The sequence below is a fragment of the Diuraphis noxia genome, unplaced genomic scaffold (genome assembly GCF_037042655.1).
Source record: "Diuraphis noxia isolate RWA-SAM2 unplaced genomic scaffold, SU_Dnox_SAM2 contig0003, whole genome shotgun sequence".
Lineage (NCBI taxonomy): Eukaryota > Metazoa > Arthropoda > Insecta > Hemiptera > Aphididae > Diuraphis > Diuraphis noxia.
In genome coordinates, this window is record NW_028301713.1 from 16,767,661 (window position 1) to 16,839,749 (window position 72,089).

Genomic DNA, 72,089 nt, shown 5'->3' on the forward strand with positions numbered 1-72,089 from the left:
GTGTTATATTTTTAAAATATTATTCGTAGATACCTATTTGAAACTTCTAAATTATATTATTGTATACAAATGCGATAATAAACAAATAATACAAATTCAACAACTGGCTACCGTAATAATAACAACAATTTAAATATAATATTAAATACCCTAGACTGACAATCCGTCTACGTTCAAAATCGTATACATTACAGCTAAATGAGTATTATAAAATACATTTTGGGGCAAAACTTGAGCTTACAGTACAGTGTACTCGATAAATTGATTTGAAAAGTGTAATATCTTTTACCTCGGTATAAAAATCCTAGGGTATCTACTATCTACTGTCTAGGTGGTACTTACACACAAACACCACCAAAAACCATCCAACTTTGAGAGGCTACGGATCAACGAAAAATTTAAATTTAAACGTGAAAATTCATTAAAAAAATAACCTTATTAGTTTATGAAATTTTAAGTATAGGTTGTCATTTGAAAATCAAAAGTTGATAGTGGTTTACCTAATAAATATAGAGGTGAAAAATAAAAATAAATTATATAGTTCTAGAACAGCATGGATCTAAAATTTTGAAAAAAAAAAAATTTGAAAAAAGTAAATGGTTTTGAGAAATATTGATTGTTTTACGTTAAATGAATCACCCTGTATATTTTGTTAAAATGTCATACAAGTTTCCTCATAAGTTGTTTTTTTTGGTAATTTAAATATATTTAAAATACATATTATGGACAATTTTGTTCAATGACATATTATTTTTAAGTTCAAATTTTGACATAATTGGTAATTTAAACAAAAAATTAACTACCATGTTTAGTGATTTTGTTGAAGTACAAGAAATTATTAATCAAAGACTTTTGAAAGATATCACTACTACTTAAATAGTTGAATCATTATTTTTTATAGGTATATGTTTTATACCTAATCTAATAGTTTAATATATATATATTTAATATTAATGTTTTTTTTTTTTTTTATTACGTCCATGTTTGTTCGAAAACATTTTATTTGATTGATCAAAAAAATTGAAAATGTAATGAAATAGGTAGTTAAAAATGTATACGATGTTAAAATTGTATAGCTTAATACTTATTAGTTTGGATTAGGATTATGATTGATCACTAATTAAGTTATACAGAATACGGAATGAAAAGGTCTTATTAATGTTTTTCTGAGTCCGCCAGCTTCTCACTGTTTGACATGATAAATAGCTCTTAAAAAGGATTGATCTGCGTGTGGTATCATGATAATAAGAAACTAAATAACATTAGTTCCTTATTCTTCCGGCTAACAAAAAAGATATTATAAAAGTGATAACTGATAGTTGTAAACAGTAAGAAGGTATATGCGTTTCACTTAGCACACGTTTGTTTGGTATCCTGTATATCTTAATTCGTGGGATTGACTAAATATAAATGATTTATAAGAATTTTATTAAATCGTAATTTTAAAAAAACTGTCTTACCCCCTGAAAATACAATTCTACTTTATATATAAAAATAGAAGTGGACCGGCAAGGGATACCCGGAATAAGCGATCGTATCCTGCAAGATCCCAATTAAGCTGGGCTGCTTATAAAAATTATTTTGATCAAGATGACTTAATTCCATTTGACTTATTAGTTGTTATTTCGGTTACTTTTGGGTCTCGGACCGTGGTTAACGACCTTGCTCAAAGCAACGTAACACCACATCATGACTCTCGATACATAAGCAATATGTCTTTAATTGTCATAAGGTATATTAAAAATTAAATTTATTTTTAATTTTTTTAATGACAAAAAGGTATAAGTTACCTACATATAGTTTTTATAAGCAAAAAGAGAAATACACGCCTTGAAATAAAAAATAAAAATTACCTAAAACTATTACGATCCATCTTAAACACTAAACGGCAGTGATGGGTTACATAACCAATAGCGGTCATTTTATTTACCTGGTTATCTAAATTTGTTCATACATCATGGTTTATCATTTATACTATTAATCTCATAGGATGCCTTAATATTTGAAAAAGCATGAATAAAATAACATTTTAGAAAAAGTTGTTTTTAGTTTCTGGGAGGGATGGGGAAACGTCTGATGTGTAAAAACCGTTTTTTTGGTTGGAGGGAATTTCGGGAAAAATTCTCGAATGGTCGTACGAATGCATACAAATTCCGTACTAAATATTCGCGAAAGAAAAAGTTGGAAAAAGTTATTTTTAAATTTATAATACAGCCCCCACACTTGCTTTTTCCTTTAAAAATAAACCCGTACAAATTCTGATTTTTGTCGTACAAATTCATACAAATTTCATATTAAATATTAATGAAAACAAATTTCAAAAAATCTGAATGTAATGGGCTTGGGAAATGTTTGTGCCGCAGCCGACATTCCGCAGATGTATACGTGGTGAGCTATAATATCACATGCATCTATGCCAAAAGTGGTTTACACATTCATTTTGCAACATACCAAAACATTACGCACCCTCCAATATTTGTTCTGTTTTTTTTCTTAGTATATTGTTAATTATTTATCCAATATGGCAGACAGTGCTAGTGAGGATAATCCTGAATATGGCCCATCACCAATTAAAAATGGAAAAAGTGGAAATGTGAGTACTATATAATATAATATATAAATCTGTTATCATTCTCAATTTCAAATACGCAGACTTTGGTAAAATACTTTTAACAAGTATTTTGAATAAATACTCAAACACTTATGAAAAATAGTATTCAGAACATAATATATTCAAATATTTCATAAAAATAGTATTCCGGATAAAGTATTTTAAATACATCAGAAATATTACAAATACTTTTTAAATATTTTTAATTTTTTGTTTTAATTTTATAAAACTTTAAATTTGCCAATATATTATATAATTCAATAATTCTAAATATAATATATATATATATATATATATTATATTTAGAAATTTTTATTTTTAAAATATGTATTATAGTATAGAAATATCCAAGAAAACAGTAATATAATTATTATCGTAGTTATTCCGAATATTGTCGAAAAAAGTATTTCTGAATACTGTATTTGGAACACTTTATTAAAAATATTACCCAAGACTGCAAATGCGTCCTCCAAGACAGAAATTTTATTAAGACTTACGTTTTTAAATATTTTTATTTCAGATTATAAGTGAGGATTTAAGAATCCGTGTTATAAATATGTACAAATGTATTATACAAGACGAACCAACCATGTCCATGAGAAGAATTCGAGACCAAATATCTGAAGTATTGTGTATTAGCGACCGTTTAATACACAACATTATTAAGACGTACAAAGCGACAAACACTGTGCCTGTTCCAAAGCAAACAAGAAAATAAAATCATTTCGTGATCTTTTTGATGATTTTGCAAAAACGCGGTACGTAGGCACGTTCACAGCATGTGGTTTCGCCGTGAAATTCCTACGGTTGATAAAATCTACCAAGCCGTATTCGCCGACAACAGTTTGCCACCGTTATCGAGAACTGATTTATTTCACCTTATGAAAGACACTAACTTAGTGCATTCACACTATGAACAGTGCTATGACCGAAAAAAATGAAATTGTCGTGTGGAGAAGAATGTGTATTTGGACAACATCAAAAAATACCGGGAAGAGAGTTGACATATTTATTTCCTTGCGAGACATGGGTGAATGCTGGTGACTGTACTCCGAAAACGTGGGTCGACGAAACAATCAAATCTCACCGTGACGCATTTCTAAAAGGTCTATCGACAGGTGCTATTAATCCATCAGGCTAAGGAAATGGCTCATTGTACTACACATCGGCTCAGAAAACGGTTTTCTACCAGGGGGTTTGCTGTGTTTCGAATAAAAAAAAAAACACAAATGACTACCATGATGAAATAAATGGAGACACATTTCGTGAATGGATGGAGGGCATTCTACCTCACCTAAAACCGAATTCCGTTATTGTCGTGCACAAAGCTTCCAACAATTCAGTTAAAATCGACAAAGCCCAAACATCAAATACAGGAAAGGCGGATATTATAAAGTGGTTAGAGAATAAGGTAGAAGTCATAGAACGATCTATGGTTATCCCTCAACTATTGCACATGGTGAAATAATTGAAGCCACTACATACTAAGTATGTTATTGACACACTTGTTAAAGCAAATAATTATATAGTGTAACGACTCCCACCATACCACTGCGAGCTTAACACCATTGATCTCGCTTGTGGTCATCGGTGAAGAACCACGTCCGGATGAATAATACTACATACAAGCTTCCGGACGTCAAAAATGTATTAATAGAGGGCATCAATAGAGTTGACGCAGAAATGTGGAATAATTTTATAAGCCACACATAAAAGGAGGAGATCAAGTTTTACGAAGTTGATAAGTTGATATAGACGAGGTTTTGTCGGCGGAAAAAACGAATTTGTTGATGACTATTACGGGAGACACGTCATCGTCTGAAACGGATTCAGATTCTGATCAGTTATTTAAAATGTACCTTAATTTTTGAAATTAATTGTTTAAATATAATATATTAGTTACTTTTGTATATATGAATTTGTATTTATTTATTAGTTTTGATTTCCTATTTCAATTACATGTGTTGGTATATTTGGTTTGATATAATATTATGTGACTTAGGCATAGTGTCTGGTGTAAAACAATAAGGTAAATGTACAAAAAAAATGGTAAATAAAAAAGAATATACATTATACATTTATAACATAATACTATTATGTAATAATTATTACGATCTTGTTAGTTGTTTTTATGATCATCTGTAAACACGGCAGCCGTCGACAACTGGCGACCAATCACAGCGCGGCCGATACTCGCCAGGGCCCAGGGGGATTTGACGGTTGCCGGCGGCTCAGTTGCATGCGCGAATGTGGGAATTCTTATTCAGAATAGAGTATAGAAGTTGGAGGTTGGTTGTTTACAATGTCAGAATAGTTATGTAGTCATGTATCGAACGTGTGCTTAGCTTCAGCACAGCAAATGTACCGTCCTACGGCAGTATTTTTGTGTGTGTCCAAATCGTAGATAACGGTTACATTGAACGGGGGAACGAATACTGGGCTTAAGTTCAAATAACATGTTGTATTGTTGTATAGCGAGATGACAAGCGGAATTTTTGATAGGTTAGCTTAAAACACAAAAATTTATATATTTGTTTGCTTAAATTGCACAATACTATTTAAAAAAATAAAAAATAATAACTTTAACCAGTAAAAGTTTAGAAAACATCTGCAACAATCGAAATACTTTTCGCCAAATATCTAGAGTCATTATATTAATCATAGTATGCTTGTAATCTATTTATGAAAAATATTAAGTATCTACATATAGTTAAAAATTAATTGAACGTTATCATTTACAGTCAACACGAGTACGTATTTTTTTTATGTAAAGAAAGAACTTAGTTATGTTTTTTAAATGACATTTATCATTAACAATGTTATATTTGACAGGAGCGTGGACGTTTTAACGATATAATCTGTTTTGAAACAGTATAAAACTAATTGTATTTGTCACATTGTGATATAATAAAAAATAAATACGGTTACGAAAAAAAATTACAATCTGTATTAAAAACTACGCACCTTCATTACAATTAATAAAATTTAAAATATTTTTAGGTTCTGAGCGGAGCGATGAATTTATTGGTTTTATCATGTGTGTGTTTTTTTTTTTTTTTTTTGTGTCTGTTATCGCGTTTTGGGGCAGTGAAAGTGCTTCAATTTTTGACATCAGTACCTCGTTCGATCAGAAAGTGAATCTTGGGGGTCAAAGTAAAAATTCTTAATACTTTTTTAAATAATCGAGAAAAACAAACTAAAAATTAAGGGAAAAACGGGAAATTTTTCGCACAATCAGTTTTCGACAAAATCGATTTTGGTACTTGATGTAAGTTTAAAACAAATGACCATAAATACATGAAATTTTCGCCGAATGTCTATAATAAATGTCATGCTATTTTCAAAAATGTTCGACTTAAGTTGAATTATTCATAGGTATTTGCAATTTCCGATCATTATTCGTTTTTTTTGAAATTAATATCGATAAAAATTACTTTTTTGGTATAAGATCTTGAAAATTTATTACAAGGCTCTTAACATATTCTTACAATAGCGGTTGAAAAATAAAAGAAATACATTGTCACAATTTTTTTTTATAAGTATTTAAAGTTTAAATTTTGACTAAAGATGTAAAAATTATGGCAATGTTCAAATTATCTTAGATAGAAATTCATAAATGTTTTTCTTTTTAAATCTAAGATTAGAAAATTTAACACAAGGCTCCTTATATTATGTTTGTCTACCTTTATCAAAAAAAAAAAAAAAAAAATGTCCACTGAAAGTCAAATTAAATTAATCAGCTCTGAGCCAAGATTCACTAGCGCTCCAAATTTTTCAAATATATTACAATTATAATGAATTATAATAGAATATAATGTCATTTATACCAAAATATTTAACCAATTTAGCATATTTTAGAATATTTCTTAAATTATGAGAAAAAATATCTATTAATTTTTAATAGAGTATGGTAGTGTGACGTTACAGCTCATTATCATCAAATATAAATCAGCTTATATCTTAAACCCAAGGTGGATATAAATATATCCACCTTGCTTAAACCCATTGATATTAAACGTATGGATACGGCATTCCTTTATACATTCTCCTAATTGAAAAATAAAATATTTGTTTCAAAATAGAATTTATGATTATATTTAAATATAATATATCCTAGACTGACAAATCATCTCCGTTCAGAACCGTTTTTCGTATACAATAATACCTATCATTACATTCAAATTTAATCCCATCCATTACAGTAACCTAATGTACAGCAGAGCGACATCCACGACTTACACGCTTTTTTATCTTGTTAGCATTAAAAAAAATATTCAAAATTCATTTTATTATACTACTAATGTAATAAACACTAACACATTCTGCGTTCAACCAAGGAATGTGTTATCCTTTCCCTTTGTATTGTGTTTTACCTATTGCTGAATGAGCGGAGAGAATTATAGCATTGGTAAATGTTGCAATATCGTCATTAATATTAGAAAAAAAAATGATTGTTTTTATTACTTTATTTTAAATTAAAAGTCCAGTAATGAAATTGTTGAATACAGTTTTCTATAATAACTAATTTATTATTATTGTATATATTTTTCTAGGCAGTCCCGGTACGTATATTTTTGTTTTAAATTATTAATATTTTATTCTGTTTGAGATTTAAATATTGTAATTGTATTTATTATTTCATAAATTAGCTTTAATGTGAAACAGTAACTTTCTGGCCTGTTTCATTGAAAGTGAATGACAACGCTCTGGTTAATGATATCACTTTCTCTGTTTATTTTCACATAAATATTTATAATTATATACAGTGAACGGGACAGATTCGCTAACGCGGCAGCCAGGCTTGAGAGCGGGCAGCCGGATACAACGAATTGTCACGACGAGCTGGAAAGCTCTGTCCTATACATAGTTTAGGGTCATATATACATTCAACATACAATCAGGGTATGGGGCCGACCACGGGTAGTGTCCAGCTATGAAGCGACTGCTATCATGAATCTGACATGGGAAGGCAAGCTCTCAAAAGTGGCCGTGGGTGAATTTGGGAGAACAACCGTGTATTGCGTTGCCTGTGGTCCGTGTGAGGAACGTGGACCGTCTGATAACTTTATCCAGCCCGTTAATTGTGGCGTCGTTTCGTACGGAAAGGGTGAGGCGATGCCCGTATGGGTTGCTCACGGCCCGTACGAGAAATGTTCGTTCGGGGTTCTCGCAGACGTTGCTTCGGACTGGGGCTGGTCGTCGTGTCGCTTCGGTGTTCCTTCTTTTCTTCTTTTCTCCGTACTGACTGAAGATATGTTTCGGTGGAAGAGATTATGTTGATTGAAGAAAAAAGGTGAATATGGTCGGAAAACGATCGGTATATAACCCCTGCGCCGAACCAACTAGTAAACTATCGTGTGTGCCGCCGTGATGATTGTGTTTCCCGTTGGTACGGATCTGGGTGCTGCTAACTAGGTTTTTCGGTTATAGTCATGGGGAGGGTCTCATTATATTAGTTCTGATCTACCCTATCCGTGGCAGTATTTGTAAAGTTGTTAGCGTAGTTGAAGAAACTTATATTTTGTAAAACAGCTCTGACTACTGTGATTTATTGTATGGCGTGTTCTGATTGGCTGATATTGTGTTTTAGTGAATGATGTAATGTCACAAATGTCAATTTAATTTATAGATAAATATATACTAAATACCATAAGTTAGGTTAGGTTTTAACTGTGAATACCGTGTACCTAACCTAACCAAATGAACGTGTCATCGCAGATGTTATTTCTTCGATTAATCATCGTTTGCGAGCAAGTGTTTTTTGATCAATTGGCACGTAATAAAATCGAAGATCAGAAACATTACAGTTCCTACAAGATTATGTTGTTCGTAAAGTATTTTTTATAACGCCAGCATCGAAAGTTTAGTTTTCCATAACGCTTAAAGCGTTGAAAAGCGACATTTTTCTGTCTACCGGGTGGTAAAGTCCATAGAACCCCAATGTGATCGGTGGTAAAGTGGAAATTCCAAAAAGCACTCGGCCCTTATGACACGACGCACGAACAACTCAAATAATAATATCAGCACAGCTCTAATAGCTGAAGCTCGTACAAAAGTAATCAATATAAGTATAAAATTACGTACGGCCCTTGTGGCACGACAGAACAATAGTGAATATATATATAGCCCTTATGGCTTAACAGAATAGAAAAACAATTGGTACAAATTAATCTGCGGCCCTTATGACCAAACAGATATAATACGTTGCAAATTTACAATAACAATCATTATTAATATAAAAATATAATAATAAAATAACTCACAAGGTGTCGGTGCACTGCTGGCCAGCCGCTGCGTAAAAATACAATAAAAAAACACACACAACAAGATACAGTGATACAAGTTACAATTACTATAATAATAATAGCTCTTCTGGCACTTGCGGCAATAAAAAAAAGGAAATTACAGCAAGATTTACCACTATTGTGGAAAAAGAATATACAATATTGTATTTCGGCACTGATCGGTGTTGACGCGGCAACGTTTTATACGAGAGCGAGTGTCACGGCGGCCGTGTTAATTAATATTCACGTAGCCGGTGCGGCGGCATACGATAACGGCATATCTCAATATAACATAATTCACACCGGACAGAAATAAAAACATACAAAAATAAAACAATAATTACAACGGTGATTATGTGTGTGCGTGTGTGTGTGTGTGTGTGTGTGTGACCAGCTGTCCTCCGCGACCGGTTTGCTTATATTTTTATTGTAATTCAGCGTTAACAAGTTTATTAACCTGATTGTAACTTAAGGTTGTTATACCAAAATAAAATAATATTTCTTTCATTAAATTGTTTTCGTAGAATAGTATGGTTGTTGAATTGTCTTTCTATCTATTTGCGCGATCGATGAATTTAGAGGTGGCACGACAAAAAAAAAAAAAAATAGTAGGTACTTATTTATATGTGTGGTTCGTGGGTTGGAAGGCAACTTATTTCAATTGCGGGTTACGAGTGCTTCACCTATACCTTTCAAATGTGAAGCATATTAAAATAAATGCCAGCATTATTTTTAACAATACTCGATAATATGAACGTAGAAATTTAATAATTATTATTGTCATACTATATAATATTATGAATGTTCACATAATATCGTACGTAATTAATATTTTATACTGTTTTACTATTAGTACAGGTAGAGAAAACCAAAGACGAACACCACAAACATTTCAAATTTAATATAATTTATTTACTAATGATTAATTGTTAATTATGTATATTTTCTACAGAATCCATTAGTAAGTATACTGTATGTTTATTGTCTTTTTTCTAATTTCCCTTCCGCTGGAATGATTAGATGATAAATCCAAAATTAGCCAGGACATATACACTGTTGGTAGTTCTTTCAGACTTGTTTAATCTTTATCACTGCATTTTATATGATTAAAATTACTAATAATTTAACTCGATTTTGACTAAAATATATCATAGGTTAATTTTTTTCTAAAGTGATTAATAACTACAGAAATTCAATTGGTTATTATTTATTACCTACATAACCAATTTGTATATCTTATTTTGAGAAAAATTTATATACTAAAAAAATGTATCTAAGTCAAATGGATAATATAAAATAATTTTTTAAATATCAATTTTCTTGTGAAGTAAATTACGATCTAGTTTATGTTAGAAAAATAATAATTAAAAAAATATAATATGTAGGTATTTAAAAATGTTCTTTTTTTAAAAATATTGATTAGAAAAAAAGTTATTTCATTTGTCAGATATACGTGGGGCACCCTGTAGGTACAGTATTAGAATAGGTATCTTATTTCCATATCCTAATTCTCACTATTTACTTCAATAATTAAATGAAATTGTATACAAAATATATGTTGCTTGAAATGTTTATCTACGGACACTTTACAATCTTTACATAGTAATGACTTAACTCTCTGTTTTTCCATTAATGCGAACTAAAAATTTTAAAATCAAACATTTAGAAAATGAAAATTGTTTTATAATTACCTAGTATATCTTATAATCTTTTTTCATCCAAGAGTTGTATCAACAACTTACTGTTTCTCATATAAGATTTTCAAAGTTTGGAACACTATCATCATTGATTTTGAAGTCATAGCTAGTGTTCCTCTTGAAATCTGATGGGACCATTACAACGCTAATCTTAAATATTACAATAATCATATTTTTATATTGAAAATTCGTAAGATTAATACACATAATAATATTCACTATAATTTATAACAAATGGCATTTTTGTTAAAATATAAACCAAAAATTTCCAAACTTTTTACTTTAACACGGCTGTGGTATTCACAATATATTCATGGCAAATGTCTATGCCATGAATAGCGTTAAATTTATTTTTTCTTATTATTATTATTTTTTTTATCAAATATTATTATTTAAAACAAAAAATACATTTAAATGCTAGCGGCACACTTAGAAAATAATTGAGGCACACCAGTGTGCAGTGGTACATTGGTTGACAACTAATGTTATAAATGCATTATATAATAATATGTGTATGTCTTTCTGAAGAAAATATATTTTCATTTTTATGTCTAACAATTTTCTATAGTTTATAAGGTTCCACCTTGAAAATTATTAGCATCATATCTCGTATTAAGAAAAGTAATTCTGTTATACTATTCGAGATCATGTTTATAATTATTACTAGGTATTGTACGTATCCAGATAACGTTGTGACTTTTACGTCCGTCAAGTTGGCACCGCCACTTTCTCCAAACAACTCAAAATTGGTATCAAAATTTTGCTACGAATTTGCTACATTTTGCTATGCTATTTTTAGAATTTGCTACTATTTGGTTTTTCCGGAAATCCGGAAACAAACATGCCAGTGCTATCTTGACGTAGCACCGGCGCTTTCTCCAAACAACTCAAAACGGGTATCAAAATTTTGCTACGAATTTGCTACATTTTGCTACGCTATTTTTAGAATTTGCTACAATTTGGTTTTTCCAGAATCCCGGAAAATCGAAAATTTCCCAGCACCGGCACTTTCTCCAAACAACTCAAAATTGGTATCAAAATTTTGCTACAAATTTGCTACATTTTGCTACGCTATTTTTAGAATTTGCTACAATTTGGTTTTCCCAGAATCCCGGAAAATCGAAAATTTCCCAGCACCGGCACTTTCTCCAAACAACTCAAAATTTGTATCAAAATTTTGCTACGAATTTGCTACATTTTGCTACGCTATTTTTAGAATTTGCTACTATTTGGTTTTTCCGGAAATCCGGAAACAGACATGCCGATGCTATCTTGACGTAGTTCCGGCACTTTCTCCAAACAACTCAAAATTGGTATCCACATTTTGCTATGAATTTGCTACATTTTGCTACGCTGTTTTTGGAATTTGCTACCTCCTGGTTTTCCCGGAATCCCGGAAAACAGAAAATTTCCCAGCACCGGCACTTTGACCAAATACCATGATATAATAGGTATTAACATTTTTTATTTTCATAGATTATTGTTCCATTCATGTGCTATAATGCGTTTCACAACTAATGAAATATATAAAATTCAGAACTTTCTTCTGCGTTGGAAGTATAGAATCTTGAAATACTTTTAGCGCCAGCACTTATTATACATTTTTATAGCCTATAGCACGGGGTATGAACAACAAAAAATTAAATTGAATTTAAATAGATGTTATCAACATTTTAAATTTTCAAATTAAACATATTCCAGTCAATATATGTTTAAACCTATTTTCAACATGTTAATATTATAGTACTGGACAATCGTTGTCTAAGTATAGTATATATTATAAATAAATGAACTGTAGAAAATCATTTTAGTTTTACCATTTATTTGACTCAATAAAGAATATAGTAATAATAATAAGTAACCGGATTGTTTAGCAAATAATTAATATCAATCAAAAACTTTAATCATACAAAAGCTTAAATGGGCATCAAAAGGTATAATAGTTGTACGAATTCAATAATAATTTTAACGAAATATACAAAACATATCATAAAACAAAATATATACAAAAATTAATAAACTGAAATATAAGTACTTTAAATTTATTTCAATTATTATCATCTATTCTCCAAATTAATATAATTTTACTTTTATTTTACTCTTTTACATAAAATAAAATATGGGGTTGAACTTCAATTTTTTCGGTGTTTTTATATGTTGTTATTTTGTTTACCAAGTCGTCGTGAATATTCCACAGGCCATCTTTTAACATCAAAGTGCCGGTGCTGGGAAATTTTCTGTTTTCTGGGATTCTGGGAAAACCAAATTGTAGCAAATTCTAAAAATAGCGTAGCAAAATGTAGCAAATTCGTAGCAAAATTTTGATACCAATTTTGAGTTGTTTGGAGAAAGTGCCGGTGCTGGGAAATTTTCGATTTTCCGGGATTCTGGAAAAACCAAATTGTAGCTAATTCTAAAAATAGCGTAGCAAAATGTAGCAAATTCGTAGCAAAATTTTGATACCTGTTTTGAGTTGTTTGGAGAAAGTGCCGGTGCCAACTTGACGGACGTGTGACTTTTTTGAAATACTAGTATTTATTTATTTGTTTAATTAAATTTCACAATACTATTTAATAAAATAAAAAATTATAAATTTAATCAGTAAAAGTTTAGAAAACATCTGCAACAATTGAAATACTTTTCCCCAAATATCTAGAGTCGTTACAGCATAGTATGCTTGTAATCTATTTATGAAAAATATTATGTATCTTCATAGTTAGAAATTAATTTAACGTTATCATTTACAGCCACGAACCGTATGTATTTTTTTTTTTTTATTTGAAGAAGGAACTTTGTTATGTTTTTTAAATTAAATTAATCATTAACAATGTTAGATTTTGACAGGAGCGTGGATGTGTTAACGATATAATCTTTTTTGAGACAGTAAACTAATTGTATTTGTCACATTGTGATTTAATAAAAAATAAATAGACAGGCAGGTAATGAAAAGAATTAACAATCTGTATAAATAACTACGTACCTATTTTTGGCTGGAGAGTAGGTACTGCAGAGATGGAAGGTGAGCTGTAAGGCTCCTTACATTCCATTGCGATTTATTGAAATTAAAAATAGAATTTATTTTATATTTGTGGGCGGATTGCATAATTATTTAATTAATTATTTGTGTATAAATTGTTTAGATGATAGGTGTGTTAGTTAGACAATTGTAATTATTGAACAAGAGAATTATCAATAGGAGGGAAGATAAAGAAGATTCGATTTGGTTCTGATGGGAGGAGGGAGAAAACGAAGAAAATCACGAAAGGGAATTAATAAGAGTTTCGGATATTAGAATGATAGTGTACCTAAGCGAAATCGTTTTAAACACTATCTTTTAAGTGAGATTGGTTAATGGTTGGATTATTGAAATAACTCCCATCAGGAGGAGAATAATATTGTGTAACTGGTAAAGTAATATATCCTTTAGATTGCGGAGTACTATGTTTATGTTTATTTTTTTTAGAGTTGAAAAAGTGACGATATTCTTTTAGCTGGGAAAATTATATTTGTTAAGATGGGGTTAAACCCCAACATTTTAGAAGTTGGAGGTTGGTTGTTTACAATGTCACCACAACAGTGGCTGCACCGTGCACTGCTACGGCAGTATTTTTGTATGTGTCCAAACCGTAGACAACGGTTACATTGAACAGGGGAACGAATACTGGGCTTAACATCGAATAACATGTTGAATAGCGAGATGACAGGTGGGATTTTGGTTAGGTTAGGTTAAAACAGTAGTATTTATTCATTTGTTTAATTAAATTTCACAATACTATTACATAAAATAAAAAATTATAACTTGTAACGTCACAACATTTTAGGCCTTCATTAATATTAGCATTAGAAATTGAACACACTTTTCCCCAAAATAATATTATTATCATACCTATCGGTCTGCGACCATTACTTTAATGGTACTCCTATTATTACAATAGCGCGTTGCGATTAAGACGAACAATAGTCATGTTATATAATCACTGTCCCCCAACCCTTCTTCAATGTAGTGTCCGGTGACCTGCCTCAGCAGCTGTGGTTATGTGCGCCGTCAGCGATACGGTCGCGTCCACCGGTACAGGCTGACAAGTCGTCTGAAGCCCATTAATATTGTAAATCCCCGCAAAAAGAGACACTGCATATGTCCCACTCCATCAAAGATTCGACAACGGTCACTGACAAGCCGAGCCGTCCGCCGACGTCTCGATATTCTTTTCACGACCACTGACTCTTGTGCACGTCCCACTGGTCAAGTCTGCCGATCCGTCCGTCAACGTCAAAAACCACGCGGTCAACATTTGGTGTTCCTGACGTTCCTGTGTCTTTTCTATTTTTGTTGATGTTCACCGACGCTATGATGGGCTAAGTCTACGATCTGGGGCCGTGGAAGGCCCGGCGGCTAATATCCACAACCGTTTTCCACGTAACCAGTGCAGATGGGCATGTCGATCTCGACTATAAGGTGTATCGACGGCCCACGAGGCCAGCTCATCAAAGCCACCGGTTGCCAACATCTCAAGCCACCAGCAGTCGTCAAGTATTACTTTACCTCCAACCTTCCCCTGTTTTTCATTTTGATTATGTATCACCATTGTTTCTTTTTTTTACACTCCGGTTCTTCTAAAAGGTGCCCCGGTATAATCAAGTAATATTTTTCCCCTCAACATTCCCCCTTTTTTCATTTTGATTATGTATCACTATCACTTCTTTTTTACTCATATGCACCGTTTTTCCTAAGAGGTGCCCGGTAACCGTCATGCGGAGCCGTGGGTCTTTTCCTTTAATACATATAAATGTATAATATGTCATACCGACGTATGACTTACCATTCCGTGCTCGGTGACCGCTTGTCCGTAGCATTATTATTCGTATTTTTCTCTATTACTTTTCTTATGATTTTGCCATGTGCCAAAATTATATTATTAATTACTTCCCCTGTTTGGTGAACATTTCCACGTGCAAAATTTATATTATATTTAAAATGTAATTGCCATGTGCATTATGATATTATTAATTTTTTTGTATTATTTGTTATGGATATTTAGTGCCCGGTGTAAAATAAATCTTACAATTACCTTTAATATTCTAATATTGTTATTTAAAATATTTCTTTTCCCCTTTTTTAAATCTTTGGTTTTCATTAACCACTGCGTGTAACAAAAACCTATAAATTCCACCGACCTGACTCTCGAGCCAACACGCGGTGCGGTTTATAGGTCATGTGGTCAGTGTTCCACTGACCACATGGGTGGAAAGTAAGTTCCTAAAAAGACCGAAATCTCACAAACTTTAATCAGTAAAAGTTTAGAAATCATCTGCAACAATCGAAATACTTTTTCCTCAAATATCTAGAGTCATTATATTTATCATAGTATGCTTGTAATCTATTTATAAAAATTTTATGTATCTATACATAATAGAAATTGATTTAACGTTATAATTTACAGTCATGAGTCGTACGTATTGTTTTTATTTATGTAAAGAAGGAACTTATATTTTTTAAATGAAATTCATCATTAACAATGTTAGATTTTGACAGGAGCGTATATGTGATAATGATATAATCTGTTCTGAAGGGAGGAGGGGGAAAACGAAGAAAATATTGAAAGGTAGTTAATAAGAGATTCGGATATTAGAGAGATAGGGTATGTACCTAAGCGAAATCGTTTTAAACACTATCTTTTAAGTGAGATTGGTTAATGGTTGGATTATTTAAATAAGTCTGATTAGGAGGAGAATATTATTGTGTAACTGGTAAAGTAGTAAATCCTTTAGATTGTGGAGGATTATGTTTATGTTTATTTTTTTTTGGAGTTAAAAAAGTGATGATTGTCATTTAGGCTGGGAAAATGATCCTTGTTAAGAGGGGGTTAAACTCCAAAATTTTAGAAGTTGGAGGTTGGTTGTTTAAAATGGTGAGGTAGCTTGCAAAAAGACATACCGGATCAGTGGATTGGGTGGAAGGACATATATCGAACGTGTGCTTAGCTTCGCAACAGTGGCTGCACTGTGCACTGCTACGGCAGTATTTTTGTGTGTGTCCAAACCGTAGACAACGGTTACATTGAACAGGGGAACGAATACTGGGCTTAACATCGAATAACATGTTGAATAGCGAGATGACAGGTGTGATTTTGGTTAGGTTAGGTAAAACAGTACCTAGTATTTATTCATTTGTTTAATTAAATTTCACAATACTATTACATAAAATAAAAAATTATAACTTGTAACGTCACAACATTTTAGGCCTTCATTAATATTAGCATTAGTCATTGAACACACTTTTCCCCAAAATAATATTATTATCATACCTATCGGTCTGCGACCATTACTTTAATGGTACTCCTATTATTACAATAGCGCGTTGCGATTAAGACGAACAATAGTCATGTTAGATAATCACTGTCCCCCAACCCTTCTTCAATGTAGTGTCCGGTGAATAACATGTTGAATAGCGAGATGACAGACGGCATTTTGGTTAGGATAATATTATAGACGAGGTTTTGTCGGCGGAAAAAACGAATTTGTTGATGACTATTACGGGAGACACGTCATCGTCTGAAACGGATTCAGATTCTGATCAGTTATTTAAAATGTACCTTAATTTTTGAAATTAATTGTTTAAATATAATATATTAGTTACTTTTGTATATATGAATTTGTATTTATTTATTAGTTTTGATTTCCTATTTCAATTACATGTGTTGGAATATTTGGTTTGATAATAATATTATGTGACTTAGGCATAGTGTCTAGTGTAAAACAATAAGGTAAATGTACAAAAAAAATGGTAAATAAAAAAGAATATACATTATACATTTATAACATAATACTATTATGTAATAATTATTACGATCTTGTTAGTTGTTTTTATGATCATCTGTAAACACGGCGGCAGCAGTCGATGGCGACTGGTGACGGCAGCCGTCGACAACTGGCGACCAATCACATCGCGGCCGATACTCGCCAGGGGGTTTGACGGTTGCCGACGGCTCAGTTGCATGCGCGAATGTGGGAATTCTTATTCAGAATAGAGTATAGAAGTTGGAGGTTGGTTGTTTACAATGTCAGAATAGTTATGTAGTCATGTATCGAACGTGTGCTTAGCTTCAGCACAGCGAATGCACCGTCCTACGGCAGTATTTTTGTGTGTGTCCAAATCGTAGATAACGGTTACATTGAACGGGGGAACGAATACTGGGCTTAAGTTCAAATAACATGTTGTATTGTTGTATAGCGAGATGACAAGCGGAATTTTTGATAGGTTAGCTTAAAACACTAGTATTTATATATTTGTTTGCTTAAATTGCACAATACTATTTAAAAAAATAAAAAATAATAACTTTAACCAGTAAAAGTTTAGAAAAAATCTGCAACAATCGAAATACTTTTTGCCCAAATATCTTGAGTCATTATATTAATCATAGTATTCTCGTAATCTATTTATGAAAAATATTATGTATCTTCATAGTTAGAAATTAATTGAGCGTTATCATTTACAGTCACTAAGGGTACGTTTTTTTAAATTTTTTTTATGTAAAGAAGGAACTTTGTTATGTTTTTTTAATTAAATTTATCATTAACAATTATTTAGGTGTTAACGATATAATCTGTTTTGAAACCCTATAAAACTAATTTTATTGTATTTGTCACATTGTGATTTAATAAAAAATAAATAGATAGGCAGGTAACGAAAAAATGCTTCGGCAGTATTTTTCCGTATGTCCAAACCGTAGACAACGGTTACATTGAACGGAGGAACGAATACTGGGCTTAACTTCGAATGACATGTTGTATAGCAAGACGACAGGCGGAGTTTTGGTTAGGTTAGGGTAAAACAGTAGTATTTATTTATTTGTTTGTTTAAATTGCACCATAAATGTTAGATTCTGAGTGGAGTGATGAATGTGTTGATTTGACAATTTTTTTTTTTCGTGTGTCTGTATACACGACAAGTTGTCGAAATTATACTTCCATTTCCCAATCGAAAAGTTTATCTATTGTTGGTGCATTGAGGAGGTCAAATTTAATTCCTAGTAGTTTTAAAAAGTATAGGGAAAAACAGAAAAATATTAAGTCATAATTTCGAGTTTTTCTTTTATAAATAAAAAAATTTAAATGCAAACTTAAACTGAAAAAGCTTCAAAATGTAGTACTAAGCTCCTAATATATTGTTACAATGGCAGTTAAAAGATATAAAAAATACTTAGGTACAATTTGAGAATACCAGGTTCCCCATAAGTTTACATACATAATTGTAGTTTGAAAACATTAAAAATACATATGAACGTTTATTTTTTATAACCATTTAAAGTTCAAATTTTGACAAAATGCATTTAATTGAAGACTTATACATTTGTTATTCATAAATGATGTATGAAACGTTTAAATGTATAGCTAAGGATTGAAATTTTAAAACAAGGTTCGACGTAAGTAATTAATCCTGCTGCAAAAGAAATCTGGTGTGGGGAGAGTCGTCTGTGTCGCGCAGTCGTATCCCGTGGTGGCGGTTGATAAAAGTGTAGAATGGATCGCAACGGTGCGCGGTGTCTGTACGATGTACTGGCTGCCGTTGCGTACCGTGTCAACTTATAAAGGATAGGTACTATAAAATGTATATTGATTAAAATTTATAATTTACAAATAGTAATAGTATATCATAATATTATTGTTATTAACTTGTATTCAATACAAACTAACTGTAAGTCTATAGACTGAAGTGAATGGGCCTGTAGTATAAATAAGAAATAGGGATCATATTAATCTAAATAAACTGAAAATGTCATTGTGTATAGTAAACAATTACCATATTTTAAGTTGGTATCTGTGAAAAAAATATTTAAGAATAATATTAATTGTTAAAAAAAAAAGCAACATATATAGTGTTACAAGTCAGTTGACCGTAGCCTTGTACTAGTCGTACTTGTAGAGTTTGAATTTAAGTTAGATACTTTTAAATAAACAAACAAGCACTAATAACACTAATATTGTATCAGTAGTTTTTATTAATTGAACATATACATATAATAGACACGTTCCATTCCCAACTACCTTCAATTATCATTATTCGTATCACATTAACAAAAGTGCTTTATTGAAGTTTCGGGATTGTACTTTGTTTATACTAATTTCTTACGTAATACTAAATGTGTTACAATTACTATATTTCACAATTGTTTAATAACTACTACATCCGTTCCTATTACGAATATTATTAATACTTAATCATAACAATAGTTAAATGAAATAATTTAGTAACCATAGGAAGTGTCATAATTGGATGGCAAGAATAATGTTCCTGTCAATTTTATTGTACTCTTAGCATATCTTCTAAAAGTATATAATGATACAGATTGTACCTATATATTACTAGAAAACATTTTTTTTTTTTTTAAAGTGGGAAAGTGGGCTTCACTCTGCCGTATACCTAGTATAGAGATATAGAGTAGGTACTAGGTAGGTCACTATAATGGATGTGTTAAATTTGAATGAGATGGCACTATGACAGGTATCATTGTATACGAAAAACGATTCTGAACGGAGATGATTTGTCAGTCTAAGATATATTACGAGTGTATTACCTGTATTTAAATTATAATATATTTTTATACACTCACAAAATGTTTTTTATATTGACCAAAGAGTTTTTTTTTTTTTTAATTATTTAAAGAAAAACTTATGGAGAAACTTGTGTTGGGTTTTTTAACCTCATGTATAAATCACAACAATTTTATGAATTTCACTTCATAATTCCATGCAAATTTTCGCGATTTTGACACATTTCATAAACATTTAAGCTTTGAATGCTTATAAACAAAAAATGTGGCTAATGATCTTTGTTTTTTTTTTTTACTACGATAAGTAAAACCTATAATAAACATTGTATTAAATAGTAAAGAGTTTTTGGGTAGCCAATTTTATTTTTAAAAAAAAAGCGGGTAAGTGGGTACCGCTCTGCTAAACATTAGGGGGTGGGGTGGACCTCTGACTAAGGTAGGTTAAATTTGAATGCAATGATAGGTATCATTGTATACGAAAAACAATTCTGAACGGAGATGATTTATCAGTCTAGGATATATTATATTTAAATATTGTCATAATATATTCTATTTTGGAACAAATATTTTATTTTTCAATTAGGACGCAATTTGCATAAGGCATGGTTAATCAACTTTTCTAAAAACATTGCATGTACTTATCATAATTCATAATACCTTATATTATCATAAATATACATATAACATATACCTGGTTTGAGGATAAATCGTTATAGTTACGTGATTTCATAAAAATTTAAAACTCAAACGCTCAAAACATTTTTCCTATAATGACACTTCAAATTTTCTGTATAGTTATTTTAAGCAAAACTTATGGAAAACTTAGTGTTGAATTTTTTAACCTTATAAATATAAATACAAACAATTTTATGAATTTTGAACTACAAAATAATTTGCAAATATTCGTGGTTTTGACGAATTGTTGTCAATATTTGAATTTTGAACTTCAAGTGCTAATAAAAACAAATTGTGCCTTTGTATTCTTATAATTTTTTAATCACTATAAGAATAACTTATGAGGAACCTTGTATTAAATTTTCAAGTATTTTGATTGGGCCAGAAAAATTGAAAATTTCAGTTGTCTAAAAATATCTCAAAAAAAAGTCAAAATATTTTGAAAATTAAATCATGTAAAGAAAATGCTGATCTAAATAACTGGTAAAATTTTAAAGTATCTACGACTTATACTTTTTGAATAATAACAAATATTTAAAATCATTTGAGGATAAATCGTTATCGTTACGCTATTTCGTAAAAATTTAAGATTCAAACGCACAAATTTGTCCTATAGTGATGCTTCGAGTTTTTTCTATAGCTGCTTGAAGGAAAACTTATGGAAAACTTAGTGTTGTATTTTAAACATGCGTTTTCGACAGATTTCGTAAAAATTTGAACTATAAACGCTCATAAAAAAAAATTGTGACAAAGGATTTTTAATTTTTTTTAGCTACAATAAGAACAACTCATAAGAAACCTCGTATTAAATGTTCAAGTTTTTTTCAGTTGTCTATAAATAACTCAAAAGAGTCAAAAAAATTTGAAAATTAAACAGTATATAGATAACACTAACATAAACATTTGGTGAAAATTTCAAGTATTTACAGTGATTAGTTTTTGAATTACAACCATATAAAAAAATCGATTTGGTTGAAAACTGGTTTTGCGTAAAAATTTTGTCAATTTTTATTTGTTTTTCTTGATTTTTTTTTAAACTGTTGGAAAATTTTTATTTTGACCTCTATAATGCACCAAGGATATTCACTTTTATATCGGAAACCACCCCCAAAGTTTGAAATTGAAGCATTATTTCGACTAGTTATGCTGTACACAGACACAAAAAAAAACACACATCATTGTAAAATCAATACATTCATCATTCCATTCAGAATCTAAAAAACTTATATAAAACGATAATTTCAATTGTCTATAAATTGAAATTTTAATCGTAAATAGATAATGCAGATATAATGATTTGGTGATAATTTCAAGTATTTACAATAATTCGTATTTGAGTTACAGCAAAATAAAAAAAAAATCGATTTTGTCGAAAACTGATTATGTTTAAAAAATTCCCGTTTTTTCGTATTTTAAAAGTTCAAACGATTTTTCTATCCTAATTATTAAGTTTTGAAATTTATATTGTACCGAAAAACTTGAAAAATCATTGCAAACATTTCAAATAAATCACTTGATTTCCCACTTTAATTATAGGATATTCTCTGTCTATTAGGTATTCGTAAGTTGATTTGATTTTAAATAATTATTTAATTTTACATGATTTATAATATGCATCTTAAATAAGTTTAAAGTTTAATCTTATGTTTATATTATATTCATAATATTTACATTCAATTTTCAGAGATCTTTAAAAAAAAACTTTTAGTTATAATCTATATTCTATTATAATTAAATATTAACCTTAAACTACTTGTTTATAATGTTCAATTCTATACATGGCCTTATGGTAAAAATATAATTATGAATATGTTATAACCGAGAATTCTATTTTTTATTTTAATACAGCTTTAAATTGTAAGTGGTTATTTTTTTACTAGTAGTTTTTATTCTTATATAGTTGTTACTTATGGAAAGTACAGGCGGGAATCTATTAAATTATCAGGGGGTAACAATTATTTCAACATCAATGAATTAACTCCCCCTTATATATGTATATCTACCATGAATAGATTAATTTGATGGGAATTAATAAATTCTTTTATTTCTAACTACATTTTCGATTGTTTATACTGTTGAATGTTCAAATGAAAAACCAAAACATAGATAGAAAGATAGAAGATATAGATATTATGGTATAAGTGTAATAATGCAAGAAATGCCTATAACTTAAGGAAACCTCCTTATTATGAAGAGCACAAACATCAAAAAATAAGTAGGTACAGAATGTCACTAGCAAATTTATTAAAGAAAGACTCATTTGGAATTCCAAATTTTTAAGTTTGGGGGCATAATTATTTCAGATCACCCACATTATTATTAACCCACACGATTATATAGTTGATTAAGGGTTTTAGCACAAATTACATAATCCAAGCGTAAATGAATGGTATAATTTGTTTAAATTCGAAAATTCTTAGATGAGGCTAAGTCGTTTCGCTGGCACCCCCAATAAAGATCCCTTGGGTTGTAACACAAAATATGATCCTTGAAAACATACTCGTATCAGCACAAACGAAATCTTTAGTAACTACTAAAAGTCTAGAGGTGAGATGCCAGGAAATTGCAATTTTTTTAATTATTATTTTGTAAACTAAGTGCAACCAACGTAACTACACTACTACATTCAGCCGGTACTACAGCTGTTGAAATCTGTTACTGTTACAGTCAGTAATGGAAAAGAACCCATATCTTTATAATATGTTTTGATGGCCATTGTTGTTTATCTTCTAATTGAATATGAGTTTTAGTGAAACAAATACTATTATGAACTAAGTATTTTAATTTTGTTCATATCAACATAATACTTATACCGTAAACCTACATTTAAATCATGCATTTGCTCGACTTCCATCATTTGATCGTTGTAAAATTCTACGCAATTAAATGTTTTGTAGAAGGTCAATAAGGTCATATTAGGTCATCCATATAATATATTTCTTAGTAGATTGTGAATCATAAGGTACCTGTATTATGATTTATAAAATAATATGTTTATTTTTTTTTTTTTAGCAACTCCTGTTAATATAGATGGTAAGTGAATATTGTGGTTTTTTTTAAATTTTAATTCTGAAATTCAATTTATGTGATTTGTGTCTCATAACTTTTGTAAAAATTACCACCTTCAAATCTTTACTTACTTGATGTGTAGGTACAGTTGTAGTTTTGAATCCATTCAGTTAGGGCCTAACTTAGGCTATTCACCTTATTTAACAATATTATAACTTTGGATTCATGAACTATAAAAAAAACTTTGTTTCGTTTGATTTCAAATAAATCAATTAAATTTATATTTTAAAATCATATATATGTTTTAATCAATCCGTATATAAGATATTACGGTAAGTCAACTGATAATATCCCATAAATAAAAAATAATGTTTTTTTCTTTTTTAGATATCGTTATAAGTACGTGTAATATATTTAATTTAAATTATATATAGTGTATTTATGAGTTTAATTTTTCAATAGTATTAAAAGATTTATTTTTTTTATTTTTAATGTTTAGTATATCTATGACTTATTTAGGTTTTTTTAATTTATTAAAAACTAATACAAAATATAATTTATAATATATAATAGTACAGTATAGTTTATTATAATATAATACAGTTTAATATCGGTATGATAAATTTAGCAATCTAAAATTCAACTAAGTGAGAAAATGTATATATATTTTTTTTTTTTGACAATAGAGAGAACAAAATAACGCTATTCGTACATTTATATCGAACAGACATCGCAGAATATAATTTACGGATCAGGCCGTTTTTGCCCAATTTTCATTTAACAATCCCCATTTCTCTAATAAATCCCAACTGTTACCAGGATCTGCTGTGGACGTTGCTGATTCAATCATTTATAATGATGGAAAATAAGTCATAGTAAAACAATAAACCTTATAATCTTTGACAGAGCATCCATTGGGATGCGGGTTGGTGGTGCGGTCATTCCTAGCATTCCTGCAGTGATGCCATTCATTGCGACCAAAAACATTGTTATTAACATTTACCATATTATAATATTATATGGTGATATTATAACAAATCAAAATAACTAAGTAATGATAATGATAATAACACAGTTAAATAAATAACTAGTATTAAAGTCTATTGATATATTATCCGACGATGCATATACCGAAATACCAGAATATCACGATACAATACATTTTACTATTGAAACAAACCTTGTTGTGTTTTTGGTCATGCGCAGAAGATAATTCTACACATGTGCAATGCAACCTTTTTTTCCCGCGAGAACTATCATCATGCTCCGTCTATGAGTAAAACTAGTATCTACCTTCTTAATTTTCAAGGTTAGGTTAGGTATGGCCCAACAACATAATTTGATATGTTGATTAAATAATGGTGACTAATTAATACATGCTTGTGGTGTATTAAATATTGAAGTAGTTAAAATAAGTACAATTAAATTCCATTGAAAAAAGTTACCTTGCTATGTTAAAAAATAAAACTGTTTAGTTTGTGGATGAAATATTGAAGCAATTTTTTCTATTTTTCATTAATATCTTATTTATTCTTGAATATTAAGAAAGTATGCGTAGCTTATTAAAATAAGCTCTGTGGGATTCAAATAGATATGGAGATTTAAATAAATGTTTCATAAATGATGCATAAATGGTTGACTCTATTAAATAGATTAAATTCCAAAGAGTTACTGATGTATAAGATGTATAATTGGAAATTATCACGATGTTTATTATTACAGATCTGGGAAATGAATACCTAAGGTTTATAAAAAGTATGTACGATCTGTAAAATAATAATCTAAAGTTAGAACGATTTTATAATTTTTCTTATATTATACAATATATACCCGATACCAAATAAATAAGTATGAGGGTGTAGTGGCCTGGCTGATTAAGGCGTCGGTTGCGATGCGCACCGTCGCCGATTCGAATCCCAGTCATGGGCGTCATCGCTTTCCAGCCAATTCACGCTGTCTGGAAAAAGAAGCCACTGTACCCAACCCGGGTGTGGCAAAAATCTACGGGTTCCCGTTTGAAATTCTGCCAAAAACATCCAAGTGTTCCAAACCAATAATTCCTCCCCCGCAGTTCCACAGACTAATGACCCTTTCTGTCGAAGCCTCAACCTCAATAAAAAAAAAAAAAATTAAACAAATAAGTAGGTACTAACAAATTTGGATAAGTGAAAATATATTATACACCTGTTAATTATTATCGGATATTCTCTGTCGATTATAGAGGAAAATAAGTTGATTTAATTTTACACGATTTATATTAATATGCATCTTAAATATATTAAAATTTTAATCTTATGTTTATATAATATTCAACATAATTAAGATAAGTAGTGTGATCTTATTTTTTAATTATCTTCATTCAATTTCCTGAGTGATGCTAGTTCAAGTTACTAATAGAAGGCATCAATCCATTAAAAACTGTGCCGGGATGGGCCATACCTTGCAATTATTGAAATAAAAGTGTAATGTTTTAACATAAAAGAAAAAAATTGAGAAAAATTATCTCAGTTTTTACAGCTCAATTAAATTTATTAAGTATAACAGGTTACATTATATTATATATAAGGATATATTGTACTGATTACCAAATCCAATGTGTTATATGATATGCATAATATATTTTTTTTTCTTTTTTCAAATATTTTTTCATAAAATTAATCCGTCTTGATAAAATGTGTGGACCGGATTTAACAAAATCGGATTATAAAATATATTTTATAATTATTAATAATTACATTTTTTTGATAAAGAAACAAAAGAAGAGAAAAAGACAAAAGAAACTAACATTATTAACATCTAAGTGAGCATCGGGCATCGATCAAACACAACTAAAAACAAATATTGGGCGAGCGGGGTTGACTAATAGGATAATTTGAAAAATATTTTAGTATATTCTATTAGATATTTCTAATATGGTTTATAATTAATATTAAATATTAAACGTGTAGATGTAAGTGATCTGAATCATAAATACATTATTCCATAGAATATAACAGAATAATAAAAATAATTTTGAAAAATTCCAAAATCCTATTTAATCAGTGTCTTATTTGTTTAAATTTAATTCAAGTACTTATTTAATAGGTCGACCATCCTCTCTCCAAGTGTGTCCAAACAATTTTAGTCTTTTATTGTTGATAAAAGAATCGAATTTTGAGAGACGCCAGTCAACGAGACGGATTATCGATGAACGTAACCCAACTCGATCGCTATTGAGAGCCGACTGTTCCCGGTTCCGACTCACGGCAGCAGTCGCTATTGACAGCTAGACTGTGCCTGTGATCGAACCCGTTCCATAAACTGTTAATCCCTCGAACTATATTTTAAATTACTTTGTAAATATAACGGTGCCTTTGGTCCGTTGTGGAATTACGCCGAACGCTACAGTTCACCTTCCGGCCTGACTGTCGGTACTAGTGGGAAGTACAACATTACCTAACCTATAAATGGAAATGTCTACAGAGATAAACATATGGAATGATTACCAGAAAGTCAATATTATCATTTCAAAATACGAAATAGGCTTAGGAGCAACTGTTTTAAAGTATAAACGAAAATTAATTACATTTTTAGAGGAATTGACAATTTGAGCGAAGGGCTATGTGTATACCTACATAGTTTTCCGTTATGAAAATAATAGATGGTGATACATAAAATTTTAAGGAAATCTAAAATAGTTAACATGCACCCAATTTCAAATTAAGTCCATATGATTTTTCTACCCTAATTATGTTTCGAAATTTATATTCTACCGAAAACCTTGAGAATTCATTGCAAACATTTCAAGCAAATCACTTGATTTACTACATTATTCCATAGAATATAATAGAATAATAAAAATAATTTTGAAAAATTCCAAAACCCTATTTAATCTGTGTCTTATTTGTTTAAATTTAATTCGATTGCTTAAATGTCAGCGTAAATATTTAATTTTAAATAATTTCTCTAATGATTAAACGACTATAAATGACTAACCTATAGGTTAGTTTACTTTTTAATCGTATAGAATGATTCACATTTTTTTTTTTTTAAGGAATTTTCAAATTCTCTAAAGTCAATGTTTGACGGCTGTAGCATTAACTGAACATCAGTTTGTTATTTTTCTTCTCAGCTTAACGGTGCATTAAGGACTATTGATGCCTTCAACAGGTCTCTCCATCTATCTACATTGTAAGTCGACTCATATGTCACATTCTGGCTTTCAAATCCTTGGCAACTACATCGATCCACCGGGTGTTGGATCTTCTTAATGGACTTTTTTAGTTCATTTTTTCCAAAAGTACTTATTTTATTAGTTGACCGGTTCCACGACACTTGATCCGGTGAATAGGGTGTTATCGGTTTCCGCCAAAAGAGACCCCTTGAGTCCCCCCAACATGAATTTTGGTCTTCAAAAAAATTAATTTTTACTCCTTATATATATAACTTAAGAGAAAAATTAATTTGTAAGGTTAAATATGAAAATTAATTATGCCCTTTAAACAACTGCAACTTGCAACTGTTTCAAAGTATAGGCGAAAATTCATTACATTTTTAGAGGAGTTGACAATTTGACCCAAGGGCTATTTGTATATTATTTATACCTACAAAGTTTTCTGCTATGAAAATAATAGGCGGTGATACATTAAATTTTAAGGAAAGCTAACATAGTTAACATCAGTGTGTCTCTCGAGTCCAGAAATGTGTAGTTAATATATAAACATTTTTTAAATATTATTCATAATGTGTTTTAATGTTTATATAAGATTGTGGTTGTATATTATAGGTAATCCAAATACAAAAAATATTTTATATCCTAATTCTACGACACAGTTAATGCTGTGGTGGGGTCCACTGTAGTATCGATTGAACATTAGTAGGTTATGTTCATACCTAAATATTGCAAGTGGCAGGAGTACACAAGGATTAAATTATACTCCTTTACAGTGGGTACGAATAAAAAACCACTAAGATCGGCATCATGGTCAGCCATGGGGGTGTTCATGTTTTATATAAATTATGAAAATATTTCCAATGAACGTATTATGACTATTTTCATAATATATTATGAGAATTATTTACCAAACCTGTTATAATACCTAAATATAAAAAGCCGTCAAAATAAATAAAAATAAAAATATATTTTATTGCCCATCATTTTTATGATTTCATTTTTCGTGCCCATGGCCCTTACAATAAATAATTAAGTTACATTTTGAAATTACTGTTCGGTAATAGTATTTAATTTCAATATTTAAATAATGTCAGTCGTCAGTGTAAAAATTAAATTTTTAATAATTTCTTTATTATACTAGGTATCGTTTAAACTGCTTAATATGTCCAATATCAATTTTCGTCATACTCATACCACACCTCACGGTCCTCGGGCAAAATTTTCCATCTATTTCTATTAGGCTATGTCTTATAATAAACCGACCGTCTCGTGTGAAGAATAATAAATATGTATTTGTGGTATTATCATATGGCTACGGTTGCGTTGGCCAGGCTTAGGCAAGCGAGCCAGCGCATTGATCACTGCAGATGTTGACTAGTAGGAAAAGTTAGTCTTAGATACAACATCATGACGTGTGAAGGTGACGTTCACTCGGATGTGTTACAATAGTGGAGCGGGGCTTCTGACCGGCGGCTGCATCGCCATGCAGAACAGCTACTACTAGGTGTATACGTTAAAAAATACACGTTAGTAGCTAAAACCAAGTAAAACATAATAAATATATTTTTATGTTTTTAGAAAGTTAACTACATTTTTTATCGAATTTTATCCATTCCTATATAAAAATGATTTGAAAACATAAAAATGCACTAAAAATTGTCAAAATATTTTCATAAAAAGTTTAAAGTAATACATACATTATCCCCCTCCCCCAATCTGAATTTTACCATTTTTCGGGTCAATAATTAGTATTCAATTCCAGTGAATTCCTGACCAGCTTTTTATAATTCCTAGTCTGATAAATTTTCTCCCATGTGTGGCTGGGGTAACGTTACACAAGGGCATTATATATAATAATACAAGTAATTAAATACATACCTTTTTTTTTTTTTTCCTATGGTATCGAGGACCGGAGAAGTAACTATGTTGCCAATACTTCTCCTATTAAATACATACCTACCTAAAAGCCTTTCTAATATTTTTAGAGTGGGCCACGATTGGGTTTAGGGAAGGCAATGCTCCCCCTCTGCCGGCTGTTGGTGACACGAAAAGTAACCCCTCTTTACCACGACCCGCTACTGCTACCCTACCCTACCTATATAACACTTATAATTTGTTTTCAATATTTTTTCATTGAAAACGGCCTTGTCGCCGCCGCGACAACGCGCCATAGTACCAACGACCACACACAATCACCTGTTTTGTCATATTATTGTTGTATTTACGTATATTTTATTTGTGTCCCGTGTGAATTATTCAATTATGTAATATGTAGATTAAATGTTATCGCTCGCCGCCGCCGCGCCGGCTACGTGAATATTTAACACGGCCGCCGTGAATCTGTCTTCCACCGTACGTTCGTGAGTAAAGACCAACGCGCGTGTTAATATTAACTCATATAATATAATATTATTTTTTTATTATATAAATTTATTACAATTATTATTATATTCTCTCGTGCCGTACGTAGTCGCGTTAACACGGCGTATGCCAAAATATTGTTATATTATATTATATTTCCTCTCTAAATAGGGAAAATTGTGTTTTTTACTATAATCATTGGCGCCAGAAGGGCCTACTTATTCTGTTGTTATATAAATTAAATTATTATACCTCTGTGCTGGCGTGAATCGCCAATTTTATTACCTTTGTGTGTTAACACCTTTTGCGTGTTTTTATTTTTATATTATTATTTATGTAGCTAGGCAGCGGCTGGCCAGCAGTGAGTTTTATTTATATTATTATTTATGCTATAATACATAGGCTATGGACCAATTGCGCCTAAAACAAAATTTGTATTTAAGGGTCAATATACCAATTGCGCTGCATATATTTTTGGGTCAGTGTACCAATTGCGCTGCATATATTTTTGGGTCAGTGTACCAATTGCGCTTCTTATATTTTACGGTCAATATACCAATTGCGCTTGTATTAAAATTTGCCTGATATTTATTGATCAATTGATTACTAGCTAAAGTGACTGGTTTTAATATATTTTATACCAGTATCGGGAATTTTATGAAACATTATTATTATCACGCACATATTTTGATCACGGAAGTATGCATTTGAGTGATGTACGAAAATTGTATTATATATTTTTTTAAATTAGCATATTATTATTATACCTCGTGGTGACTAAATGAATTATTTTAATATCTTAATGTAGGCAATTGTTCTTTTATACTTATGATGATTATATTCTCCTTTCCTCGTAGTGAAAAAATGTATTATTGAACAAATATATTATTCTGTAAACTAACCAAATTATATTATTCTAAATTGTAATGCCATGTTCAAATTATAATTAAAAAAAAATATTATTATTATTAAAGCATGCAAAATACAAATATCATGTAAACATCATATAAACTCAAAATCTTATTACTTTATGATTTAACCACCTATTCTCTGATTATTATTAATATTATTTTATTTTAGATTTCATTGACTAAACTGCATAAACCTTGTAAAACTGTATAATACATGTAAAAAATGTATAGAGCGCAATTGGTCTATCGACCCTAACATTTTTAGAGCGCAATTGGTCTATCGACCCTAAAATTTTTAGAGCGCAATTGGTATATCGACCCTTAAATGTTTAGAGCGCAATTGGTATATGAAAAGGTAATTTTAAGCGCAATTGGTAAACTCCCAATACATATTATTTAGTTGTTAGGCCAAAAGGGCCATCTATTTATTATTAGTATTTGTTGAGTCATAAGGGCCGTACATTATTTTGTGTTATTATTATTATATTTATTTCTGCCATAAGGGCTATATATATATATTATATTTAGTATATTTGTCGTATTTGCTTGGTCATAAGGGCCACGCATTATTTTCATATACACAATCTTTTATATTATTATATTTTGTTGAGCCAGAAGGGCTAATTTTCATATTATTTTGTTGTGCCATAAGGGTCAAGTAAAACTTACATTTTTATACTTGTTCGTTTTATACGAGCTAATAGCTCAAATAGCAGCTTCTTATATTATTATATTTTGTTGAGCCAAAAGGGCCTAGATATACCTATTATATCTTAATATTATTTACCTTGTTCGGCCATAAGGGCTTCGATTTATTGATTATTATATTATTATTTGTGTTGCTGTGATTTTATTTATATTATATTGTGTTTTATTAAATTGTATATTATACAGCAACTCATACTACCTAAACCGTGTTACCATTTTTTATTACTATTATTTATTTGTAAACACACATTACACACCTACACATATACACGCTTAGAGACAAATACACATAACACACAACACACATTACGTAGCTCGACAGTATTTGCCCGGCGATCCCGACCACTGCTGTTCGAGCTATTGCACCACTACACACCCAGCTATTCCTCGTATATTCAAGATCTAGGTGTTAGTGGCAACTTTTAGGTGTTCGGCGTTCGCGTATTATTTTTATATGCTGCCGGCCCGTACAGGCCTTAAGGTCTTTGTCAGTTTGTATTTTGAGTATGGAGGTTATGTGATCTATTTATCGATGTAAATATCACTATATACATAATAATACCCCCTAACTCCAAGAGGTGGCATATGCGGTCTTTACTTCTAGTGGAGTGGGACCTAGTTGGAAACTGGATGACGCAATCGGACGGCATCAAGTGAAATTTCTGATCGCGTAAAACCACGCAATTTTTTTTTAAACTCTACTATGAATTGAATGGATGATTGTGTGAGTCACAATCAACTGCGTGAGTGGATAACTACTGCGCCACTCCGGTCCCACTTAGAATTTAAGTATTTAACCTTAATAAGTTCAAAAAAAATAAAATTAGATTTTCAAACATATTTTGTGGGGTTATCCTCCCACAAATATGCTGCTGGTAGAGTCCGGGGTATCATGATATTCTATTGAGCATCACGTGTTTTAATAAAAATTTATCAAAATCGAGAAATCTAGATATATTCATACCTATAAATTGTATTTTATTCTATAATCTAAAAGTACCAAATAAATTTTTAAATATTATTTGTTGGTTTATGATTGTTGAAAATGTCAATTTTGTCATTCATAAAATAATAACAATCAGTGGGTTGAATCTAATACACTCAATCACAAAATGTATTTATTTTGTAATTTATTTTTCAGCGACCCTTCAAAATAAACCAATAAATTACTTCTGCAATGAAATAGTCAAAGAAAACAATTTCGAATCTTTTTTTGAAAAGGTCAAAAGGTGTCAAAAATTATTTTACGTTTAACTTAATATATTATTATAAATATAAATTTAATCAATTAAGTAATATTTAAACTTGATTCTTGTTATGTTGTTAAGTTTTTGTCAACTCGCAATGGATGTATTTTAAGTTATGGCTAATTAATTTACACGTTTATAGCATTAATATTTTGAATTTTAATGATTACAATACAATTGTTTTGTTTTTTTGTTCCACTATTTTACAACAAAATATATACATTTATAACGAGGGAGAAAAACTGTTTTATTTTTTCCTGATAATTATCATTTATGTACAGGTCTTAACCTAGATTTATATTAATCTTTAAATATAATCTAAAAATATAAAATGATTTCTTAATAATGTAGATACATTTTCTTAATTAAAAATAAAATTTATAAAATTCAATCTATCAAATTCATATAATAAAAACAAATTTTACATTTAAAATGTTTAAACAAGTACAACTATTTTATAATTTTATAATTCTATAACGATTAATGAATATATTGGGTTTTAAAATAATGTATATTATTTATTTAATTTTTTAAGTCATAATTCTAATGTCAATTATATCTTGAATAGTGAATTTATTTTAAAGTCCATCATAATTGTTTATGTCACAATTTAAATATAACACAATGCGTACTTCCAATTTTTGTACTCCAAATTTCTAAAAGCTATAACTATATATATCAAGGAGGCTTTAGGCCAGGAAGATCTACGAGACCAAATATTTATTCTCCGACAACTTTTCCAAAAGACCTGGGAATTCGACAAGGAAATGCACGTGCTCTTTATCGACTTCAAGAAGGCATACGATAGTATTCATCGCAAAAGCTTGATAAATATTCTTAGAGAGTATAACTTCCCAAAAAAATTAGTTAAGTTGATCGAATCATGTATTATGGAAACGTTCATTAAAATAAGAGTAGGAGAAGCGGAAACCGACACAATAAATGTGAATTCAGGCCTAAGACAGGGGGACTCAATGTCACCTGTTCTTTTCAATCTGGTATTAGAAAAGGTTATCAGGGAAACTAATATTGGACCCCAGGAGGGGATGCCACTACAAGGCTCCTCCGTGGCATTATTGGCTTATGCGGACGATTTGGTCCTCATGGATAAATCACATGATGGCTTAAGATCATTATGCGGCCGTTTAGAGGAGGCAGCTAAGAAGGTTGGCTTACAAATAAACGAAGACAAAACAGAATACATGGTGGTGGGGAGAAGAGATAGTACCAGAATGTACCCTTCCTTAAGAGTTGGCAACCATGAATTCAATCGAGTCAAACAATTTAAATATTTAGGTTCTGTTTTGACCGAAAAAAATGAAACTGATAAGGAAGTGGCAGCAAGAATCCAATCGGGAAACAAATGTCTTTACGGACTCATAAGGATACTAGGATCCCGATCCCTGTCGAGAGATATAAAATTACAATTATATACTACACTTTTACGTCCCATAATTACATACGGAGCAGAAACATGGACATTAAGAAAAACGGAGGAAAACAAACTGAGTATTTTGGAAAGGAAAATCTTAAGGAAGATCTTTGGCCCAGTAAAAGACGAGGAAACTGAGGGATGGAGAATAAGGAAAAACAAAGAACTAGAAGAACTCTTTCAGAAGCCAAACATATTAAACATAATCCAGAGTAGGAGGTTACAGTGGGCGGGTCACGCATGGCGTAGTCAGAACCCACTACTACACGTAGTATTGACAGAGAACCCAAAAGGGAAAAGGCCCCTTGGACGACCCCGTTTAAGATGGGAAGATTTAATAAAGAAAGACGTGGAATTGCTGAACGGTGGCCCAGATTGAAAAACAAAAGCAGCTGACAGAGAGTCATGGAGGATTGGTTGTTTTGACGGGATGGTCCTAGTGGCCGATAATACCCAAGAAGAAGAAGAGAAGAAGATAACTATATATATATACATATATATATATATATACAGTTGAGTGCAGAACATATTTTTCTGGTTAATGCCCAGTGACATTTTTTATAAATCTAATATACAGTTTTCATTGGTTATTAGTCTCTATTTCTTCAAACTTTCTAGTTTCTAATCTACATGATTATATCTATGCACTATACAGTCTAGCACGTCCAAACACCCGGGACTTTGATTTTGGTTGAGGCATGGACCAAAAAATAGAGCATGAACGACTGATGTATAATGTCATAATGCTGGTGGGATAGTATTTCTTTAAATCATGATAGGTGCTCTATTATGTGAAGATAAACTGATACTGTCAATTAATTTAAAAACTCTATGGGGTAGTGTATTGCATCATGGGGATAACATACAGTTTCAATCGATTTATATGTTTCCTCTTCCGCAAAAAAGAGTGTAATATATTTTGATTAACATTATTCTGCTCTATTATTTTGAGGGGAATCTATGGCTATTTCACATAACCATTTGTTGCCAATAGCTTATATAATTTGTCTATACATCAGAAAATACTTGCATTTTTAGATGCAATTTAAGCGATCTAGGACAAATGGACGTGGCCGTTTGGACGTGTGGACAATTTGACAAAAAAAAAAATTCTAAATTAGTAAATAAAATTAATAATTTATTTTTATTTATTAAAATACGTCAACCACGAATATAAAATACTTAAATATATTATATTATATATATATATATATGAAAATAGAAAATGTAAAAATTAAAAATATATCTAAAACAAATTACCTATATTAGTTAGTTATACTAATGTGTTATAATACATCAAAAATATCTCAGAAGTTTTTCATGTCAAAACTATTAAGTCATTTATATTAACTATAAACTATCGTGTGTTATAATAATACTAAAAAATGATATTATTTTAATGCATAAAAATATTTTAAGTGATTCCACGTAAAAACAATATTTTAGTTCTAGTTTCATAACTTTGAACAATTTTTAAAATACGTTTATCGGCATCAATAAATTTCTTTAATTTGTTAGGGGGATTTTTACCTGCTTCAAGTTGGCTGTAAAATACATCTCGCCCAACTTATACTTTTCGCAAACAGTTGATGAAAGACCACAAACTAGGATGTTGAACTCCAATCTCGACATTTAGTCGTCTATTAGCTGCTTCAGCATAGTTGTTAGTCCTTTCATGACCATTCAAAACTCGTAGGTGTAAATTCCAAATGTGTGGTTTGAATAATGCTGACCGACGACCTCTTCCGTTTCTATTAACCCTCCCAACATATTTATCCTCAAACCAGTCAAGTAAAGGTTGTAAACATTTTGGTAAATCATCTCCTAATTTTATTGTTGTATAGTGTATTTTTTTAAATAATGAAAAATCAGCATCATTTTTATACCTTGAAGCAAAACTCATTACGTTAATTTTTTTATGAAAGTTTTTTGTTAGATGATACAAACAACTGTAAAGTTCAGTGTCAGGGTATTTTTTTTATGGTTTTTATTACTGATAATTCAAAATCACATGACACGGACTTTTGATTTAAACCAGGTTTTAATAAATTTAACATAACAAATAATTTATCGTATATTTTTTCCTGTTTATTCGGTAACAGTGCATAAATTAATGGATGGACACCATTTAGTGCTTCTGCCAGAATAACGTAAACTTGTGCAAAAATTGTTGGTGCTACTTTAAATGTCCTATCACAATACCAAACTTCTGAAAATTGTAATACTTCTAAACTTCTAGGCCATCCAAAAATTAAGATTCTATTTTCACTAGGTCCTCTATCGTCTAATAAATAATTTTCCGATATACCTTCGGACGGTGAGTAAAATTTGTATGTATCTGGTACCTCTAGTGCCATCAAATCATTTGGTGCATTTGGTGCTACGTGTATTTCATTTCGTTTTTTTCAAACTGTTTTTTTTAACGCTGAACTACTTTGAAGCGCTCCCTTTTTAGTTATAAAAAAAATTAAACTCAAAAACTAAAATTAAGAAAAAATATGGCAGTTTCTAATAAGTACCTTAGATGCTTCTGATAAACCGGAAATGCATTCATTTATCACTGTAGACGTTGGTTCCATAGTTTCTCTTGCACATTTTTTAATATTGCACACTGCGATATTTGCTTCAACTTCAGCAGTGTCAGAGTCATTAGTGCATAGGCGGACATTTGGTTAAATTTTTAGAGGGGCTATAACAATCAAATGTAAAGTGACTCGCAGGGGCTTCGCCCCCGCACCCCCTTCCTATACAAAAATATATAATATTACTAATACAAATATAAATGTTTGTTATAATAATAAAAAAATAATAACATATATTTAAAAATAATTAATAATTAATTTTATTTTAATAGCAAATATCTGTTTTTATCAGCAAAGATATTTAAAATATCATTGCTATTAATATTTTTGGACATATCTTTTTCAATATATAGTGTTACGAACCCCTGAATCTGATTATTATAAATATGAATAATATAATGAATATTATTCTACATGATATTTTGTAAGACCATCAGGAATAGTGTGTTGTGCGACGGCTAGACCGTGGAATCCGCTGACACAGGATTTTGATTGTGACACGGAGCGTCGTCGTACAATACACTATACGGGAGGCCAGTGAGTCTTATAATTACGTCTGAACCGATACATTGTTATTAGCCGTAGTAAATAATAAAATATAATTTTTATTTAATTATTTTGCGTACGTTATTTTATTTTGTTGTGTAAAATCATAACATTTTTTGGTGGCAGCGGTGGGATCCGATAGTATTCCAGTTCTACGCTCAAGAATAATAATTACTTAAATCGGCAAATTAATAACCGTATTTTATATACCGTGTATAAGTAGTGAACAGACGTAATTTGTTTTAGTCAAGACTCAACAGATACTTCAGACCATCCACAAACATTCAAGAAAATCGCAGACAATCTACCAGAATCTCATTCATCTCAAATTCCTGAAAAACCAGGTATATTATTTTTTTTCTTATTCAACACATGTTCGGGTGACGCCTACAGAGCGCAGCCCGAATCGTTGACTGATGAAAATAATCGATAGTGAAAATCGATAGTGAAAATCGATAGTGATAATCGATAGTGAAAATCGATTGTGAAAATCGATAGCGAAAACCGATTGTAAAAATCGATAGTGGACATCGACAGTCAACATCGATAACAGTTGATAACATATCAATTGATATCTTATCAATATCAACAATCTTATCATCATCAACAATCTTATCAATATCAACAATCTTATCAATATAAACAATCTATCAATACACATTATACATACACTACGTCGGATTAACCAACAACGACATCGGGACGAAACCCACCATACGTAGTGGTCCTCGCGCCAGCAGTTTCGAGGCAAGCGATCGTCGTTCCCACAAGAGCAGTCGAAGCGGATATACGTCGTTGATACAGCGTTGCAGACTACCGATACCAACAACAGCAGTCCAAGCCAACCAGATCATTTCAAACATTCACTGCAGAACATTATGGCCAGTTCAACTGTTTACTTGGTATTGTGAGTAATTGACAATTAATGTAATATTTATATATTATTGTTATTTTTTTTTCTTTTCGCTCTTTCTCTCTATACTCATATATATTTCAAATTCGAAATCAATATTTTTTTTATATTTACTTTTTATTTTATTATATTAAGTAGTAAATGAGCGATAACGAGGAGGATACCACTGAGTCCAGTATCCATTCCCCGGTACCCACACCTCGTGTTAGTTTACCTGTAAGATTTGCTAACCCAGACAATCCAAAGTCAGAGCGTCCTATAGCCCTTCTTTCGTCAGAAACTTTAATAGGTCAAACAAAACAATTAGTTGATAACAACGAATCTCTCTTAACAAATATTACCCAAACCTTAGTTGAAGTAGATAGGACATTAAGTTTAACTGATAGCATAATGAATAACGATATATTGAATCAAACCATAGAGCCTAACGAGGGGGGAAGCCAAACATTATTAGAACCTAGTAAAATCACAGTTAGTTCGTCGAGTGAAAACGTCCAAAAATTGACGCAGATAACAGAATCTTTATCCACATCAGACAGAGCGGTGGACACTATAGGTCTAGAAGCGGCACTAAAACTTTTACCCTCAACTTTCAGTGGAATCAATCAAGAAGACCTTGAAGTCTTTCTCGAACAATGCGAGTTTGCGATAATGTGCGCAAACGAACGTGCAAAACCAAGATTGTTACAAGGAATTATGATAAGGTTAACAAATAAAGCTCGAGCAGCAATCAAATTTCGAACCATTAATACTTGGAACGAGCTCAAGGAGACGTTAAAAAACTCACTAGAGCCTAAACGCACTACTACACATTTATACCTAGAGCTGTACTCAAGCAAACAAAGGCCAAATGAAGATGTAGCTTCGTACTCTTCACGCATTGAATCATTACAGACACTCATTCTGGAGCAAGAAACCAGTGGAAAAACTTTAGAAGCAGCTACAGCTTTGGAGAATAGTTTAAAAGCGCAAACCATCCAAGTATTCATCGAGGGACTTGGAAATCTTAAAGATTTCATAAAGGCAAGAAACCCTCCTACCCTGGACAAAGCCATACAGGCAGCACGTGAAGAGGAGAGAGTGAGAAAATCTCTCGAAGAATCCAAACGATTTTATGAAGTACCTAACAAGCAACACCACGGTAAAACCCCGAACAAAAAACCAATTACACCATGTTTCCATTGTGGAAAAATGGGGCATTGGGCACGGGATTGCCGATCACAGCCAAGTACATCAAACAGCGGAAACTCAACAAATCAACCACCAAGGGTTACAGTTAACACTATCACCTGTAGATACTGCAAGAAACCCGGTCACACTAAGGAAGTGTGTCGGAAATTAAAATACGTTAATTCTAAAAAGGGAATAGAAACTTCAGAAAACGTATCGAAAAATCAGGGAAACCAATCGCAGTCGGACATCAACGGCGGACGTCCGGCAAGCAGTACAAAAACAGGCGCAGTCTCTTTCCAAAATTCGTCTTAATGACTTCCATTAAACAGAAACTCGACAACGACAATCACATTACCTGTCAAAGTCTCCAGACCAATACAGAATCTATCCGATTTCTGCTCGATTCGGGCAGTGATCTAAACTTAATTAAACTTTCAGCTCTTAAAGGTGACGTAATGGTGTACGATAATACCATTTACCAACTAAAAGGGATCACAGAACATTGTATTCATACGTTAGGATCTACAAATCTTGACATTCAAGTTGGAGGTGACAAACGAACTGTTGAATTCCACGTTGTACATCCTTCATTTCCAGTGCCACACGAAGGAATATTAGGAAAACCTTTCATAGTCGGACAAGGAGCAATTGTAAATTATCAGACAAACGAGTTAACACTCACGGATCATTACAGCATTACACTACAACCACGTACAGAAATTATTGTAGCAGTTCCGGCACCAGGCACAGCATACGATATTCAAATCCTGGTTGATAATCAAAAATTAGCAGAGTCCATTACATGTGGAAATTGCATCACCACAGTAAAAAACAAAGCCGTTTTTTTATCACTAATAAATCCAACAGAGAATTCTATTCAAATTCGAATCCCTAATCTAGAACAATTAATTCATGAAGAATTCAACGAAGCTTACGTGCATACAACACAAATTCAAGAACAATCAGAAACTCCGATAAAACGTAACAGAATAGTCCTTTTACACAAAGCTCTTCGAACAGACCATCTTAATGAAGAAGAGAAATCTTCTTTGTTGTCACTCTGCAACGACTACTCAGATATATTCTTTTTAGATGGTGACAAAATTAAGGCAACTACGGCGATTGCACACGAAATCAGAACCTCAGAAGCAGTGCAACCAATAAATGAGAAACCGTATCGTTTGCCACAACGACATCGGCAGGAGATAACTGACCAGATGGAAGCACTAGAAAGGGACGGAATAATCACTCACAGTGATTCACCTTGGAATGCCCCTCTACTAGTGGTACCAAAGAAACCAGACATCAATGGAAAAGTCAAGTACCGAGTCTGCGTAGATTTCAGAAAATTAAATCAAGTAACAGTGGGAGATGCCTTCCCACTACCAAACATTACGGACATTTTGGATCAGTTGGGGAAATCAAAGTATTATACAACCCTAGATTTAGCCCAGGGTTACCATCAGGTCCCGATGAACCCTACGGATCGTGGAAAGACAGCTTTTTCGACAGACAAGGGTCACTACGAGTTCTCACGCATGCCGTTTGGACTGAAAGGTGCCCCCGGAACTTTTCAACGACTAATGAACAAGGTACTTCTAGGACTAAATGGATTAAAAGCCTTTGTGTACCTTGACGACATTATAGTATATGCTAAAGATCTCTCCGACCATACACAGAAACTCACTGATATTTTTAATAGGCTCAGACAATACAATTTAACACTTCAACCCATAAAATCCGAATTCCTCAGAAAGGAAGTAACGTACCTAGGGCATCGAATCACAGACGAAGGTGTAAAACCAGACCCTCAAAAAGTGGAATGTGTTCAGAAATTTCCAGTACCAAAAAACGTCAAAGAAATCAAATCTTTTCTTGGGTTATCCGGATACTACCGAAGATTCATCCAAAACTACGGCCAAATCGCAAAACCTTTAACAACATTACTCAAGAAGGATGTTCCGTTTAGGTGGAGTGACTTGTGCCAACAATCATTTGAAACATTAAAAAATTGTTTAACCCAATCTCCGATACTTCAGTACCCAGATTTCACAAAACCTTTTAACCTTACGTGTGACGCCAGTAACTATGCTATAGGCTGTGTTCTTTCCCAAGGTCCAATAGGTAAGGATTTACCAATAGCATACGCTTCGAGAACCCTAAACAAGGCAGAAATTAATTATAACACGACAGAAAAGGAACTTTCCAGTATAGTATGGGGTATAAAGGTATTTCGACCATATCTCTTTGGACAAAATTTAATGTCATAACGGATCATCGCGCACTAGTATGGCTCTTCAATCTAAAGGACCCTGGTTCCAGGCTTACTCGTTGGCGACTGAAATTAGAAGAATATCAATATACGATTCAATACAAGCCGGGAGCAAGTAATACTAATGCCGACGCTCTTAGTAGAATTCACAGAGTTGTCACTAGAGCACAACAAAACACTAACACCACTGACTCTATTCAAAACATCGAAAACCAAGTAATACCTTCAGAAATTCCTAATTCATCCTCAGAAACTCAATCACAACTTCCAGAGCATTCAGAGCCTTCAAAGTCACAAGGAACAGATGAGTACAATAGTTTCTTAACAGCTGACTCAAGTAAAAAAAAATCTACACCAAATGTTCTCGAAATCCAAGGGAATATTTTTGACGAAAAGCTGAATGCATCTCTAGTAATAGATGTATCGGCAGATTTTAAAATGACACAAGGACTAGCGTTAGCTGTGCGAAGAAAATTCGGGAACATCCCCTCACTGCGTAATCTAAACAAATCCGTCACGGAAATTGCCTCATTAGACACAGAAAATACATCAATATTTTATCTAATCACAAGAGAACACTATTGGCAAAAGTCTACATACCAAAACGTGTTCCAAAGTCTCATAAATCTTAAGAAAATCTGCACGGAACGACAAATTCCACATCTGGCAATGCCGCGTTTAGAGTGCGGTCCGCAAGGATTGAAATGGGAAACCATTCGCTCCATGTTATGCTATATATTCCGGAATTCTACTACCACTATAAAAGTGATGGTAAAAGAGCAGCCGACACAAGAAGAACAGCTACAAATACTGAAAGAATTCCACGAAAATCCTATGGGTGGACACCAAGGAATTACTCGTACTTATCGACGAATATCTCAACAATATCAATGGAAAGGTATGAGACGGATGATAAAAAACTACGTCTTATCATGTACAGTTTGTCAACTTAGCAAGACAACTAACCGAACAATCAAAGAGCCTATGGTGGTCACGACCACTGCATCTCGTCCTTTTGAAAAAATATTCATGGACATTGTTGGTCCATTACCTAAGTCGGCTAGCGGAAACACATTTATCCTAACATTACAGGATGACTTATCAAAATTCGCATGGGCAGTCCCCATGTACAATCACGAAGCCAATACTGTGGCACATCACTTCGTTACTCAATTCGTATGTCTGCATGGACTTCCACAGACTCTCGTCACAAATCATCGTAGTTTGATGTTAGCCATTGGTTATAAACAGACAGAAGACACTAGGATTCGCCGAGGATTGGGATCTGCCTTTAGGCGTGTGGCCAACGTTCTACATGGCATGTGCTCAAAAATCGATATTGAATTCATAATAAGCAAAATAATAGAGTTAAACAGAACCAAAGCTAACAGCCTAAACTTGATACCAGAGAAGATAAGAATAGCACAAACAGAAGCAAATCATACTACACAGAAAATTGAAAAACAACAACAAAAGCTGGAGGAAAACCTTCATTTCTTACAACAACAAACAAATAGTAGTATTCAAAACATTAATAAACTAGAATTTAAAACCAGAATATTAGAACAAGTTTTTACATTTGAAGTAATATTGAACAAGTATGCATATGAAACTCAGAACCTCGTAGCCGTATTAAATGCAGCAGTAGACGGAAAATTACACACTAGTATGTTCACACCACAAAAGCTATACAGAGAATTGCTAGAAATAAAAATGGAAATACCTATCGGAAATGCTCTTCCATTGGAAGTTAACACTGAAACTCTAATCGAATTTTACAAATTATCCGAAATCACCATAATTCACAAAAATAATTATTTAATATATGTTATGGAAATTCCTTTAATTTCCAGCGATGAGTATACTATGTATCAACCGATACCATTACCAATACAATACAATGGGAATACAATAATACTAATCGATCCAGAATTAGACTATATAGGATTTAGCAGAGACAATGAACATTTCCTAACGCTAAGATTAGAACAATGGGAAAAATGTATACAAGCAACACCCTACAAGATCTGTAAGGACATTCAACAAATCCACCATAGTGCAACATCCGGGTTATGTGCTATCTCACTAATCACAAATCACCAATCAAGCTCGAATAATTGCAAAGTCAAGTTTTTATCCCTACATTCACCAATTTGGCATAAATTATCTCAAACCAACTCCTGGATATATTATAGTCAAACCGAGATAGGAACTATAACTTGCCAGAATTCACCACAAACATCTAAAATTGAGATTTCAGGGGTAGGAAGGCTGACTTTATCTCCCTTATGTAAAATAATAATGGGGAATGGAGAATAAGGAAGAATGATGAACTAGAGACACTCTTTCATAAACCCAGTATACTCGAAACAATAAAGAACAAAAGATTGCTTTGGGCTGGGCATGCCCGGCGTAGTCAAAACCCACTCATACGTATGGTACTGGAGGAGAACCCTAATGGAAAAAGACCGCTGGGAAGACCACGTCGGAGATGGGAGGATGGAGTTAGGGATGATGTGAAAGCATTAGGTGGAGGAGAAGATTGGAGATTACAGGCATCGAATAGAGAAAACTGGAGGCAAGGATGTATGTCGGGATGGTCCTAGTGGCCGAGTTTACCGAAGAAGAAGAAGAAGAAGAAGGTATGTGTGTAATTCACTTTATGTCATTGGCACGTCGGACATTTTTACGTTCATTCTTGCCAACACAAGTAGTCCGTCGGTTTCATTTCATTGTTATTGGTAATTTTTAACATTTATCCTTTAATTTGTATTGTTTTAGTGCACTCGACAAAAATGACAGTGTGGCTGATTAATTGATTAATTATGATATTGAGATATTGTATATGATATTATATTTTACGTTTCATGTGGGTCGACTTTTGATTACCGACTCTCTAATACGAATTGATAGACGCTCGAACACGGTTTTCAAATATTGCCGCCTTCGATGGGTTACCACAAAAACCTTTTATTATAAATCCACATATCGCGACGTCAATCGTATTACCTACTCATATCGTCTACCATTATGGTAGTGCAACATTACAGGCGCTATGTACATAATTCTAACCATATAGTCTTCGAAATCGGTATTCACTTGACGTGACCGACTTGCTAGACATTTAAATACGGCTTTCGGCTTTACGCTTTTCGTTTCGACATTCATAACAGCACAAGACTGGACCGTATCGACTGTTGAAATGGGATTTCAAATTTGCCGCTTTCGAAACGATACCTCCACGCCTCATCATAAATCGTTATCACCTGCTACGACTTTTGATTATTGATTGACCGGCGAGTACAGCAATGATTTTAATAATTCAAACGACTCTGTCTCCGCCATCGGTACCCACTTTTAACCGACCAAGGGGGTCTGGGGGTCTCCCCCCAGCTAGCACGGAGGGCTAGTCTTATATTATAAAACGCTAAGACGGTGGCGCGTCCCGGTGTCGATTATTTCGTCCCATAGCGAATCACCAATCACAAAATTCGACGGCGATTCCCGCTTATCGCTTTTCGCCTTTTCCGATGTTTGCGCGTTACTGATAATGGACGTGCGATTCTCGGCGGCGGGTGCCGAGATTTTCGCTTTTCGCCCCCCGTACTACCGTTTTCGACCTTTTTTCGGCCCCGTTCGAGCTCTCATCGCGTTCCCCGCGAGTTTTTACCGTCCGCCGGGGCCGAGACGTCGATCGCCAGAACCGTCGCCGCCCGTCGTCCGTCGCCCGGATTTCCAGACGTTTTAGTTTTTCCCCGATCCGTTTCGTCTCTTTAAAGGCCGCGAGTGCTTTTTTTCGGTTCGCAGCCTTCCCCGCCGTCTTTTACGTACCTACACCTGTACACGATTTTGTTTGAATTCAATAAATCACATTATTATAATATCACCTTGCGTTTGTCGTTTTTTCCTTTAGTCATAAGACAGTGTATCGCATCAATATAACGTGTGTTGTTATAGACATACAGAAGGATGTACTGCCACGCGTACTACATAATTAACGTGTACCGTGCCCATAGGTTGGTCGGGGACACAAATCGTGATGCCATCGGGAGAATAACTTTAATTATTATTGTAGCAAACAGCTGCACGTCGCCTGATGTACACACGATTCTGTGATGTGATACATCGTACTTGACAATTAAACGAGCGAGTTGTAGTGTTGTGTAGTGCCTACGTGACCAAATACAAATGGACATCACAGCTTAACGTAACAAATTGTTCTCACTTTAACGGCTGTATATATATCGTTATAGAATTACACAATTCTGTTTGACTTGGTGCATTGAGTAATACATACACAACAATAATAACGCATATACAGTGTATGTAATTGCAATGTATTCGCATTCGGTATGCCTTCGCATGACTAATAGCATAATATATCTAATTGGAGTAATATATACACCGGAGAGGTTGTAAAACAAGTAGTACATGACTTTTATTCTTTATTAAACACACATCAGACATTACAATGTATTCGAATTGGGTATTTATGTTTGCTGTGCTTTCTGTTGTCTGTGATACGATTTCACCCAAACACGGTACATAACAATTAAATATATGTGATGTGTAGATTATAAACTCTACTGTAATATACTGGATTTTATAGTGTACTCATTTGGTAAGCGACGTTAATGTTCCGCTGCTCTTATGTGTTGTTTATGTTTTAAAAAACAAATAAACATGTAAGTATTTAATGCACAACAATATATATTGTAATATGTAGTACATGACTTATATTTTTTAACAAAACACAATGTATTCGTATTGGATGACTATGATCACCTTTAAAATGCAATATTTAATAGTATTTGGAATACATAAATATATATATTGTATATGATTTGATAAAAACAATGGTGTGTGTAAGTATTCATATATTGTAAAATAAGTGCATTATGCAATAATATATAAAACAACGGTATATATATACACGAGAGGTAAGAATATATGATTTATAGAATTCACATGTGTATTCAATGGGTTAAATGGAATATGATTCATTATTAATTACATCAAAAAACAGCTTAACAGTAGTAGTTTCCACAGAGATTAACAACTCGAATAGTAGGTAGGTCCCGTTAGGCGTTAGGCCTAGTAAACAGTAGGTGTGTAGATCGATACCGGGATCGTCGATTTGGCGGCGGCAATGATAATCGGCACGGTCGGTGTTTTTATGCATTTTTTTTTTCGAATTTTTCATTGGAAACGTTTCAAAAAAAAAAAAAATTTAATTGGCCGCGAGTCTGTTTCAAAGCCATCCATATCGTACCTACGTCTTCTAACAATATATTGCGTGTACGACATTACCGTACATTATTATGCCGGGTTTACACCAAGCCGACAAAATAGCGACTTTCTGTCTCGCGACGAAATGGAAACATAAATGATAATTATTGTACCGTCGGCTAAATTTTTGCATTTGCTACATCACGGGGTGACACACGTCTTATGTATAATACCATATAAGTATATCATTAAATCGGTTGAAAATGTTTATAGAATTATGACTTATTACCGCGGAAACTCGGTTGCATAAAGTTTAATAAATTATTATTCAAGATTATCATCTAGGCAGTGGTTTCAAATGTATTTCGTTATTCAAATGCAAGTCACACAAACAATAAATTATGTCAATTTCATTTCATTTTTACTGCTTAACAATTATTCCAAATTGACACTTTTAAATTCTGTATTTGTAAGTTTTACACTAACATGCTGCTGCAATAATGTTTTTGTCAAAACAATCTATCCAACTAACTTCGTTTAAAACATAAATGTAGATCATGCAGTCGATAGTTATCGGTGCCTACACTTACTGTTGTAGAGTCAACAACACGTTTGTAACTGCAAAACACACAGGCATGTTAACACTTATTGTTTCAGCCTAATCAACATAAATAAATTAATATAAAGATTATAAATATGTATGAACACACCGTTCTTCTGTATTTTAAAATACAATTGAAAATGTTGACCGTATTTATGTTGTTTAGGTAGGACTGTGTGGAACTATGTTTCTATAGCATAGTTCACACACACTAAGTTATTTATAAGTTATAACTCACTTTTATTTTACCTTTAACAAATTATCAAAACACTTATACATTTCACAGTATGTATACTGTACACTCACACGATACTATACAAGTATCTGATATAAATATTCTGCATAACATAAATCTCACCTCAGACTTATCATATAATATTATAATTTGTTCTACTGCTGTTATTGATTATGGCTTTCTACTGAATTCTTTATTTGTGAGACGTGTACTAGGGATTCCATCATTCCAAATTCTGTAATGGGTGCCTGCACTTAATGTTGTAGAGTCAACAACAAATTTTTTTTCTGCAAAACTCATAGGCATATTAAACACTTATAAATAAAAATTATTATAAAAATTATTATGAAGATTATGAATATGTATGTATGAACACACCAATTAAACGTTCTTCTGTTTTGTTCTACTGCTCATATAAATTACAATTGAATAATATGTACAATAATATGTTGTTAAGGTATAACTGTATGGAACTGTATGTTTCTTTTGCATAGTTCACACACACACAATAAGCAAGGTTACAGTTATTTATAAGTTATAACTCACATTTATTTTAAATGTGCCTTTAACAAATGAACAGAACACTTATCCATTTCACAGTAAGTTATAATGGACTTTCTTTCATAAATCTCACCTCAGCACATTCAAGTAGATTAACAAATATTAAAATTTCATAACTCATCTTATACCAGCTTTGTTCAACTGACTACTGCTGTTATTGATTATGTTGCCTATGATTGTATTAATATTAATTAGGTAAAACACACACACACACACACACACACCTACAATAAGCTGCAGTGTTATAATTTTAAAGTTACCTAGCTACTCATAACTCCCTAGGTACCATATCAATTTATACTTATACGTTTTCTTACACAGTTAATTGTCTGTATATACATAACTAAGACCGTATTTAGGGGGGAGATACAGGGTACTGTTGCCCCAGGCAGCTGAGAGGGCAGCTAATTGTATTTTTTATAATGATTAATGAGGCGTATTTTATTATTTTTTTTGCCCCTTGGTGTCAAATTCTTAAATACATACATAAATACATGTTGAGTTCTGCTAAATGGCTTCATCATTCCACATGCTGTACTCTTTTCAATGATCCCTATGTCGTTAGATTATTTCAATACTTTATTTTCCGTGTTGATAGAACTAATTGTACGTTGTAAATGCTTAAGTTAACTTAATATTTGAAATTTGTTTATGTAACCTTAACATTATATATCACCATGAATTGCTGTTAACATATTAATAATGTATTGTAGTATAGTAGGCACTGATAATTAATTTCACTATGTTATATAGATTTAAAAAATAATGTGTAATGTATATTTTAATGTTGTTATACAACAATATAACGTTTATTGCTATTATACACTGCGAAAATTCTACTGCTCAAAACAAAATATAATTGAATATTTCTATTGCATAGGTCATACACAAACACACACACTGTGTGTGACAGACAATAAGTAGAGTTACAGTTATTTATAAGTTATAACTCACTTATAACAAAACACTTATACATTTTACAGTATGTTATAATGGACTTTCTTTCATATAAGCACACTGTAGGTACTCACATGATACTACAAGTATCTGATATAAATATTCTGCATACAGTATTATATATTTAGTGTTTAAATTGCATAATGTAGATACAAATACAATACACACACACACACACACCAAAGGCTTCAGCCCCTCACATATATTTTCAATCACTGCCTCTTAGAAGTTCTTTACCGCCCTTTATACACTATAAAAATTTGCTAATTGCAAGGCAAGTAAAACTTAAAAATAAGAAATAAAACAATTATGAACTTTTATAAGTATAGGTAACAGATTTAATACAGTTTTTACATATTTTATATTCTTATTTTTCTATTTAAAATAATTTCGTTGTCAACAATATAACATCTCTATCAATATGAAGTATTGCTTATTTCGAAAACCGTTCCTTTGACATAATAGTAGATCTGAGGTTATTATTATTTCTTCTCATTGCAAGTAGACGGAATTGACCTGAAGAGTGATAGCCAATTGAATCATTTCAAAAAGATTTGGAACTGTATATCTTTATCTTTAGATATATTTTCTTCGACGGTTAAATATAGTTAGTAACTCATTTCATCATATTTTTCAAAACAATCATCTCACATTTCAATTCATTAGGTATAACTTCAAACAAATATTGATTTATAAGTAATGATGATCCTTCAAAGTTTAATTTTAACAAGTTGTCTATTATTCGTTTTTTCAAAAGTAATCACTTATTGTTTTTTTATAATATAAAGCTTCGCGTGGTTTTTAGGGGGACTTTGAATGTTTTTTTATGGGGCTTACGCATGCCGAATAGGTTTTATTACCTACACAATTCATACAAAGTTAATCGGTTTAACAATATTTAATTCACTATTCGTTAGAGAAAAAAACAGCTTAAGAGTAGTTGTTTTCATACGTTTAACAACTCAAATAGTAGGTAGGTCCCGTTAGGCGTTAGGTTTTAGGAAATTATTATTTAGTTTAAAAGTAAATTTTAATTCTAATATATTTCTAATATATTCGAAATTTACATTTTGAAGAAATTATTATAATATTGTATAGGTACTAAATTGTGTAGAATTTTAAAGCACATTTATTAATACATTTTGTGTACATATATATTAGTTTAAGAATTTTTGATGAAATAGTTTTCCCAGATATTGTACTTGAAAATCTAAGTATGTTTATCCCCCCCCCCCTAAGACAAATTCCTAATTACGCCACTGACATGGCACGCATCACTCCGATCATACTGTTGATAATTATTCACAACTCATATACCTATGGGTGCCACACTTACTGTTGTAGAGTTAACAACACATTTTGTTTCTGCAAAACTCACAGGCATATTAAACACTTATTGTTTCAGCCTAATCAACATAAATAAATTAATATAAAGATTATAAATATGCATGTATGAATACACCAATTAAACATTCTTCTGTTTTGTTCTACTGCTCAAAACAATATACAATTGAATATTCCGTATTTTAATATTGTTTAGGTAAATAGTTCACACACACACACACACACACACAATAAGTAGAGTTACTTTATTTTTAAGTTATAACTAACTTTTATTTAAAATATACCAATAACAGATGAACAAAACACATTATGGACTTTCTTTCTTACAAGTACACTCTACTCACATGAGATGCTACAATCATATACCTATGTAATTTATAAATTCACTTAATAGTTAATACATATAGTATAGTACCTACACTTACTGCAGTTACTAACACATAAGCTCATTCAAGTAGATTAACAAATATTTTATAACTCATCTTATAGCAGTTTTGGCTATGGATTGCATTAATGTTAATTAGGTAAAACCATGTTTTAATTGTATTGTACATACTAACGCACACATACACATCTACATTAAATAGTGTTACACAATTTTAATGTTACTCATAACACATTGGTATCTATAGGTACTTTAACTACAAACAGTTAAAACCACCTGTTGTGTTCTGCTAAATGGCTTTCTACTGAAATCTTTATTTGTGAGACGTGTACTAGGGATTTCATAATTCCAAATTCTGTACTCAAGACATAAACATTTCTCACTCCAATCATACTGTTGAAAGTTAATTACATAACACTACATATGGGTGCCTACACTTAATGTTGTAGAGTCAACAACAAATTTTGTTTCTGCAAAACTCATAGGCATATTAAACACTTATAAGTAAAATATTATAAAGATTATGAATATGTATGTATGAACACACCAATTAAACATTCTTCTATTTGTTCTACTGCTCAGTATAAAATACAATTGAAAATTGTATGTTGTTAAAGTACCTAATAATATGTTGTTGAGGTATAACTGTATGGAACTATGTTTCTTTTGCATAGTTCACACACACACACAATAAGTAGAGTTACAGTTATTTATAAGTTATAGCTCACTTTTATTTTAAATGTACCTTTAACAAATGAAGAAAACACTTATACATTTCACAGTATATTAAAATGGACTTTCTTCCATATAAGTACACTGTAGGTGTACTCACATGATACTATAAGTATCTGATATAAATATTCTGCAAAACATAAATCTTACCCACTTAATGCATATAGTATAGACTATACTGTACAGTTAACAACACATGAGAACATTCAACAATTTTTGTCTCAAATTTACTGTCACAAGTAGATTAACCAACATTATGATTGTATTAGTGTTAATTAGGTAAAACTGTGTACATACGAACACACACATACACCACAGCCCCTCACATATATTTTACAATCACTGACTATCAGAAGTTATCCTTTATCCTCTATAAAAACGTGCTAATTGCCAGGCAAGTAAAACTTAAAAATAAAACAATAATAAACTTTTATAAGTATAGGTAACAGATTTAATACAGTTTTTACATTTTATATTCTTATTTTTCTATTTAAAATAATTTCGTTGTCAACAATATAACATCTCTATCAATATGAAGTATTGCTTATTTCGAAAACCGTTCCTTTGACATAATAGTAGATTTGAGGTAATTGTTATTTCTTCTCATTGCAGAAAATGGCCGTTGCAAGTAGACGGAATTGACCTGAAGAGTGAAAGCCAATTGAATCATTTCAAAAAGATTTGGAACTGTATCTTTAGATATATTATAGTAACTCATTTCATCATATTTTTCAAAACAATCATCTCACATTTCAATTCATAAGGTATAACTTCAAACAAATATTGATTTATAAGTAATGATGGTCCTTCAAAGTTAACAAGTTTTCTATTATTCGTTTTTTCAATAGTAATCACTTATTGTTTTTTTTTTAATATAAAGCTTTGCGTGGTTTTTAGGGGGACTTTGAATGTTTTTTAGGGGGCTTAGCCCCTACAGCCCCTCCCACATTACAGCGCCTATGACAGACACACACACTTACACCTACAATAAATGTGTTACAACTCACAACCATATTATCAACTTATACTTATATGTTTTCTTAAACAGTTGTTTGTCTGTACCTACATACATAACACATCGGTACCTAGGTATTTTAACTACAAACAGTTGAGTTCTGCTAAATGGCTTTCTACTGAATTCTTTATTAATTGTAAGATGTGTACTACGGATTTCATCATTCCACATGCTATACTCTTATCAATGCTCCCTATACTTTAGAACTAACTGTACATCGTATATGCTTAAGTTAACTTATTATTATGTATCACCATGAATTGCTATTAACATATTAATATCATATTTCATAACAATATATTATTCGCATTGTATTTTTTGTTGTCTTAATGTTGTTATATAACGTTTATTACTATATACGCCGTGAAAATTGCTGATTTTATATGTAAGATAAAGCAAGTTATCAGTGGTCAAAAAAGTAGTTCTTCTGTTTTGTTTTACTGCTAAAAACAAAATACAATTGAATAATTTGACCGTATTGATATTAAACTATGTTTCTATTGCATAGTTCACACACGCACTCAATAAAAGGTAGAGTTACAGTTATTGTACTTTTAACAAATGAACAAAACACTTATACATTTTCACAATATAGTTTATAATGGACTTTCTTTCATACAATTACATAGTACTCACATGATACAAATATTCACCTCAGATGGCTCAGACTTACCATATAATTTATAGTATCTACACTTACTTTTATAAATATGAATGTACAAACTAATCAACTCATCTTCTTATATCTGTATTTTAACCTAACCGTACTTCAATTGTATTGCACATAGACGCAATTAGAGTAAAAAAATTGGGAGGCCTTCAGCCCCTCACATATATTTTTCAATCACTGCCTTTTAGGAGTTATTTTCCACTCTCTATACCACCATAATATTATGATGTCATGTTACTTTTGACGTTAAAATAATAGTAATGCAATAATAATAATAATAATAATAATAATATTTAAAAACAACTGTTTCTGTTTGCTTTTAAAATGTTAAAATGTCAGTTTTGGTTCGACTTTGTGTGATCTGTATAAACGTTGACGGTGTCGATGGCGTTTCCATGCGTGGATATTTATCATGTACCTACACTATACACTCTTGATGATGTAGGTATTGTTTAGGTATGTTTAACGGAAAATGCGAAAAAGGTCATAAACTGGGAACCGGTTTTTCTGTGCACGAATCAATTATACATTCAGTAAAGGAGTTTAGAGATATAAATCCGAGAATTACAACTTTAACAATTAAAACAGACAATTTTGACATGGTATTAATCAACGCGCATGCTCCAACTGAGGATAAGAATGAAGAAGAAAAAGAGCTGTTTTATGCAACACTAGAAGATACGTTTAGCACGTCAAAAGGTGATATAAAATTAGTATTAGGTGATTTCAATGCAAAAATAGGAAGGGAAGAGTGCTACAAATCGACTATTGGAAACTACAGCTTACATTCCAGCACCAACGATAATGGTACTAAATTAATCGACTTCGCTTTAGGAAAGGGTTTGGTGGTCAAAAGTACTATGTTCCAACGAAAAGACATACATAAATATACATGGATCTCGCCGAATGGGAGACATTAAAACCAAATTGACCATGTCCTAATAAATAATAGATTTAAAAATAGTATCCTGAATATAAGAACTTTACGGGGAGCTGATATGGACTCGGACCACCTATTGGTTGGTATATGGATGAAAGTAAAAATTAAGAAGTATAAGAAAGGTAATCTAACAAACAAAGGACGTACCGATATAAATAAACTAAAGGACAAACAAATATGCAAAGAGTATGTAGAGTGCTTTCAGAATATTATTAAAAGTAAACAACTAGATATAGAAAGAAACTTAAATGTTGATAAAACATGGGAACATGTAAAAGAAAGCATAAATGAAGCATCATCGAAAGTCTTGGGAAAAAAAGTATCGAAAACAAAACCATGGTTCAATACGATTTGTGAAGAAGCTGTACAAAGAAGAAAATTAGCAAGACAAGAGTGGTTAATTGACACTAACAACGAAGTAACACTGAGAAGATTTAGAACTCGCCAAAAAGAAGCCAGCAAGATATTGAGATGTGAAAAGAGAAAATACGTTCAAAACATATTAGAAACAGCAGAACTCGATTATAAAACACACAGAACTGGGGATATGTATAAGCGAGTGAATGATCTCAGAGGTGGATACAAAAAGAAAGAAAGATTTCTAAGGGATGATGATGGCTCCCTGATAACTACAAATGAAGAGTTGGCAAAGAAATGGGCTAACTACTTTGAAAACTTGCTAAACTGTGAAGAACCGAATGAAACCTTTAATTTTAATTTTAATCAGGAAATCCAAGAATCACAGGATTGTGAAGAACCGACCTTGGAAGAAATAAAATTACAGATAAACATGCTAAAGAATAACAAATCCCCCGGAGAGGATGACATTCAATCAGAGCTCTTAAAGGAAGGCGGAGAGGAAATGGTAATGTGGTTATGGAAGGTAATTCACGAAGTCTGGACAACTGAAAAAATGCCTAAAGAGTGGAAGACAGCGGTGATCTGTCCAATTCATAAAAAGGGAAGTAAACAAGACTGCAATAACTATCGTAGGATAGCCCTCTTAAACGTGGCGTATAAAATTTTTTCAAATTGCCTATTAACAAGAATAAAAACAAAAGCAGAACAAATTATTGGCAATTACCAAGGTGGCTTCAGACCGGGAAGATCGACCACAGACCAGATATTTATTTTAAGACAAATATTTCAAAAAATCTGGGAGTTCGATAGAGAAATTCACGTTCTTTTCATAGATTTTGATAGCATCCATAGAGAAAGCTTAATAAACATATTGAGAGAATTCCATTTCCAGGACAAGCTTATAAAATTGGTTGGGATAAGCATTTTGGATACATTTGTCAAAGTTAAGGTTGGAAATACAAACTCAGACCCAATTTTAGTTAAATCGGGATTAAGACAGGGAGACGCTATGCCACCAATCTTATTTAATATAGAAGTAGAGAAAGTCGTAAGAGAGATGAATATTACACCGCAAGAAGGAGTTAAATTCCAGGAATCGTCCATAGGACTTCTGGCTTATGCAGATGATCTGGTGATCATGGAGGATTCACAAGACGGACTAAAAGATTTATTAAACCGGCTGGAGAAAGCAGCACTGAAAGTTGGACTCCATATCAACGAGGACAGAACGGAATATATGGTAGTGGAAAGACGAGACACTATAAGATTATATCCAACTCTTAACATCAACAACCGAAATTTCAAAAGAACAAGACAATTTAAGTACCTAGGGTCCATACTTTTAGAGAGAAATGAAATCGAAATAGAAATAGGAACAAGAATTCAGTCAGGAAATAAATGCCTTTATGGTCTTGCGAAATTACTGGGATCAAGATCACTTTCAAGAGAGTTAAAATTACAATTATACATCACATTAATACGACCTGTTATTACTTATGGAGCTGAGGCGTGGCCATTAAGGAAAAGTGATGAAAGAAAACTCTTAGTTCTGGAAAGAAAAATACTGAGGAAGATCTTTGGACCAGTAAAGGACAGGCTTAGTGGGGAATGGAGAATAAGGAAGAATGATGAACTAGAGACACTCTTTTATAAACCCAGTATACTCGAAACAATAAAGAACAAAAGATTGCTTTGGGCTGGGCATGCCCGGCGTAGTCAAAACCCACTCATACGTATGGTACTGGAGGAGAACCCTAATGGAAAAAGACCGCTGGGAAGACCACATCGGAGATGGGAGGATGGAGTTAGGGATGATGTGAAAGCATTAGGTGGAGGAGAAGATTGGAGATTACAGGCATCGAATAGAGAAAACTGGAGGCAAGGATGTATGTCGGGATGGTCCTAGTGGCCGAGTTTACCGAAGAAGAAGAAGAAGAAGGTATGTGTGTAATTCACTTTATGTCATTGGCACGTCGGACATTTTTACGTTCATTCTTGCCAACACAAGTAGTCCGTCGGTTTCATTTCATTGTTATTGGTAATTTTTAACATTTATCCTTTAATTTGTATTGTTTTAGTGCACTCGACAAAAATGACAGTGTGGCTGATTAATTGATTAATTATGATATTGAGATATTGTATATGATATTATATTTTACGTTTCATGTGGGTCGACTTTTGATTAACGACTCTCTAATACGAATTGATAGACGCTCGAACACGGTTTTCAAATATTGCCGCCTCGATGGGTTACCACAAAAACCTTTTATTATAAATCCACATATCGCGACGTCAATCGTATTACCTACTCATATCGTCTACCATTATGGTAGTGCAACATTACAGGCGCTATGTACATAATTCTAACCATATAGTCTTCGAAATCGGTATTCACTTGACGTGACTGACTTGCTAGACATTTAAATACGGCATTCGGCTTTACGCTTTTCGTTTCGACATTCATAACAGCACAAGACTGGACCGTATCGACTGTTAAACTGGAATTTCAAATTTGCCGCTTTCGAAACGATACCTCTACGCCTTATCAGAAATCGTTATCACCTGCTACGACTTTTGAGTATTGACCATCGAGTACAGTAAAGATTTTAATAATTCCAACGACTCTGTCTCCACCATCGATACCCACTTTTCACCGACCAAGGGGGTTTGGGGGTATATCACTATGGCATGTGTACAGGATTTTATAGTGTACTCATTTGGTGAGCAATGACGATAACAATTATTCTTAATTTATTCTCTGCCAAAACGCATCAGACATTGCAATGTATTCGCATTCGTCTGTCGGTTTCATTTCGTTTTTATTGGTACTTTTTAACATTTATCCTTTAATTTGTATTGTGACGGTGTGGCTGATTAATTGACTAATTATGGTATTGAGATATTGTATATGATACAGCATTAAACCTTACAGTTTTGAACGTTTCATGCGGGACCCACTAAAAGGTCTACTTTTGATTACCAACTTCCTAACGAATGGAGAGATGCTCGAACACGGTTTTCAAATACTGTCGCTTTCGATGGATTACCACCTCACCGGTGGGCCTCATCAAAAACCCTTTATCATTAATCCACATATCGCGACGTCAATCGTATTACCTACTCATATCGTCTACCATTATGGTAGTGCAACATTACAGGCGCTATGTACATAATTCTAACCATATAGTCTTCGAAATCGGTATTCACTTGACGTGACCGACTTGCTAGACATTTAAATACGGCTTTCGGCTTTACGCTTTTCGTTTCGACATTCATAACAGCACAAGACTGGACCGTATCGACTGTTGAAATGGGATTTCAAATTTGCCGCTTTCGAAACGATACCTCCACGCCTCATCATAAATCGTTATCACCTGCTACGACTTTTGATTATTGATTGACCGGCGAGTACAGCAATGATTTTTCGTCTTTAAGACCGCCGACTGCTCTTTTTTCGCGTAGTATACTTATTTTCGAACCCGTAGACGTGCGGTACCTACCTATTGTACTGATAATAATAAATATTATACTGTTTTTGTTTGATTCAATAAATATTGTTTTAAATACGTTTAATTCTGTCTTTTGCCTGTTCGAAATCCTTATTCTAAGCTCATGTCGACGGTGTTTGAGTGTTCCTACTTTTTATAAATTATTACAAAAACGGCTACTCGGTTAGTAGCCAAATATTTAACACAGCACATAAAAGGTGTGATTACATGTAATATTGTTTGTGGGATTATTTACACTTTTGTTCGTCGACGGCTCAAAGAATGTAATCATATGATGTTACGGATAAGGTGTTTAATATTAATTGCTGTCGATAGGTGTTATGAGTAGTCTACGACGGTGGTTAATCGACAACCGTAGTATCTGTGTATATGTAATCTCTTTAGGGTTTTTATGTTTAAATTGATTAAATAACTACTCGGTTATACCATATTTAGAATATTTTGGTGGTAATGTTAATAATTTAGTAAAAGTGAGTATGTACTGCTACGGATGCATTATTAAATATCATTACTTATAGGCAATGTAGTTTTTATTCATTTGTGGTAATTAAATAGTTACTAAATTACACCAGTAGTAATAATATGGACAGTTTTATTTATTAACGGCTGTATGAATGTCATTCATGGGACGGATAAAACATTAAATATTATTGTTGATAAATAATTTAGGTTCTATGAGTAGTCTATACATTTGTGATAATCAAATACCTACCCAAATTTACCAGAAAAAGCATATTTTGGTAATTATATTAACGCTTTGGTTCATCACCGGCTCTATTATTGTCAGCGTGTTATTAAATATTACTGTTTATAGGTAAGTTAGCTACTGTTAAAAGCCTATTGTTTTTAAATAACACTTTAGTTCATTGACGGTGTTAGTTATGAAAGTCTATATGTACTGAAACGGATACAGTATTAAATTATGCTTTTGATGGGTAAGGTAGATTCTGTAAGTAGGTTATCTATATTGGTTAGGTTAATTATTTAACCAAGCCCACAAATGTACATTAATGTAATATAATAGTATAGTCACAAAACATAGTGTTGACAACATGAAATGGTATTTTTATTAAATAGTATAATACACAGGTACATGCATATAATGTTAAACTTCCTTAATTTGACAAATTGTGTAAAAATCGTTAGAATTAGAATAAATTAATGAGCAAATTTAGTTAAACCAACTTCAATAGTTTGATTTTAATAAAATGACTCAAGCATAGACTATCAAAATAAATTATTAAATATGTGATAGATCTAAATAACACTTTAGTTCATTGACGGTGTTAGTTATGAAAGTCTATATGTACTGAAATGGATACAGTATTAAATTATGCTATTGATGGGCAAGGTAGATTCTATAAGTAGGTAATCTATATTGGTTAGGTTAATTATTTAACCAAGCCTACAAATGTACATCAATGTAATATAATAGTATAGTCACAAAACAGTTTGTTGACAAAATGAAATGTTATTTTTATTAAATAGTATACATACATGCATATTATGTTAAACTCCCTTATTTTGATAAATTGTGTAGAAATCATTAGAATTAGAATAAATTAATAAGCAAATTTAGTTAAACGGACTTCAATAGTTTGATTTTAATAAAATTATTCAAACATAGACTATCAAAATAAATAAAAAATAATATATTGATATTACACTACATTTAGAAGTAACGACTAATTGTAAATTATTTAACATTTACCTAGAACTTAATTATTTAGCCGTGTATATGTATTTTTAAAATATACACAATGATTTTGTATATATTACAATATGTTTTGATTTTATTTTATACCTAACAAAAAAGAAATTGCTGTGTATTCACATGACTTCTTGATTAATTTTGTTAGTTACAATATGCAATAAAATAATGGTAGGTTAACTAAATGTTATGACTAAACAGTGAATAGAAACATAACTTAGTACAATATGAACAGAATCATAGATGGATATACTATACCGAAATAGTATAAACACATCGATTAAAAACAAACATACCTACTATATTATAAGGTTAACTGACACATAATTCACACGTTTAAACGTTTTTAGTATTAATCGCCGCTAAATTAAAACGGTTTAGATGATGTTAGGGTATAGGGTTCGATCCCGGCGGCGTAGAATAATAAATTTGACAGATTTTTCTCCGACTGCTTAAGGAATGAAGGAGTTCTAATGATAACAATTAATTGATTTAATTTGTTTGATCTTTTTTTTGTATTTTTTTTAATTTACCGATGTCCTAATGTTTTTTTCGTTTTTTTTTTTTTTTCATAATTTTCCAATGTTCTAATGATCATAATTTGTCACTCGAATTACTGTTGCATATTATACCTACAATAAATACTTGAATACTAGGTAGTCCGTGTTTTTAGTCTGTTATATTTAATAACTACGCGTGATCTATTTATTGATATCAATGATATCGATAAAAGTGTTTTTGAAAATACTGTGGTCTCTGGATATCGCTTAGTACCGTTAATCACTTCGCATCTTATATCTACGCGTACATCGTATTATTTATTAATTAATTAATAATAATAAAATTGTTAGTTGTAGGACTAGCTAAGTTATTGCGGTGACTCATTTAAATAACATAGCCACCTGAGATCTTTTGCATTTTTTTCGAATTTTATTTAATTATTTTTTGTTATATTATTACTTAGTTCTTTTTTTAGTGAAGGTTGCTCCACCATCACTGAAAACCAATTAGAGCTATATGCCTAAATGTATTTGGATATCCCACAACGACGATAAATGATAATTTATGGGTACCTAACCATTTACGATCCGTCTTCCATAATAAACCGTTTTCAAGAAAAAAAAAACCATTTAATTAAGCTATGTGTGTGTATACTGTATAGTATACAAAATAGTATATAGTAGTATATAATATAAAATAAGCCATTGGTTACACTAAATAAATTCCAATTCCTTAAAACATACAATATGTTGTCTTCAGTATTATTCAATAACCTATAGGCTACACAACTACCAGCAGTAATTTGTTCGAACTTATGATGACGTATATAATTTTAATATAAGTTAGGTTCGATTATATAGGTATATAAAAAAAATTTACTATATAGGAACACCTTGAAGAAAAACACATATATAAAAGGAATATCTTTTATATTATTCATTTCATCAATGCAAATGTAACAGAAACACATTAAAATAAATCATCATTGTATTAATACTTATTACTAATTTGTGACTAAACCATAGGTACTCTGTTAATCATAAGAATTTCTTCACACTACACGGCATGCACACCATTTTATTTGTGATATTCATTAATTTCTTAATTCACTTAATACTTTATTATTATTCATCGTGAATTTCTAACTGATGTCACACACATGCATATACATATATATATAAATTCAAATTGATTAAATAACTAATTTTTGTTATCTTAAAATATAGTAAGTTTCATACACAAATTATTATAATTTCAAAAGCACATACCTACTATGGTCAATGTAACTGATTTTCAATTTCATTGTATATGTCTAATATTATGATTGATTTCTATGTATTGCTGTCAATGCACAAATTGGTTAATTAATTAGAATCATTATTTATTTTTTTAAATATAACTAATGAGTATAATAATTGCAACGTTAAGTACAGTGTTTAATTTATGTATTTTAATATTGTTCAAAATGTCTATCAAATCATCAATGATCATATTTATCATTATTATTATTGTTATTCTATTAGGTAGTAGGTACTTCTTATTAAAACTAAAATTGTAAAAGATTGTGATTGACATATAATATTATATAATATATAATAGCAATAGGATACATTACATTTAATTGATGTTTTATAGGCTACACATATTATATGCATCTAACAACTATGTACTTAATTATCTATAAACAATAATAATGTTGTGATACACCAAACCAGGTGTCTATATAAATAATGTATAGCATTTATTATCAAGTTTATGGAACATTTTAATTTCACTTACTACCTACCTGGTTGCCTTAACCTTTTTATTCACTTGAGATTCGGCTTTAACATTTTCTCCTACAATAATACAATATCAGACTATCGACGTTAGGAGGTATGCCCAGCACACGTATACATTTTTACCAGTTGATAACTGAAAGCTAGACACACAATATTGTACTTTACGTTATGCATGTATTCTTTTTGCACGCACAAAAGAACCGGGCATGCGACGTTACATGCATCCAATCCGCCATACGCGTATGTTCTATCCCGCACAGATTTGCATACAGTGATGATTGATAGCTAGACATTCGATTACAATTATTTGAATTATTCGTATTTCCTTACTGTATATACATTCAAAAAAGAACTGGGCATGCAGCAGGACACGGTATTACACCAGATGCGGAAAGACCGCTAGACGCTCAAAGTCACAGTTTTCGGTATGACTTAACTTTTTGAATTTCTGGTGAAACGATTTTCACTTGACCACCACGACTATATTCGTAACGTCGCTCTCTTTTCTCTCTCTTACCGCTATCACTTTTCGTGTTTTCGCGCGGATTTTATCATTATTATTAGGTATATAATATATATTGACCATAAACTTTATTTCCTTCCTTCACTTATACCTACGCACGTAACGGTGTCTGCAATCCATCGCAAGTGGATTGTCTACCGGATATTCTAGGATTCGCACATCGTCTGCGATCCGACGCAATCGGATTGCCTACCTAAGTGATTTGATTACTGATATAGCTAGACAATCAAATACAGCTATCGACTCTACAATTTTTAACAACCAAATGCAGCAGACAAACGTAACAAATTTTCAGTCGGTATAAATACAGTTTAGTTCCCACTCGATTTCCCCCCCCCCCCAAATGTGTGTTTTAAAGCACTGAACACAAAAATCAGATTAAATACGTTTATATGCGTTTTGTTATTCATATATTTTTCGTGAACAAAATAGATATATATCTACTACCAAAGTAGCGCAGTTTTATTTATTGCCGTGGAACAGAGGGTCTGCAATCCACCGCAGGTGGATTGCCTACCTGATAAGCTGCTGCACATATGTTAATCGATATTCACTTGGAGAGATTAACTTGCTAGACACCAAAACATGGATTTCAAATTGAAGATTTTTTACATACGAAAAAGCATCGGACATGCGACGAGAGGCCGTATAATTCAATGGCTGGTATATAATATATATATATGTGTGTGTGTGTATGGTTTACGTTACTTCTCTGTGTATGATAAAATTTGCTTAGGGTTTATCATGGCGAATACAATCATGTGTGCTCTAAAATGTTTATAATAATATATTATGCGTGTACAGAATAGGTTTATACTACCAAAGTATCCGAATTTCATGTATTGCCGCGGAACAGAGGGTCTGCAATCCACCGCAGGTGGATTGCCTACCTGACAAGCTGCTGCACATATGTTAATCGATATTCACTTGAGGAGATTAACTTGCTAGACACTGAAACATTGATTTCAAATTGACGATTTTTTACATACGAAAAAGCATCGGACATGCGACGGGAGGCCGTATTATTCAATGGCCGATTTGCATAGGCCATAGGTGATGTGAGAATATATCTAGACACTCAAACTCGAAATTCAAACATTCCCGCCTTCGTAACGAGTTCGCCAAGCATTATCAGAAATCCTTATCACCTCCTCAAATTTTTGTTTTTAAACAGGAAAAATTTTTATATGTAAAACTACGACGACATTGTCGTACCTAGCCTCCACCGCCCACTTCAGCGAGTCTCACCTATCCCCCGAGTTTCAGGACAGCGAGTTTCCGACAGAAGCTAGTTCTAAGTACAAAATAAAATTTTAAAAATGTGACTGACGTGAACTGAGGGCCAGTTTTCTCGAAACCTATCGGAAACAAACACATAATCAAAATCAAATAATCAAAATATCGAAAAACGTCCGTGAGGTTTTTTATTCGTATACCGCAGTAGAAAAATAGTCCGCGGTCGGATTTCGTTATTTTCGATTTTCCGACCGATTTTCACCATGGAGTATGGCTTTTGGGTCTGGGAAAAAATTTCAAAATATCGAAAAACGTCCGAGAGGTTTTTTATTCGTATACCGCAGTAGAAAAATAGTCCGCGGTCGGATTTCCGTTTTGCCGATTTGTTCGCGCGTACTCCGTCATTATTTGGAATTATTTTGTCATCGCAGCTATCATCAAGAGACAAGGTTAAATTATATTTTATTGAATTGGTAGGTATCTACAACAAAATATTGTAACTTACAATAAATAAAAATATATACTTATTATTAATATATTATATTATATATTTTAAATATATAATAATATATTTATGTATTTTATAATATTATATTTATGAACTTAAAAATTTGGTGGCCCTGAAAAGTGCCGTTTTAAATGGTTTATATTTACTGCCAACGTGCCTATACAATTTCTGGAAATTAGATAAAACTTGATTTTTTTTCAATATGACGTATTATACATACGATAAAAAAATTGGTTATTTTCTTAAGAAGTTTTAGGATTAAATACGATCCCAGGATATACACGTGCTATGTCAGACAGAAATCGTACAATTGGTCATGTAAACTACCTCATCTCTCCTGGAAATTTGTACTGTAAATTCATTGTACCTACTCAACTATGTACGAGTCATATACTAAAAATATATAGGTATGTTCGTTTTTTACAGGATGTTAAATAAATATACTAGAATTTTAAATTAATAAACTACATTTCGTAAGCTCAAGTTTTTGTAATAACAGCAAAAATATCCTTAATTATCTCAATATCTGCCTACAAGGATTATGGGCTCTCCAGTCTCCACATATCATTTCAGGTAAATGAATCCTAGTCGATATAACACTTCATTATCGGCATTAACGTATCTGTCGTATCGGAAACAATGTTACCGAACACTTTTCTTGTTGTACGCCTAAAACCACTTATGGTTAAATTTTTAAATAAGATGGAACATTTTTTTGGCTAACTAAAATACGTTTAAGCCGCCCGGTGCTGATGCTATGTGAATCTCACAAAATAATATTATCATTTAATTATATTATTATATAATATATTACTCATTATAGTTTATAAATAATATTTGAAGTGTACGAACCAGTCCCGCATTATCGCATTATTTTGGAAACCAATTATTATGGTATAAACTATAATTATATGTAACTATGAATGAATAAGACTATTTTTAGAATATTATTAATACTTTTCTGTTTCATAATGACGTATTACAATGCTTTTAATCATCAATCAACATTCGACTTTGGTTCGTCAACGAGTAATTTTGTTTTAATTTTTTTTCTTAAAATGGATTTAAATACTTTACTTTTAGGTCCAGATTTCACTGACGAGGAACGGAGTAATGCTGGTACCCGAGGTGAATCGATATGTATTCATTTCGGTATAATTCCAAGTGAATTTGACATACCTCAATGTCACTGTGGTAGACCGTTGTACCGAGTATCAGATTATTCACGAAAATTGAGGTATAGGTTTAAGTGTTCTGTAGGTCACAGGATTTCGCCCACCAAAAATACATTTTTGGAATACGTGCACACAGCTGGAGAATTGGGTGCACATAAGATTGTGCAGATGGCTTATCTTTGGACAATGAAAGCTAATACTTCTACTATCCAGCAGGAGATAAATATAAAAAAAGCGGGTAAGTCGTGTATGTCGCTCTGCTGTACAGTAGGTTACAAGTGGGTTACTGTAATGGATGGAATTAAATTTGAATCCAATGATATTATATCATTGTATACAAAAAACGATTCTGAGCGAAGACGGTTTATCTGTCTAGGATATATTATAGATTATTAAAAATTTTCAAATCTCAGATTTAAAAAGAAAAATTTTTATGAATTTCTATCTAAGATAATTTGAACATTGCCGTAATTTTTACGTATTTAGTCAAAATTTGAACTTTAAATGCTTATAAAAAAAAATCGTGCCTACGAATTTTTAATATTTTTTAACTTCTATTGTTACAATGTGTTAGAAGCCTTGTATTAAATTTTCAAGCTTTTCTACCGAACAAATAAATTTTTATCGATATTTATAGAAAAAAAAACTAAAAAAGTTGAAAAATTAAAATGTCAGTAAACAGCTCAAAACAAATTCTAAATATTTTGAAAATTTTATTAAATATATAAAACGCCTATATAAACATTCAGTCAAAATTTCAAGTATCTGCGGTAATTTGTTTTAGAGTTACACCAAAATAAGGAAATCGCTAAAAGTGAAAATCCAATGTTGTAAAAATTTTAATTTCAAATGCTCATAAAAATTTAATTTGAATTTCCGGTGGAAGTTTTATTTGTGATAAAGATTGAAAAACTTTTAAAGAATCTTGTATTAAATTTTCAAATCTTAGATTTAAAAAGAAAATTTTTTATGAATTTCTAGCTTAAAATAATTTGTGAATTTTCGTGATTTTTACGTATTTTGTCAAAATTCAAACTTTGAATGCTTATAAAAAAAAATTGTGACGATGAATTTCTTTTATTTTTCAACTGCTATTGTAACAATATGTTAAGAGCCTTGTATTAAATTTTCAAGCTTTTCTGCCTAACAAATAAATTTTTATCGATATTAATTAAAAAAAAACTAATAATGATCGAAAATTTGAAATGCCTATGAATAGTTCAACTTAAGTCGAAATTTTTTGAAAATTGCATGGTGGATAGAATATACTTATATAAACATTAGGTGAAAATTTCATGTATCTATGGTCATTTGTTTTAAAGTTACATCAAAAACCAAAATCGATTTTGTCGAAAAATGAGTGTGCGTAAAATTTCCCGTTTTTCCCTTAATTTTTAGTTTGTTTTTCTCAATTATTTAGAAAAGTATTAAGAATTTTTTACTTTTGACCCCCCAAAGTACCAACTAGATTCACTTTCTGATCGAACGAGGTACTGAAGTCAAAAATCGAAGCATTTTTACTGCCCCAAAACGTGATGACAGACACAAAAAAAAAAAAAAACACACATCATGGTAAAATCAATACAGCATTCATCGCTCCGCTCAGAATCTAAAATGCATAATGTTCTAATATGAATAAGTGGAATAATTATTATTGTTGAAGCAATTATATTAAAAAGTTGTTATGATACACACAATATGTATTATAATATACAATGACTGTTTTTCGAACTATTTATACACTTATATTTTTATATTTTGTAGCTAATTGCTAATTAGCTATGTACTATAGACACGCATTACTATTACTAGTTGTGTATATATTTTTGGGCATAGGTTGTGATGTGGGAGTGTGGGAATGTATCGGAAGTATCAAATATTATTTATAAACTATAATGATTAATATTATATGCATTCTCATTTTAAATTCTATTAACAACTATATTTTTTACTATTTCTAGATTCTATAATAGTGATTAAAACAGAGTATATAAATACTATAAATAGGTACTAATTTATACACTATTTGTGTACGATTAAAATATAAGATATATATATTATCTGTTGTGAAAGTAAATTTAGACTCTAGCTATAGTACTTTGGAAGGTCAAAAGTAAAAAATTTATTTTCTTATATATCAATATAAACCAGGGATGGAAAACGCTTTTCATTTTCGTTTATGTTTATTGATTAAAAAAACTATCGTTTTTGTTTAACGTTTATAAACGTTATTTTTTATATTGTTTCCAAATAACGTTTTTGATAATTTTGTTTTTGGATTTTTTTTTTAATAAATAACGTTTTCCATCCCTGAGGAAAACAAATTCAAAATGTCAATTTCACGTATAAAATAAAAAATATTTAACTTTGTCAGCCTTTCTGTACAATATACATTGTACGTACACTGATTTAACCAATATAGTGTATAAAATCAAATCTATGTCGATACTATTATAGTCGGTATTACTTTACTTTTGATAAAAGGTAAAAGTTTCAAAAGAAACGGCCTTAGCGTTTTGCGAATACTTCCGCGATATAGCCACGAAGATCGCAAACCACGATTATATTTTAATAGGAGATAGTCAAGACATCGTGGAAGTTGATGAAACGCATTTATTCAAAGCGAAATACAATGTGGGACGAGCGATGAGATGGAGCGCTGTTTGGCTTTTTGGTATTAAAATATTTAACTTAGAAAGTTTTTGTGTGCCCGGTGCCGGTTTTCTGAAATTTCCGCAAAATTTAAAATTACTTTGAAAATACTTATTTTCTAATGTACTGCCCGAAATATATTTATGGGAGGACGCTACGATGGAAAGTACCTATAGCAAATAGAAATTTTATTTTTTAATCAAAACAAAAAAAAATATGAAATTTTGTTAATTCTAAGAGTATCGTATAATTTCCGTAAAATGTATTTCTAGCTCTTTGGTGATATGATCTATTCGTATGCCGTAATAGTAAAATATGTAAACAATGGTAATTATTTAAATAATAGAATTTACTGATCATATTATTTTTTGTGACACATGTATTTATGAGGGGAAAATGGCATCAGCACCGGGCTTAGTAAACGTATTTTAGTTAGCAAAACAATATTCCATCTTATTACATAATTTAATTATAGGTGGTATAAGTCGTACAACTAAAAAAGTGTTCGGTAAAATTGTTCCCGATAAAACAACAGATACGTTACTGCCGATAATGCAGTGTTATATCGACCAGGATTCGTTTATCTGTAGTGATATGTGGAGAGCCTATAATGCTTGTGCGCAAATATTTAGGTAATTATTGAAGTTTTTTTTTTTTTGCTGTCATTCCAAACATTTAAGTTTACGAAATGTAGTTTATTAATTTAAGATTCTTGTATATTTATATGAGATCCTGCATAAAACAAACATATATTTTTTTAGTGGTCATGGTGTTGTAAACCATTCAACAAATTTTTTGGAGCCACCAAAACATTTGCCCCCCTTTTGGGTGCCAGCAGGACGGTTTTCCCCTGAATGTTTAGGTAAGCAATGGCAGGGAGCGCCACCTAATAACAGACTGGTTCCAATTCGGTACCACACTCAACATATAGAACGAGCTTGGAAAGTGTTAAAAAAAATCCTAACACGATGTAACTCTAAGTCAGTAGCTGACTCGTACATTGGTGAGTGGATGTACCGTACAAATATCCTGAATAGGTGTGGTAGTGTACAGGACCAATTTGTACGTTTTATGTCCGACATAGCACGTGCATACCCTGGAATCGGATTTAATCCTATGACCAGAGTAACTGTTCGAGCATGCTGCAGCCACTGCGTTGCCATTGGCACCCCTGAACACCGGCACTAGCAGCCCTACATCATTGCTGTCGTCCGACCTGATAAGCACTTCTGTTTTGTTCGGCGAAGCGACCGTGTGTGTGTCAGCTCGTTGTTGTGGTATCTATATTCCATATATTTTGGCGTCGTTTGCCACTTTTTTGCGCCGTGTGCATCGTTCGTCGTGTCGCCATATTGTTCACGGTGACCGTGTCGACGTGAGTGGAAAGAAGTCCCATTGCGGTCCTTTATTGCTTTCCCGTGTATCCGTCTGGGTTACGGCGATTCTTTGTGTCCAGTGTGCCACGTGGTGTGTCTCGTCACCATCAAGTACTGCGTCGTCTGTCGTGCCGCCATTTTGCCCATTACCACCGGTCTGCGTTGTTGCATCAAGTAAACGTGTGCAAGCGGCGTCCTGTGTGTTGTGCCGAACAGCCAAGTCAGTGGCTGGTTCGTGGGTTGTAACTGGTGGTGCAGGTCGTAAATATTGTTTCGGTCTTTTATATTATTAGTAATAACTAACCTTATCAACCGGCAATAAGTTGTTGCACACTGTTACGTGCATATTAGCATTCATATATTATAATGTATATATATATATAGTTATATTTTAATCGCCGTATATTGTATATTCAATTTAACAAAGTATTTTAATTATTATAATTTGCAAATTACGATACAATCGGCAGTTTTTTTCCTTTTTATTGTTAACCCAACACAATATCATCCTTTATGATCCAAGCACTCTAGCCTAGTCATTTTCCGTTTAGCAAAGTAGTTAAAATTATATATATAATTTTATCTTTAAACAGTGTCAAGGTAACAACCGTAAATAAGGATTGCCTTGATCCAACATTTTGGTAGCAGAGCGTGGTTAAACGGAGATTTGGGTTGTGGGCTTCTCTTGTTAGTCATAATTAATTGTTTTATTTTTTTGTTATATATATATATAGTGATATAATATAATATGATTACTTGTGCCTATGTTTATGATTTTGTATCATATTATAATATAAAATATTATAATATTATTGTACGGTACTTGGTACTGTTGATACTATTACCTTATGGCTGTTGTTTTGCATTTTGTTTGGTATAGTTATTTTTTTTGTTAAGGTAAGGTACTTAAGGTTTTTGTGGTATTTGCAAAAAGAGTTAAGTTTGTTAGTAATCACATTATAGTTGATGAGTATACACGGGTATACCATTTAATAGTATATAATTATTTCTTTGTTGAAATTTGATTTCCATTTTGGTCCGGTTTTTTTTTTTCAATTATTGATCAATTATGGCGGGTGGCAATCAAGTTGATGACCCGAGTCGCATTAAGCGTGCCCGAATACATGCCGAAATGAAAAGAAATAATGTGGTTACTAATATTAAAAATTTATTTGAAATTTCTAGCACTATTGTTACCTCTCCAGACCTTGTTCCTAAGTTCTTAAGACTTGCTCGTGATACAGAGAATTTATGGACTCAATTTAACGTTGAAAATGATTCCCTGCTAGATGCTTTAATTGACCTGGATAAAGTAGGTGAGTTTGACACTAGCGTTGAACCGTCAGTTAGAGATATGATTGCCGCCATCCATGTAGCGGTCGATCAATGTGATAACCGTACGATTTTAAGTTCAAAGTCTGCCACTATGTCTGATTGTAATGTACCATGCACAGTTAATTCACAGTCTCAACCGGTCGACGGTATGAACGTTCAGACCTCGCAGGCCCCAATTTCTGTTGCTACTCCGGACACGTCACCCTTAATGCCAGATGCTTACGGTGCTCGGTTGCCTAAAATTCCGTTACCTTCCTTTGATGGAACAATTCACAATTGGCCAGTATTCAGGGATCGTTATTCTGTTTTAGTGGGCAACAATACTAGGTTATCTGATATTGAGAAATATTATTATCTATTAAATTGTATACAGGGAAGTGCGGCTGAAGCGATAAAGGGTATTTCGGTCTCAGGTGACATGTATGGTCTAGCCTGGTCTACGTTAGTTCAAAGATTTGATAAACCACGGCAGCTTGCAACGGCATTGGTTGAACAATTATTAAGTGCCCCAGTCACCGATAAGGAAACATTAGCTACGCTGTCGTCTTTTTGGTTAAGTTTGATGAAGCTAGTGCTAGTCTGTTTGCGTTAAATATTCCCGATTTGTCTGCTTTCATCTTATTCGTCA

The 72,089-nt window shown here is 31.9% G+C and overlaps 2 protein-coding genes, 1 long non-coding RNA gene and 1 pseudogene across 4 annotated transcripts in view; 3 read left to right on the forward strand and 1 right to left on the reverse strand.

Moving 5' to 3' along the window:
- The first annotated feature begins 22,378 nt into the window (after nucleotides 1–22,378).
- Nucleotides 22,379–33,443, forward strand: LOC149056856 (uncharacterized). 2 transcript variants are annotated; one of them, XR_016190910.1, is made up of 5 exons: nucleotides 22,379–23,851; nucleotides 24,215–24,226; nucleotides 25,550–25,582; nucleotides 30,682–30,734; nucleotides 31,637–33,089. It is a non-coding gene; the product is annotated as an uncharacterized LOC149056856 (long non-coding RNA). The 2 variants fall into 2 exon arrangements; XR_016190909.1 differs by lacking the exon at nucleotides 31,637–33,089 and adding an exon at nucleotides 33,102–33,443 and having other exon boundaries at nucleotides 23,794–23,851; nucleotides 30,682–30,702.
- A 2,763-nt stretch (nucleotides 33,444–36,206) lies between these two features.
- On the reverse strand, nucleotides 36,207–38,621 carry LOC149056857 (uncharacterized; annotated as a pseudogene).
- A 15,691-nt stretch (nucleotides 38,622–54,312) lies between these two features.
- LOC149056858 (protein CFDP2-like) lies at nucleotides 54,313–54,774 on the forward strand. The gene has a single exon (XM_089223206.1). It carries the CDS (start codon nucleotides 54,313–54,315, stop codon nucleotides 54,772–54,774), a length of 462 nt encoding a protein of 153 aa, XP_089079332.1.
- Nucleotides 54,775–72,088: 17,314 nt separating this feature from the next.
- LOC149056859 (uncharacterized) overlaps nucleotide 72,089 on the forward strand; it is a 2,113-nt gene continuing 2,112 nt past the window's right edge. Inside the window, exon 1 of the mRNA XM_089223207.1 lies at nucleotide 72,089. This exon is cut by the window's right edge and continues 1,521 nt beyond it. Within this exon, the coding sequence (XP_089079333.1) occupies nucleotide 72,089 (1 nt within the window).

What these genes read in the sequence shown, in the direction of transcription:
- LOC149056858 (XM_089223206.1), top strand. Translation starts at nt 54,313, where the DNA reads ATGTTTAACGGAAAATGCGAAAAAGGTCATAAACTGGGAACCGGTTTT.